Source organism: Hylobates moloch, unplaced genomic scaffold (assembly GCF_009828535.3).
Source record: "Hylobates moloch isolate HMO894 unplaced genomic scaffold, HMol_V3 SCAFFOLD_15, whole genome shotgun sequence".
Taxonomy (NCBI): Eukaryota; Metazoa; Chordata; class Mammalia; order Primates; family Hylobatidae; genus Hylobates; species Hylobates moloch.
The window spans coordinates 20055553-20127641 of NW_026652290.1; positions in this window are offsets into that span (position 1 = coordinate 20055553).

Below are 72089 nucleotides of genomic sequence, written 5' to 3' on the forward strand. Positions count from 1 at the left end.
TTTTAGTATATATCCAAAGGAAGTGAAATTAATATGTCAAAGAGATATCTGCACTCCCATGTTCATGGTAACATTATTCATAATAACCAAAATATGAAATACCATATACAATTTTTTTTTTTTTTTTTTTTTTTTTTTTTTTTTAAGACAGAGTCTCGCTCTGTCTCCCAGGCTGGAGTGCAGTGGCACGATCTTGGCTCACTGCAACCTCCCCCTCCCAGGTTCAAACAATTCTTGTGCCTCAGCCTCCGGAGTAACTGAGACTACAGGCTCAGTTAGCCACCATGCCTGGCTAATCTTTGTATTTTTTAGTAGAGACAGCGTTTTTCCATTTTGCCCAGGCTGGTCTCGAACTCCTGACCTCCAGGTTATCCACCCGCCTTGGCCTCCCAAAGTGCTGGGATTATAGGTGTAAGCCACTGTGCCTGGCCTCTACACAGCCTTAAAAAGAGATTCCTTCATTTGTGACAACATGAATGCAACTGGCTGTGAGAAAGGGAGTGATGGAGAAAGAGATGTTTATCAGATGGTACAAAGTCTTGGACCATAGGAATAAGTTTTATTAATCTATTTGGCTGCATGGTGACCAGACTTAATAATAAGGTATTCTATACTTCAAAATCGCTTAAAAAAAAAGAGGTTTTAATGTTCTCATGACAAAAATGAAATAAGTGGCAGAGGAGATGGATATGTTAATTGGCTTAACTGAATCTTTTTACAATGTATGCATATATCCAATCATCATATTATACCCCATAAATATAATCATTATTTTTCAATTAAACATTAATTAATTTTTAAAGATAGTGACTAAAAATTGAGAACTGCAAAAATGAAAATCAGAAGATTTCTCAAAGCAATAATAGAATAAAAGCAATGGCAACAAAAGCCAAAATTGACAAATGGGATCTAATTAAACTAAAGAATTTCTGCACAGCAAAAGAAACTACCATCAGAGTGAACAGGCAACCTACAGAATGGGAGAAAATTTTCGTAACCTACTCATCTGACAAAGGGCTAATATCCAGAATCTACAATGAACTCAAACAAATTTACAAGAAAAAAAACAAACAACCCCATCAAAAAGTGGGTGAAGGACATGAACAGACACTTCTCAAAAGAAGACATTTATGCAGCAAAAAAACACATGAAAAAATGCTCATCATCACTGGCCATCAGAGAAATGCAAATCAAAACCACATTGAGATACCATCTCACACCAGTTAGAATGGCCATCATTAAAAAGTCAGGAAACAACAGGTGCTGGAGAGGATGTGGAGAAATAGGAACACTTTTACACTGTTGGTGGGACTGTAAACTAGTTCAACCATTGTGGAAGGAATAAAATTTAATCCCATTACTGGTATATACAAAGGACTATAAACATCTGCTATAAAATTGCGGCACTATTCACAATAGCAAAGAGTTGGAACCAACCCAAATGTCCAACAACGATAGACTGGATTAAGAAAACGTGGCACATATACACCATGGAATACTATGCAGCCATAAAAAATGATGAGTTCATATCCTTTGTAGGGACATGGATGAAACTGGAAACCATCATTCTCAGCAAACTATCGCAAGGACAAAAAACCAAACACTGCATGTTCTCACTCATAGGTGGGAATTGAACAATGAGAACACATGGACACAGGAAGGGGAACATCACACTCTAGGGACTGTTGTGGAGTGGGGGGAGCGGGGAGGGACAGCATTAGGATATATACCTAATGCTAAATGACGAGTTAATGGGTTCAGCACACCAACATGGCACATGTATACATATGTAACAAACCTGCACTTTGTGAACATGTACCCTAAAACTTAAAGTATGATAATAATAATTAAAAAAAAATTCATTTTGATTTTGCAGACCCACTTCAGGGCAAGAACTTTTTGGAGACTGTTCCTTAAAATAGTTCGGCACTACTTCTCCTGCTGTAATGATTAACAGTTTGTGGATTAACAGTTTGTGTCAAAAAATTTCAACATACAGAAAAAAAAACTGTGGAATAATGCCTTCAAAATTTTGGAAAAACTCTCAACCAATAATTTAAATATGTTCATGTATCATTCAGTTATGAGGGTAAAATAAGGATATATTCAAACAAAAGGAGCTTACTACTAATAAATTTTCAGTAAAGGATCTCTAAAAGGTGGCTTTTCAGGAGTAAAGAAAAAAACTCAGAAGTTTGAGCTGTAAGAAAAGAATAGTGAGTAAACAAATTAATTAAAACATGAATAAATATAAACAAATGTCAAAAGTACAAAACAATAAAATGTCTATATTAAAAGTCGAGAATAAAAGACAAAATGAGAGTTAAATAATGTCTGATTACATGATATAAAAGTAAAAAGTGATAAAATCTAGAATGCTGTACATTTTCTGAATTGATTTGAGAGTAAAGTATAGAGAATAGATAAAGGTGTTGTGAAATCAGTATGAATATTAGCATGTTAATAGTAACTAAAAATACTATACATGGAAACATAGCTTCTATTACTGGGAAAAATGAATAAATTTGTAATCAATTCAAAAGGAAGAATAATTATAAAATACAAAAATAAAGCTTAAAAAATCAGGAGAAATAGAATGTCCATATTAAATGGAAGAAATACTTTCAAATATATCAGCTATCAACTTAAGGTAATTGGACAAAACTCTTCAGTTAAAGAATTGTGATTTTTTTAAGCTTCATTCAAAATAAAAAAAATCCGTATGCCAACATATATATATATTCTTTTATTTATAATGAGCACCACAAAAGTTTAAGGTTATAGAACATTTGAAAGCAGAGGAAAAATACATGCCAATTTAGTACTAATCAATGACAAGCTGGTAGGACAATAGTAATATCAGATTAAAATTTACCTCAGGGTTAATAATATAATAGATATGAGGAGAATTTTTATATAATGATAAAAATGACACCTGGAAGATATTGTAATTCTTATGTTTCATGTGCTTGTTTATGATACTGGCATAATACTCAAATTATTAATAATTATAATTCAGATAAAAGCTACTGACCCATCCCCCATTATTTTGGAATTTCAATACAGATCTTTAAGTAATGTTAATGAAATAATTGTGAGATTGATAACATTTTGAATATGTCACTATCACAACTTACTTGGGGATATTTACAAAACTTTGCATTTGGTAGTTTGAAAATACACAATCCTCTTCCACTCCAATGAAATTAAGCTTGTGCCAATCCATAAAATCATGTTTAACAAATTTCAAGATTTCATGTCTTACAGATCACAGTCACTGAACAAGATATAATAAATAGAAACAAATAAAAATGACTAAAATATTATGACAGTTAAAAATATGTTTCTAAAGTACTCATGAATTAAAAGAGAAGTCATATTGGAAATTAGAAAATAAAACTCAAATAATAATAAATGTAACACACAAATTCATGATTTAAGCTAATTGGTACTAAAACTAAATTGTTAAAATCTGATGTTCATTGTTGTGGGGAAAAACAAGTGTGAAAACCAATTATCCAAGCATTTGAGTTAAGGAATTAAAAGGAACAATGTGACACAAAAATGTAAAATAAAATAAAGATAGGAGTGGTAATTAATGACATAGAAAACAAGGCACAATAGGGAGGATCATTAAAGACAACGGTTATTGTTTAAATAGATTATTAAAATCTACAAGCTCTGGAGAGAGTATTTATGATTATATGAGAAGAAAAAAATAAAAATGATAAGGAGGCCGGGCGTGGTAGCTCACGCTTGTAATTCCAGCACTTTGGGAGGCCGAGGCGGGCAGATCACAAGGTCAGGAGATCGAGACCACGGTGAAACCCCGTCTCTACTAAAAAATACGAAAAATTAGCCGGGCGTGGTGGCGGGCGCCTTAGTCCCAGCTACTCGGAGAGGCTGAGGCAGGAGAATGGCGTGAACCCGGGAGGCGGAGCTTGCAGTGAGCCGAGATTGCGCCACTGCACTCCAGCCTGGGCAACAGAGTGAGACTCCATCTCAAAAAAAAAAAAAAAAAAAAAAGATAAGGAAAATAAGGTGATAAAATTATAGACCCAATAAAGATTTAAAACTTAATTGGGAAATATTATGATCAACATTGTGACGATAAATTTGAAGACTCAGAAAGATACATTTTTACATAAAAATAACACTTATTATTCACACTTGCAAATAAATAGAAATTCCCAAAAGATAGAAAACTTCATTCTAAACCTAGAACTTGATGCCACTTTTTTTTTAATTTTGTGGAAGAAGGGGGCCACAATTAGTCAAGTTAACTTTAAAAATCAACTTGGGAGACCTTATCCTGTCTCATCATTACACCAGTGTGGTAATCATACATGTGGTATTGACATAAATATGGACAAATAGTCCAAGGCAAGGTAATTGGGAGTCTATAAAAATAGATAAACCAGTATGAGGCCTTAATATGTATCACAGATGACACTGGAGTCTTTGGGACAAGATGGGCTCTTCAAGGATGATTCCTGGGAAAAGGCAATTGTCATATGAAAAAATAAATTAGATATCTGCCTCCTATGAGAGATAAAAGTTTATAGTTGTAGTTTAAAGACCTAAATATAAAAATTCAACTTTAAAATTGGTAGGAATAAATATTAGAGCTTATTCACAGGGCCTCTTGCTAAGGAAATATTGCTTCTATAACACATAAAGAATACAAACCACTAATTTAAGAGACTGATAAAATTGATCATATTTAAAGACTTCTGTGACTCAAATAATTCTACAACAAAATGACTATACAAATCACTAACTAAGAGATATAATCTATGTAACACATATTACTCACAAAAGATTAGTTTCCAGAATATGTCAAGACTACAAATCAATAAAAGACAAATCGATGAGAAATTATCAAAAGATATGAAAAGACAATTCATAAAGGGGAAATTATAAAAGTCAATAAAAAAGAAAAAATATTTAAGTCCACTAATAGAGAAATTAACATTAAAACCACGATGAGACTCCATTTCACATCTATTAAGTTGGCAATAATATAAAAGTCTGAAAGTGTCAGATGATGGCGAGTAGGTGGAACCAAGGAAAATTATACATTTTGATGGTAATTTAAATTCATTAAAAACACTTTAGGGAATAATTTAGCATTATCTAGTATATCCTAGCTATAGACACTATCCTTTTACCTCTAGAAATTTTGCTCAAGGAGATTGATACAAGAATGTTCACAACGGTATTAATTCTCATACATATTACATCTAAAATAGTATTAATTATCATATATAAAATACTATTCCTCTATAGAATAATGAAAAAATTAACTGTACTATGTTTTCATGATTGTCTATTTTATAGCATTGAAAATGAATGAATTAGACCTATGAATGTCAAAATAAATACATCTCACAAAAACATGATTAGACCCAAAAGTTGCAATACAATGCATATATTCTGATTTTATCTTTGTGTATATTAAAATTTGCATATCAATACTATACATGGTTTAAAGAGACTATATATATTTGGGGGTGTGTGTGTTTATATTAACATATATAAGATATGTTAATAATCTTAGGCAAATTCCAGAAAATAGTTACATTCAGAAAAAAGAGAATGGGATGCAGTTGGCAGTGGTATCTAGGACACTTCAGTAGAGCTTATAATGCTTTATTAGGTGTATATTGGGTACATGAATGTTGTTATTTATCATTTTTGTGGATGAGAAACAATTTATACTGAATGTTAAGTAATAGGGAGAACAATCAGATCAACATGTGTGAATGTTTATGTGGAGAACCTGAAGAAACAATTGTTTAGGTTGATAATGATTACTAACTGGAAGCTATGGAAATTGCATATTAATCTTCAAAGTATTTGAATATAATAAGAATTACCTAAACATTCTTGAACATAATTTTTAAAATAAAATAAAATAATAATATATTATTCACTGTCACTTACGTATTTTTTGTGAATGTGGAGTGTGAAAGTGCAGGTGTATAACTTTCTGGAGTCGAAAACAAACTATTAATAACAATTTTTTTAATAGCAGAATTATCCTTTTCTACAAATTGTTCTTTCCTTTCTGTAAGCTACTGATTGATTTTTCTCATCTTTTGGTGTCCTCTTGATCCTTTGAGTAACATGAAATGAATTTTCTGTCATTTCTGCATCATTTACACATTAACCTCCATGTCAGCCTCATTCCACTGTTTTGTCACATTTGCATTAATAATGTTGACTGTGATAGAAGAGAGAGTATCCATCATTTTTTCAGGAATTTAAGCCAACTTGGGTTGAGAAATTTATTTTATGTCATTAATCACTTCATCAGATAACACTCATAATACCTTGACATACTCCAGAAACTAGACTTCATGCTATTTTTCTATTCTCAGCAACTAATAATGTAAAAATTTCATACAACATAAAAGGAAATAGCATGACTGATGAAGTGTTCTTACTTCAACGATGGAGTGCATTGCCTCCGAGCTGAATCATACCTTTAGCTCTAATACTAGCTTACAGGAAACACCAAGGATAGAAGGTTGGGTTAAACTTCACCACAAGGAAGCAATTAGCCAAATCGACAATGTGGCACATTCTACAGGACACATAACCCGGATTCTTTAAAAAATAAAAGGTGAGGTTTCTTAAAAGCCTCTTCACAAGTAGAACAATGAAAGCAATGGGCAGCCATATTTAAATTGGTTTAAAATAAATTAAATATTGGGAAAATTCATGGAGGCAATCAGGAAAAAAGAGAATATGGACTGGGTATTAGGTGATATTAAAATATTTTTGTTTTACTTTGTTAAATATAATAATGGTATGGTAGTCATCAAAAACCTTTTTAATCACTAAGAGATCGTATAGAAGTATGTTCAATGTAAGCGTCTATTAAAGTAGAACTGATTCATTTTAATATCACCTAATACCCGGTCCCTGATCGAGACTCTGTTGCCCAGGCTGGAGTGCAATGGTGCGATCTTGGCTCACTGCAACCTTCGCTTCCTGAGTTCAAGCAATTCTCCTGTCTCAGCCTCCCAAGTAGCTGGGATTACAGGCACCCGCCATCACGCCCAGCTAATTTTTGTATTTTTTAGTAGAGACGCGGTTTCACCATGTTGGCCAGGATGGTCTTGGTCTCCTGACCTCGTGATCCGCCCACCTCGGCCTCCCAAAGTGCTGGGATGTAGTTCTAACTTTTTTAGTTAATCTTATCATCTATAGACTATATACAAAAATATTTTAGATCCTCTTAGGATCTTGCACAATGTCATATTCATAGAAGACACTGGAAATATTACATGAATAAATGGGAAAAATAATTTGGAGGGTTGGTAAATAAAGCATTTGCTTTAAAACAAAACACATGCACATATATCTCCTTAAAATCTGAGGAATAATTATATTCTCTATACCAGAAGTCCTTCTTATATGAAAGTTGGGTTTATCAAAAATAGAGTAAATACATACAAAATGAGGGGGATGAAGATTAAGCAACTACCACCAAAACTGAATAATGCTGTTAGCTTAGGAGTAAAGTGTTTAGATTTCTGTATATATTATGCCAAGCAATATATCCAAATATGGCATTTCCTGCACATCCACCTGACACCTGAACATCATAGTTAGCCTAATAAAATTTTAAGGAAACATTTCTAAATCTAGTTATGCTCTTTATTTACCTATTGCCTTGCAGTCCAAAGCCCATCTTCATTTATGTATTTTTTAACTTTCACGTAGGAATTCTGATTTACTCAAAAGAAAATTTCCACATATGGATTCAGATAACGTTATCAGCCAGTCATCTAGACTAATTTGGAAACTGAGTGTGCTAACTATAAAGATCCAAGGTGAAATAAAATCAATTTCATCACCATTGTTTTTAATAATCTTGTTTGTACATTAATATTTTCAATTTGTTTAATCACATTGCTGCTAAGATTTTGCCGTTCTATTCCCAGTTTTTCGTAAGCCTGTCTTTACATTAGAACATTCTTGTTACATGAGTCTTCAAAAAAACGTTTCCCACATTTGCTTAGTCCATTGGCATTCTGTTCCATTAAGATAATTGCAGGAACTAAGTGGATATTGCAGGACAAACAAAGGGGCTTTCTTCCTGTTTCCCAGTTACTATCTATGTGTGCTGTTTCAGCAACACTGGGCAACTGGCTCCAGCCTGCAGCTTCTTTCTATACTCAAATCCCAGCTTTCTTATACCTTTCTAAGAATTAGAATACTAACCAGACTGCAGACTCCCACCCACTGAGATGTTTCTCCACCACAACCCTGCACCCTCATGTGGTTCTAGGTACCATTCAGGCCTTGCTCTTTCCACAGAAGTCTAAGCACCTCTTACTTGTTGCTTCCCCATTCCTCTGCTTCCACATCCAAGCACTGTACTAGTGGATTCCCACCTTACTGCTCTTAGGTTTGTTAATTCTGCCTATTCTCACTTCTGCTGCTTCCTGCTGTGATGAATGTCTAGGTTACTTCAGAGTTCTTTTTCTGCTCTTTCAAACTTCCACCATTAAGGAAAACAGATTCCCTTGTTGAAAATATTTAGCCCTGTGTCCATGTGTTCTCATTGTTCAATTCCCATCTATGAGTGAGAACATACGGTATTTGGTTTTTAGTCCTTGCGACAGTTTACTGAGAATGATGGTTTCCAGTTTCATCCGTGTCCCTACAAAGGACATGAACTCACCATTTTTTATGGCTACATAGTATTCCATGGTGTATATGTGCCACATTTTCTTAATCCAGTCACATGGACACAGGAAGGGGAACATCACACTCCGGGGACTGTTGTGGGGTGGGGGGAGTGGGGAGGGACAGCATTAGGAGATATACCTAATGCTAAATGACGAGTTAATGGGTGCAGCACACCAACATGGCACATGGATACATATGTAACAAACCTGCACATTGTGCACATGTACCCTAAAACTTAAAGTATAATAATAATAATAAAGATACATATACTCAACAACAACAACAACAAAAAAAAAAGATTTAGTTTGGTCATTGACATTCATTGATATGGAATGACCTTCATGACCTGTCTCTCCATATACATACAAAGACTATGTGTAAGTTTATACACCAACTATAGTTATCTCTGCTCTAGAAATTAAAAGTGTTTCTTCACTGTTTTTTTTTTTTTAAAAAAAAAAAAAAAAAAAGGAAAGAAAAAATATTTAGCCCATCTACCTGACTAGAACTGAGTCAAATATGTTTCAAATGGGGGAATATTCACACGTATTTAAATCTCCTGTTTTATAAAACTTTTTCAATTGATCAAAGATATATAATACCATCATAGGGTAGGTGACAATTACAGTTAGCTTCAAGCCAAGAAACTCTTCTGTAAGATTTTAAGTGCAGGAAAAAGACTGAAGAAAGGGCTATCAACAATAAGAAACTCTGGAGTTATTGGGTTGACTCATGAAATTCTCAATGCAAAGAAAATGCTTTCTCGTGAACCTCCATATTATCACATAATAGGGGTCAACAAGCTGACTGGTGAGACAAACCAGTCTGGTGTCTGCTTTTGCTAATAAAGTCTTATTTAAATATAGTCACACTCATTCATCTATATATTGTTTATGGCTGCTTTTGTACTATTAATATAAAGATTGAGGTGAGTCTGTGTGTCAGAGACCATGTGACATGGAAAGCCTACCATAGATATACTCTTTGGGACTTTAATAGCTGAAGTTTGCCAAAATGGTAGACACTAGATTGAAGGGCAAATATGACCCCATTTATATTGAACAAAGTTGGGCCCCAATATTGACTTCACATATTATCTCAGGTGCAAGAATTCTTACAGATAAGGCATTGTATCATAGCATTCATTCCAGGTTTCATTTGGGGGCAGAGGCAGCAGCAGACCATGGTTCAGAGGTAGAAGGCACTGCCATAAGAAGCTGCTAACAAGGGAGGCTATAACATTTGGAGAAGGAAAATACCAATAAAAATATGTTTACCGCAGAAAACAAAAGAAACATTTTGGCCTCAAGAGATACAACAGATATGAGAGAGATTACACAGACAACTGAAGATTTAAACTGCCAAACAAATCCAAATTTTTCTATCTCTTTTGTCATAAAAGATCAAAACAACTCAATGCAATCTCCAAAAGAATTCCCCATACTGTGAAAAATAGCCAGCCATCTGTAAGAATAAGAAAGCACTTGTTCACTGAGCATGTTAGTAGATTTGGCAGATGAAAAAAGGGGATCAAGTTTTGAATTCTATACCAATACCCTCTTAGAAATAAATTTGCAATGTGAAAAGCTAAAATTACATATTGTTTTTAGTTGGCATTTTCAATGTAATTCAGGAGAGTATTATATACATAAGTGTATATATATATATATATATATCACATATATGTATATATACATAGGCATACATAAAATAAAAGATTAGGTAGTTAAGTAAAGCAATATTTGAAGACAGGAAAAATTGATTCAAAGGGAAAGGTTGCCCTGTTTATAAATACAGTGGAGCCAGTACAGTAAATGGCAGATCACAAACTGCAGGAAACTCAATTAACCCAAGGCATTCTCACCAAGAAGAAAGGCTATTCTCCTAGAATTTAAATAAAAACAATTCAATGAAGACAAAGAGAAATAATAAATCAGTTGGATCTCAGTTCTGATCTGTCCCTAAATTTCAAACTCGATCATTCAACTGACTATTTGGTCATTTTACTTGAATATCTGATAGACATTACTAACCAGATCAAAGCAAAATTCCTTATTTCTATTTTTCAAAACTTCTCCTCCTATAGACTTTCTCATCTTAGTTCACACCACCTTCCTTCAGTTGCTCAAGGCCAAAATCTACAAGTCATTTATCTTGTCTCTTCAATCCTATCAATAATTCATCACCCCACCCTGCCTACCTCTATCTTTGAGTCTGTGTCATCTTCAGTCTCTTCCTGCACCTCTGCTTCAATATCCCAGTCATTTTCTCTCACATGAACTGATGTGAACACATCCTTGCAGGCCTTCCTGCTTCTGTTTCTGTCCCTCGTCAACTCACTCTCCACGTGGTGGTCAGAGTGACCTTTATAAAATGTAAGTTAGCTCATGCCACTTTCCCACCAGAATCCCCAAATGGCTTCCCTTTGTAAGAATACAAGGCAGAAATTTGAAGGCAGTGGTGATATAGATTTTAATTTTTGTAGACCTTCCTTTAGGACAACTAGGAGAGAAAAACCTCAAACCCTCATACAAAATAGCTACAATAAAACTCGCCACAAACCTCAAAATATGATCAGATGGTGAAAAAATACTAAGTGCTAAAGACCCAGATAGATAAGCATTTGTGCAGAAGGAAGCACAAGATCTGACAGACCTGAATAGAGAAACCTCCTCAAACAGTTAAGATGTCCCCACTGGAACACTTAGTGGGGCCAATTTGAGGACACCCGCTGAAATCGAGCAGGGTTTATTTAGTGCAGTCCAATTCAGAGGTGAGCGCCAGGGTACCAAAGTGAAAGTTTCAACCACTCATTGTTCACTTCAGGGCAAGGCCCCATACTGAGCAGAAACTGCAGGATACAGAATCCAGACATGTATAGAAGAAACCCAGGAGGAAAATCAGATAAGATGGGGAGGGAGCCAGACTGTCTGAAACTACAAGATTGCTAAACATTTCAAAAAATGGCAAGAGAGTTCAAGAAAAGCCACTCTGACCTACCCTACCCCAGTAACGTTTGAGAATTTTTCAATGAGCTAACTAATAAAATGAAAATAAAAGAAAAAATATGGTGAGGAGAAAAGCAAAGGGGAGACCATTTAGATTAAGAGAACATTTGGAAATATGCCAATAAGTCACAATATGTGAATATTATTTGGATGCTGACTATAACAACAAAAAAAATCCACCAACAACAAACCTTTAAAAAGTTATGACGCAATAGAAAACAGCAACATCTGGAGATCTGTGGATTTAAAAAAATGTATTTTGTGTATATAATACCGTTATTTTGGTTATTTAAAAAAGAGTCTATACTATATAAGAAAATATACTAAAATAATTACAGAAATAATGACAAAATATCTGTGATTTCCTACAAAATAAAAAGAGGGATTGAATGGGAGCATAGATGAAATAAGTTTGCCTATGTTTTGAAAATTCTTGAAAATAATGATACATGAGGTTTCATTGTACTATCCTGTCTTTGAATATGCTTGAAATCTTAGAAGATAAATTAGTTTTTAAATATAAGAAACTGAAAATTAATCTTCTATTTATAATTTCTTACTAAATTGGTTCCTGTCATACTTTAAAACAACTTTCTCCATGAAATTCCCCATCTCCAACTACACTCACCTTCTTCCTATTCCTCATCTTGATTCTATCCTGGGGCCTTTGCACTAGCTTTCTATTTTTCTCAGAGTGATTTTCTCCCACTCTCAGCAGGCTACCTTCTTTTGATGATTAATATCTCAGATTAAATATCACTTTTTAAAGAGGCCTTCCCTGACCTCTTAATTTAAACTAATTTTGCAAGTTTTCTCATCATGACACTCTAAATGATTTTCATGACAACTTCACTATGATATAAAACAATCTCTTTAAAATGTAGGTATTGGTTCCTTGTCTTTTTCGTGATAGTAACATATAACCTCCTGGAGAGCAGAGATTAGTGTGTCCTGTTTATGTTGTATCTGCAGAATTTAGATTAGCATTTCACACATAGTCCTTGTGGCACTTATTTAATTAAATCAAAACCATATTTTCATTTGTATCACGTTGTCATGAATTTTACCTTCTCTGCTGTAAGCATTACCTCTGCACTTATTTTTTCTCCTGTGGGCATTTGGCGGATATATCTTTGAGGGATAGAAATACTGGGATTATGTAACACATATTAAAAAAAAAAAACTTAATGAAGAGAAAAAATATTTATAAGGCTAAAAAAGATATAAACACTTGTAGTGAGATAGAAAGCCAAATGACAGGTAAAATCATTGATATGTTAGAATTACAAGGATAGAAAAATTCTAGCTTAAAATGTTTTATTTAGCAAAACACAAACAAAATATATAACAAAATACATATCTATAAAGAAAGGAATTCCAGGAGGCTGTCATTAAGCTTCTAAGTTGCCAATAATAATGATAATAATAATAACAGAGGGTAAGTGGACAGACAATAGGTAAAGAATTATAAGGAAATAAATTTTTTCTCTAGAATTCTAAATCCAGTGATGTCAGTCAAGGAAAGAAACAGATTCTTAGACATGCAGAGATTCAGAAATAGAAACCTGCATATACATCTATCTGATAAAAAAAAAGAAACTGCATGTAAGAAAATTAATATTTTTGAGAAATGTAAGCCACATAATGTATATTTTTCTCAGCAATTTTTGAAATATATTCATGAAGTACTGCATCACATCTTGAGAGATAAGTAAAACATTTTAAAACATGTTAATCTAGATATACGTGTCTGTAATATTTCATTAACAAGTGGAAGTTAAGAAAAGATAACAGAAAAGTCTTTGGATGCTGAATTTCTAACTTTTAAGGACTATTAATGTGGATATTAACATATAACGTAGAAACATTTAAAAGAAACCACATTTAATAACTCTTAGCTTTGGCACAATAAACAATGAACTATATTGCTTTTATATATTACAAAAATATGCTTGATTAAATCATGTATAGGTGTTAAAAATAAATATTTAGGGAGAATGTCAGAGAATCTTTTATATGGTAACAAAAGATTATCTTTTTTGAAATATATACACACATATACTTTTTTCTTTCTTGGAAAAATGAAACCACAATAGGTTTTAAAATATAGGAGAGCAATAGCCTATTCTGTGACCATATTGGACATAAATAGCAACTGATTAAAAATAACTAGGCCTGGCATGTTGGCTCACACCTGTAATCTCAGCACTTTGGGAGGCCGAGGTGGGCGGATCACTTGAGGTTGGGAGTTCGAGACCAGCCTAACCAACATGGAGAAATCCCATCTCTACTAAAAATACAAAATTAGCTGGGCGTGTTGGTGCATGCCTGTAATCCTAGCTACTTGGGAGGCTGAGGCAAGAGAATTGCTTGAACCAGGGAGGCAGAGGTTTCAGTGAGCCAAAATCGTGCCGTTGCACTCCAGCCTGGGCAACAAGAGTGAAAATCCATCTCAAAATAAATAAATAAATAAATAAATAAATAAATAAATAAATAAATAAATAACAAGATTTAAAGGTATTCTGTACAGCTCTTGGTTTAGAATCAAAATAACTTGCAATTATAAATTGTTTAGAAAATAACAAGGTAACACTACATACTAAATATTAGACATGATGAAGTTTTGCTCAGAACAATGTTCATGGCTGTGGAAGTATTTACATTTCAAAATTAATAAAGAAAACTGAATTTATTGCATATTAAACTCTGTGAAAAGACAACCTGTAAGTGAACCTAGAGAAATCAAGTGGAAGAAAGACTTGGAAAAATATTTAAATTAGGGAGAAAAAGAAAATGAATAGGAATTACTAAATGCAAGAGCTCAGACATTGCAAAGGCCACAAAATATACCATCATTGGCAAACTAAAAAAGCAAATGATAATTCACTGTATGCAGAAGTAGTACCTAAAAAGAAAAAGAGAAGGCAATGGGGGAGGAAGGAAAGGAGAAGAAGTAGAAGGAGAATGAGAACAAGAAGTCATTATATTATCAGTCTTATAAAGAACATTGAATAAGAAAGTTCTTACAATTTTATGATAATGTAAAAATGTCAGTAATATGGACAGTGTTTTATAATAATTTAAATTTTCAAATTTAAAAATAAACTGCAAAAACTATAGAATATATATATTTTAATCTCTTAAATAACTTAAGTTGTATTATTGTAGTCTATTTTAAGAAATAATTATTTAATTTTTTAAAGAACACAAACATTCTTTATCCATAAACCAAAAACATTAAAGAATAAAAACTTCTCCACTAATTTTAATAATTCTAGAAAAGACCTAAAGTAAAATTCTTTAAAACTTTAATTTCTGTTAACATAGCAGACCAGATAAAGTAAAATGATTTCTCCAAAACATGTACATTAAAATAAATAAAACAGATATTCTATTAAGTCTAGTGCTGAAGTGTACAATAAAGGAAATGAATTCCTCAAGGTAACAGAAAGTGAAACTATACTTTAAATACACATTGACACTTTATTGGCCATGTTGGTTTTTTCGTTTGTTTTGTTTTGCTGTAGCCATCATGATAGCCAAAGGACTTCAAAATTGTTTGGATTTTAATGACTACCAAATTCAGGAATAATGTATTGGAACTACCAGGTTAAGGAATATGATTTTGAGTTACATGAGCTTGAACACTGTAAAACTTGTAAATAGTTGGAATGTGAAAAAATGAAGTTTCAATTAGAAAATTAGAAGGAAGGCTAAAAGATAATTTAAGTAGAAAGAGTTATTTGCCTTCTCCTAGATTCTGGGTAGAAATAAAAAGTTTCTCTGAAGAGCTAACAATCTTAGATCTGTTGGCATATTGATTTGGAGATTGAATTTATGCAACCCACATGGTCTTAGTGTCCCCATCCCTACAAAGAACAAAGCAGTTCCAGGTTAAAATATCCCAGTATCTCACAAAATCAAAATAACTTTTTTCTTTTGTGGGAGACACATTCTAACAAATAATTGGGCCAAGCATCAACTTAAAATAAAAAATATCAAAGAACATGAGAAAAATGATCATTGTAAATACAAGACAGTAGGACCAAAAACAGTAACATAGAATTAAAAAAAAAATTAATAACCAGATTAAAATACAATCTAAACATGCATAAAATTTTTAAGATAGGAAGAAGGCTCAAAACATAAGAGCACAAAAATGTCCAGCACAATTGGAAAAATAAAATAAGAGAACGTTTAGAACTGAAAAATATAATAACTAAAATTATAGACAAATGTCTTAAAGAACAGATGACAAATTAATAAATTGAAAGACAGATGTGAATAAATTACCCACAGTGCAGCACAAGCAGCTGAAGAGATTAAAAAAATATAAAAGACAGGGAAAGAACATACAAATCTTATTACAATTCAAGAAAAAAAGAGAATACAAGGAAGAGAAAAATGCAAAAAGATATGGCTTCACGTTTCTCAAAATTGTTGAAAGGCCTGAATCCTTAGACACAGACATCACAGGAAGACGTAAGCAGGATAAAAGAGTGAAATCTAAACCTAACACATTGGAGTGAACCTTCAGAACATCAAAATAATGAGTGATATTAATAGGTGGAAACAAATCACTTATCTGAAAACAGACAACTGGACTATTTAAAATACTGGCTGAGACTAGTTGGCAACCTAGAATTATAATTCAGCAAAACTACTGTATATAAACCATTACAGAACCAAATAAAATAAAATAACATCTTCAGCCAGGTAAAAATCAAAACCCACTAATAGAACCTTGCTAAAGTATCTCCTGTAAGATATTATTTAGGGAGAATAAAATTGAATCCATTAGTAAGGACTGTTAATGGGATTTGAAATTTATGCAAACAAAATTTGGGTATTACACATTAACACTTTAAAAATGTATTTTTACTTTGTCTTTTGCATCAAGAATTTCTTATCTATATATAATTTTGTTGAAGTTACGTGCAAATGTTTTTTGACAAAAAAATTTTATTTGTTCATATTGAAATCAGAAATATGTCTGACCCTCAACAAGAATGTACTTGTGAAATATACCATGAAATATTGAAGTAGTATGCAATTATTAATAATCTTACTATAAAAATACATCTGTATAAAAGCATAGATAGGTGTCTAAGGTACATTGATATTTCAAAAACAGCCCACACTGTTATATACAGTTTGAATATAATTTTGTTGAAATATTATTAAAAACATAGCCTTAAGATTGTTATCTCTGGCAGTGAATTGTGAATACTTTTAATTTGCCTTCTGTACTTGGCAATATTTTAAAATTGTTTCTATACTAAGCTTTTGCTTTTCTACTTAGAATAAAATTATTAAAAATAAAGACTGTCTTTTGATATAAACATGGTCTCAGTGTTTAAGTTAGAAGATACAAAATTTAAACAAGCAATTGAGAAGCAAGAAGTGGCTACGCGGATTAGCTCATGAGTGAAAGGAAGTACAGTAATTCCCTGTCTTTTGTTGTGTTTTGAGACAGTCTTGCTCTGTCGACCAGGCTAGAGTGCAGTGGCACAGTCTCGGCTCAGTGCCACCTCTGTCTCCTGGGTTCAAGGGTTCAAGTGATTTCCCTGCCTCAGCCTGCCGAGTAGCTGGGACTACAGGCACGCACCACCACGTCCAGCATTTTTTTTTTTTTTTTTTGTATTTTAGTAGAAACAGGGTTTCAATTGTTGGCCAGGATGGTCTCCATCTCCTGACCTCGTGATCCGCCCGCCTTGGCCTCCCAAAGCGCTGGTATTACAAGTGTGAGCCACCGCACCTGGCCAGTAATTCCCTCTTATCACAGGTTCACTTTCCAAGGTTTCAGTTACCCAGGTCAACCAAAGTCCGAAAATATTAAATAAAAAATTCCAGAAATAAACAATTCATTACTTTTAAATTGCACACTGTTGTGAGTAGGGTGACAAAATCTCTCTCACTCCTGTGCTGTGCTACCCCATCCTACTTGGTCCTTAAGATTTCCTGTGTCCAGGGTCTCCATGGTGTCTATGCTACCTGCCCTTAGTTGCTTAGTAGCTGTCTCATTGCAGTGCTTGTGGTCAAGTAACCCTTATTTTACTTACTAATGGCGCTAGAGTGTAAGAGTAGTGATGCTGGCAATTTGACATGCTGAAGTAAAGCTGGAAATTACTTTCTTTACATAAAACGGTGAACGTTTTTGACTGCAGAAGAAAAAAAAATTGTATGCTGAAGTTGCTAAAATCTATGGTAAGAACAAACTTTCTATCTGTGAAATAATGAAGAAAGAAAAAGAAATGTGTGCATAGTATACATAGAATTTAGTAATGCCTCATAGTTTCAGGCATCGACTGGGGTTGTGAAAAGCAGCCTGCACGTGTAAGGAGGGACTACTGTACTGAGAGATTTTCTACATTGAACCTCTAATCTTACATGTGAAATTTAGAAAATGTGTGAGGCAAGAGGATGGATAATAGAGCAGGTGAAAAGTACCCTGGGAAATCTGGGGCTATTTCTAAGGCAACTGGGAGCCTTCTGACTAACCTCAAGATGTGATTAGATATCCAGAGGTCTGCAATGTAATCATATGAAAACTGACTTTCAGTGAATGTTAACTTTAGTGATTACCACTGTTTACCTCTATTTGTTTATGTTTTTCTTTCAAGTGGAATTTAAACTGGTTCTTTATTTTCCTGAATGACCAAGAAAGAATTTAAGCCACCAGTTTCTACTGAGATTATAAGTGGAGTCTAAGGTGACAAAATATGTAGTCTCTTATTATCCTATTTCTTTAAAATGACCATTTTAATACATCTCTAGGCATGGGCATTATACAGAAAATTCTTGAAAGTAACAGTATTTTTATCTTTTATATTGTTTCTGCAATTAATAAATCTGTAATAGGTTTTCAATATTATCCCAAACATTTTATTGATTTTTCAGGTGAGAATCACTTACGAAAGGTTTAAACAAGCAGGGATATTTTTTACAGAAATGGAGTATAAGAAGCTTTTTTTTTGAGGTAATTTCTACTAGATAGAGATAAAGCATACATGAATCAGAGAACTCAGATGACCACAATCATCCTACCAAGGTACCTTGAAAGAAAGGATCAGTGGAGCCAGTTCGATTGCTGTCCTTCATGGCCTGTGCCCACAAAATGGCTTTGTGGGTCTCTGATCCAATGTCTTCACAAGCTTTAATATACGCGTGCAACACCTCTTGATCAGGTAAAGTTTGTCGTTGGATGGAACGCATGGCCATTTACACTCATGGTTTGCATTCTCAAAAGCTAACATACGAAGGAGAATACCTTGAGCGCGCTCATCCGAGATAGATTTTTCAACAGCATCTTGTAATTTAGCTAAAAAATCAGGGTATAATTCATTGTGACCTTGTTTAACAGTAGTAAAAGAAACAGGAGCTTGGCCTGGGGTGCGTAATTTATCCCAAGCTCTCATACACACCTTTGTTACTTGTTCCATGGTGAGAGCATCAAAGTCTAATTGGGCATAAGTATCAGAGAAATTATCGGAGCCTGCGAGCCGAGCCTGAGTAATTAGAATGCCATCAGCCCGATTTAGCTGAGCCTGCAGACGGGCCTCCTCTGACCACCAGGTACGGAATTGTAAATGCTGAGATGGGGTTAGAACAGCTTTTGCCAAAAGGTCCCAGTCTAAAGGAAGCAAAATGACCTCAGTACAAAAAGTCTGTAACACCATTTTAACATGAGAAGTAGGACCATACTGAGTACAAGCATCCTTGAATTCTTTAAAAAGGTAAGATTGAGCAGCGCATAGCGACACATTTGTACGCCTTGAGCATTAAGAGGTTCTAGCGTGACTGGATAAGCCCACGCCTCTAATCCACTTGTCTCATTGTTTTGGTATAATGAGCGTTGCATTGAAGTTTCAAGAGTAGGCACCTGAGATAGAGTCGGCATAGAAGTGACAGGAAAAGCATGTGTAAATAAGGGAAACTGAGGTTGAGGAGGTCGGACCAGTATGAGAGTGTGACAAAGGGGCACTGGGGAAGCAGAAGAGCCAGAAGTACACTGGTGATTACTGGTATCCATCTGTGAAGAAGGGTACAGACAAGCAGGCTGAGTGAATGGCAAAGTGACCGGTTGAGGAACTGAAACGACAGGAGGGCGAGGGGCTGCAGTGGATGGCGGAGGGCCTGCAGAATTATAGGTAAATTGTAGTTTGGTCCGGGAGCCATTAGCTGACTCTGGAGGCAAATGCTGCAAAGGTTTGAAGAGAGAAGAATTAGCATATATATGGTCCAGGGCTGTCTGAGTCAGGGCCGCGGAAGCTGCAAGTACCAGCTCTTCATGAAAAGAAATAAGATCACCAGGGGGTGATGGTAAGCCAGAGTCACCAGAATTAGATATTGAATTCTCAACATCATCAGGTGGGGGAGGAGTAGGCAAAGGGAGAGGCTGATCAGATAATGAAGGCCGCATGGGAGACAAAAGCTGAGGAAGAGGTAGAGGGTCTCCAGATTCAGAAAATTGTAGTAACTGGAGGGGGTCATGGGATTGGTATGTCATTAGGATGGCACGTACCAAGGCCCAATCACCCCACACAGTGACGGGAACATAATTCCCTGTTGGGACCAGTTCTGGGAATGTTGCACCAACACTATCCCATAGTTCTACACCTAAGGTTCCTTTTTCAGGAAACCAAGGACAGTGTTCTTCCACTGCCCTGAATAAGGTAACCATATTTTCCGTCAGCACCGAACACTTCCTTGTTTTAACAGGAGTTTAATATAGCAGAGATAAGCATGATGTTTAGACTCCGTGTGACCCGTAGTTAACCCGAACAGTACACAGACTACTCACCAGTTGTCAGGGAGTCAAACAAGCATTTCTGTGGACTGAACAGACGAACGTTTCTCCGCACCTACCAAAGGGAATCGGGTTCCCACATGCACTTAGGAAAAAGAAAAACCATGTTGGCGCGCCAGATACCGGGGGAACCAGCCCCCAATATTTCAACGTAGGTTCCTTCTATTTTCCCTAAGTGTTGGCCAGTCTGAGAAATAAAGAGTACAAATAGAGAAATTTTACAGCTGGGCCTCCGGGGGTGTCCTCACATATTGGTAGGACCGTGATGGTGACCCTGAGCTGCAAAACCAGCAAGTTTTTGTTAGGAATTTTAAAAGGGGAGGGAGTGTACGAACAGCGAGTAAGTCACAAAGATCACATGCTCCAAACGGCAATAAAGATCACAAGGCAAGGCAAAATTAGAATTACTGATGAGGGTCTATGTCCCGCTGTGCACACACTGTCTTGCTAAACATCTTAACAGGAAACGGGGTTCAACAGCAGGCAACCAGTGTGACTAGAATTTACCAGGCTGGAATTTCCCAATCCTAGTAAGCCTGAGGGTACTGCAGGAGACCAGGGCGTATTTCAGTACTTATCTCAACTGCATAAGACAGACACTCCCAGAGCAGCCATCTATAGACCTAACCCCGGGAATGCATTCCTTCCGCAGGGTCTCAATTATTAATATTCCTTGCTGGGAAAAGAATTCAGTGATATTTCTCATACTTGCATATCCATTTATAGGCTCCCTGCAAGAAGAAAAATATGGCTCTATTCTGCTCGACCCCGCAGGCAGTCAGACCTTATGGTTATCTTCCCTTGTTCCCTGAAAATCCCTGTTATTCTATTCTTTTTCAGGGTGCACTGATTTCATATTGTTCAAACACACATGTTCTACAATCAATTTGCGCAATAGTGGTCCTGAGGTGACCTACATTCTCAGCTTACGAAGATAACAGGATTAAGAGACTAAAGTAAAGACAGGCATAAGAAATCATAAGAGTATTGATTGGAGAAGTGATAAATGTACATGAAATCTTCACAATTTATGTTCAGAGATTGCAGTAAAGGCAGGCCTAAGAAATTATAAAAGTATTAATTTGGGGAACTGATAAACGTTCATGAAATCTTCACAATTTATGTTCGTCTGCCTCGCCTCCAACTGGTCCCTCCATTCAGGGTCCCTGACTTCCCTCAACAGAAAGCAAAACACAAGTCCTAAGTATAACAAAGTGGAACTTAGTAGCAAGATGATTTTTTAGACTGATTGGAAAATTTCACCTGTTGAATCATGTAGGACAAAGTATATAGATTGATAATTATGTGAGAAATTCTTCAACATAAAATATTATAGCTTACCTCAAATTTTTGATATCTACAGACTCTATTAACACTTTACAAATGAAGGACAGATGGATTTTGCTTTCCACCTAGACCTAAATTCAACATTTGTGCTTTCCATACTAGAGATCTCTATGTAACAATCATCTGTTTTTCCTATTCTCCCAGTTTATCTGCTTCAGTCTAGCTTTCCATCCAGATCTTCTTCAGTGTTGTACTTCCTGAACCTTGTCTGCTTGGGGAGTGTTCTTTTAGAATAGGTCTGTCTTCCCTGAAAACCAGTGCTCCCTTGACTGAAAGCAGAGATACACAGGACTCGAGCAAAATGGGTTTAGGCACTTGCATTTGGATAACTCAATTTAAGAGTCTTGCCTTGGTTGATTTGTAGTGTCAATGTTTAGGAGCCTTATACCTTTCATTTAAGTAGGGATTATTTCTCTTTGTTTGGAATTTAATATACTGAATTCTGAATGAACAGCCAAAGGTGGTGTAATTAAATGCAATAAATCATGGTATTTGAGTTTGAAAAAAAAAATTCAAAAAGAACTTATATAACATAGTCAACCTGTAACACTAAATTTATCCTCTACTATGTTTAACAGAAATATAAGAACTCACTCAAATTGAACATTTAAACATTGTATGTAGAGAAACATATAAGAATTAAAAACCCAATGATTTATTGAATATATAATTACTGCAGTAATAAAATCATTGCAGTTTAAGAAGGGTTAGTCATAAAAGCTTACTGGTTATTTTTAGCAAACTAATATTTTAGATTTCTCATTTTCTAACCACAAGGAACATAATCAACTATGCTTCATATCATTTTGCTTGTGTGTAGCCCGACAAGCTAGCATTTGTTCACATTATAGGGAGAAATCCAGTGACTAAAAACAGTCATCATGAGCCTGACAAGATTCAGCACTCTTTATTTTTCCATATCGTAAGAACTCTTTCTTTTATTTTTTTTCCATTTTATCCCAAATAGTTTCTTTCTGCTCCCCCATACACTCAAACAACCTTCCTTTCTGTTTTCAAAAGCAATCAGTATTTTTACATACATAATTTGTCCATTTCAAGTAAGAAGTGTACAACTCAATGATGTTGTAGTAAATTTACCAAGTTGTGCAACAATCACTATAAATCACTTTAAGCATATTCTTGACATGCATATAAACTGTTAATACATACACACACACACACACACACACACGCACACACACACGCACGCACACATCCCTGCCCCAGGCCAACTGCTTCCTGTCTTCATAGATTTGCCTTTTCTGGACATGTCATATAAATGGGATCAATAATATGTGATTTATATTTTGAGTAACTTTCACTGAGCATGACGGTTATGAAGTTTATCCATTTTACAGCATGTTTTCATAAGTTTGTTCCTTTTAATTGCTGAAGCATTCTTTTGTATAGTTTATCAATCATTCACTAGTTGATGGACATTAGATTTATTTTTGGCTATTTTGACATATGTTTTCAAATATCTATAATTTTAATCAACAAAAAGGAAAATAGAAAATAGTTTTTGAAATGTAAAATTTTAGAATAGATAGCAAAAAGTCCAATGATTTTTGCTGTAAAAGTTAGAACAGGTATTTAAATATTATCTCTTACATGTTTTATGAATATATGGTATATACCTCCATTTTTACTTATGAAAATTGAAGAAATCCATTATTTATTATATCTAATATCCAGTGATTATTTTCCCACCGGGTTAACCTTTACTCAAGTGCCATCCTTGTTTCTTACTTTTTTTTTTTTTTTCCCAAAAACTATCTGCTCCATATGGGCATGGCAAGTATCTAAAAACTTTTTGTTCCTCTGTGTTAGCAATGACCAATAAATAAATAAGATTGTCAAATAAACATTTATGCACTGAAATTTGTGCAAAAAATAAAATCAGCTGATTTAATTTTTTAAGGTTTAATTGTATAAGAAATTCACAAATTGTATACACACAAATAAATACAAACAGCTTTTTTATGGGTTATTTTTAATCTCATAAGAGGCTTCATTTACTCAGACATCCTAAAAACATTTATGGGCCCTGGACCTACTCTAGGTGCTGGAGCTTATTTCTGCTTTAAGATTTCAATAGTTCATTGGCTTTATTTGTCTTGTCCTCCTGCTGTTTGAGGAGGTGGAATTCCTGTATTATAGAATAACTTGGTCTCCATCTGCAAAATTCAAGCATCACAGTGAATGTGCACAGCAAATTACTATCAAAATATATAGCTTATTTCACAAGTAAATAACTATTTCCCAAGTACACTAAATTTAGAAATTTATGCTATAACAAGAAGTAAATTTGTTGTCTTCAGGAAATCTGCCTCTTCATCACACTGACCTCATTTATTTCTATAAGGCCAGAGCTTTTGTCAAATGCTGTCACTACTAGAAACTGGTAGATTTTTTTTGTAGAGACATCACCACTGAGAGTGAGGCTCATTTCAGGCCATGTTGGTTGGGAAAAAAAGCCAAACTTCCAAACTTTAATACATTTTACTTTGGGCTTAGAAGCATTGAGTGCTAATACTGACATAATATCAAGAAAAAAAAAAAGACAATGCCAAAACTCAGAAAAGTATCTACTTTTTTCACAAAGGAAAATGATATACTCATTATTAGCATCAGTGCAGCTGATACGCCACTAATCCATTTTTTATTATTTGCTGAGATTTAAGAGTTGACAGGGACACATAGTTTCACCCAAGATCTTACAATGACGGATGGAGCATGCAACAGTGCTGAGGTATCATTACACAAAGTTATTTCTGAGACTATTTTGCTAAAGCATAATTGCTGAATCTACTAAAATTGAGTCTATCAAAGTGAATGAATGTTCATCCCCGAATGCAATAGACATGTTTCTGGGAAGAGGAAAGCAGCAAGGCTTAGAGGTTAAGAACAAGCATTATGGAGACATGCTACTTGATTTGTTATTCATTAATCATCTGAGAGCCTGAGACAAGTTTTTCAAATTTTTGGGCATCCATTTTTCACCTTTCAAAAAATAGGAATAATAATGGTATGGAGATTATTTAAAGATCAAGTGAAAAAATCTTATACGGCTGATTAGATGATATATGGCTGAGTAGACCTTATACGGCTGAGTAGACCATGTATATGGTCTAATCAGGATACTTTGTGAAAGGGAGCAATTAATAATTATGCTGGGATAACATATGTAAACCAAGATGTCCAAAGCTAGCTGGGCATGGGATTACTCTATGCAAAACACACCTGGCATAGTACTCATAACCTAGAGAGTGTTAATGTAAGAAAAGATTAGCATTATTTTAATTTGTATTTGAAGGTTCATCACTTTTAAAAAATATTATGAAGAATCCACAATTTCAATGAATCCAACTCATCCAGTTATCTACACAATGTATGCTCTCTTTGTTAATGGTATGCCTACCACCCCCATCCCTACTGTAACTTCCATCCTCTCTTTTCTTGAATTTCTTGAGTCTACTTTCTTCCTTTTCCTTCTGCTTCTAAATTTGTCATCCACAGACACTGCTTCATTGACGTTGATTTGTTAGTTTAAAAAGAGTGTTGATCTTTCTCTAAGAATTTGTTAAGGTGCAATTTTTTCCCAGTTGAGTACGTTTCCTCACATTGCAGTTTGGGAGCAAAAATTTCTTCCTTGGGTGTTAAGAATCTTCACTGAAGGTATCTAAGAGCAATTAAGATCAAAATTCAACCCAACCACTGTCCCAGGAACTTTTCTTTTAGGCATAGCTATCAAATAGCCATTTATGCAAGTCATGTTTGTTGTGCCTACTGTACTACAAACACTAAGGCAGATACTGAAGATAGAGCAATGAAGAGAGATTTCTGCCCCTTGGAGCTTACTTCCTAAAAACAAACTCAAATAATAACAAAATCATTTAGAGAACCTTAAAAAAGAGCTAGCCAATGATATAAGTCTGCTTCTGTGAAGAATTTTCAAATGAAACGTGGCTTACATACATAGAATTTTAAATATCACTATTCTGGGTAACTTACTGCTCTCTTCCATGCTTCGTTTCTACTCTTTAGATCTGACTGGAACTGAAATGTGAAGATATTCTGGGTTAATTGGTCTAGGATGTATTGTATCTGAAGAGTGTATATTAATAAGGATAACCTACATGTATGCTGAGGTAACACATAATCCTCTGAGTCTCAATGCCCTAGCACATAAATACCTATGTTTTGCTCATGGAAACTGTGCTGCTGGTTGGGCAGATCTCTAGGATAGCTTTCATGTAGTGACTCAGTGATCCAGGATATTTCTGTCTTGTGAAAATACCATCACTATTCTGGCCTTCACAATCATCATTCAAAAGGAAGGTAGGAGCTATAAGATTGGAAAGTGGGTTTTTTTGGAAGCTTCAGTCCAGACTGATTTCACATCTCTTGTGCTTAGAACTCATCAGTAGTTTCTAGAGGGCAGGAATACATGGGGAACCATCTAGATATTCAACCAACAGAAAGTTTACCATCCACATGATTCTTCAAGTTTCTCAAATGACTTTGTAAATGATTTAGAAAATTATCACATAGATTGCTAATGGGAGACATACTACAGTTAAATTCAGTCTGGAACTTGGGCAAAAATTGAGATGAAGGGTGATGGTGAGAATTTCAAAAGATTTGCTTTATTCAAGATTTAGGAAATCAATTTGAGAAAATAAGTTATTGAAGCCATTTAAGTCAGAGCTCATCCCAATGATTAGCTCAATAATATAAAGGGAAATATTATAATAGTCATTTTAAAGAATTCAGAAATAAGCTACATAAGGTTTTCAAATACTTTACTAATTTCCTAGGTCGCTAAAGTAATTTCGCGCTTCTGATGCATGCTTCTTAATCAGACTGAAGCATCTTTCTTTTGTAAACTCACTTTCTTAGACTCAAGTCCACTGAGAAATATCTTGACAGTGCTGAAAATACATATATTTTTATAAAGGACAATATTTTTCTCGGTAGAAAAACAAAATCTGCACATCGAAAGAATATCTTTGACATCTCTGATAGAGCCAAATATTGCATTCACTTCACTGATGCATGGTATTTGTGTCAGTGGAGGAGAGCCTTTTTCTACCAACATTTCTTGTTCTCTGACAATCTGAGAACATATAATTTAATTTGGCTTTTTACAGCAGTCTACAGTCATTCAGTGCAGAACCTCGAGTGTTTGGAATGATTTTAAAGCAAATCTTGAAAAAAGAAACACAGTAGATCTATGTATCTGTGTACAGGTTATGTGTGTGCAGAGGTACTGTTTGGAAGATAATGACGAGAGAGATGAATAAGACAAGAAATGGAGTTTTAACAACAAACTCTCATGTCTAGATAAAAGAATTAGTCTTTTGGGGAATAGGGGAAAAAACAAATGTGAAAGGCAAATTAGGAATGCAACATTTCATTTAATGCTTCCAACGACTCTATTACCCTAAATTTTGTTTTACATGAGAGTAAATATCTGTATTTTAAAGACAAAACTACATCTAATGATTTTTATCATCAGCTTTTCATTGTTATAAAAATGACATCAGTACGAACATCTTTTCAATGAATCTGAACTGCACTTAGACAAGAACATAGCACAATAAATTACCTCTTCTCAAACAAAGGATAAATAGTGTTGCACTTCTCATTTTAAGGCAATAACAAAGTATTAAGATAAGACATATTAATTGTTATGCTTCACATTTAAAAACACGTATCTAAAATTTGACTGCTCTGCAATACCACAAAGTTTGAATTTACAATGTAGATAGGAATTATTTACACACATAGATGATTTCTATGCCATGAAATATATAAAACTGAAATAGTTCAGAAAATAAGAAATGGCTTTGGTGCAAATAAATTATCACAAATAAAGCAGCATAAATGTTATTGTACAACCAGGGATTCAGAATGGCTAACTGGACTTTCTTAATTTGAAGTTTGATTGTAGTCCTATTTCCCTAGGCAGATGACATTAGCCAATTGCTTTTCTACCATCTGGTAAAAACAAAGGAGTGAGATGATATTTAAGGTTACTGTCTTTTTGAGAAAGATAAGCAATGATTTAGACCACTGCGTGGTGACCTCCCATGCAATGTGGGATCTTCAAGTGTAATAACTTATTATAAATCTGATTTAATGTGTGGAAATTATTCTGAATATTTTGTAATTTTGCAGAAATTTGTAATATCATTATTAGCAATTACTTTATAGGTTGCCACTGCTATTGTTGTTTTAGAAGATATAGACATGAACAATGTTTATACGTTTATGTATAAATATTATTCTACCCAGTATGTATTACTTTATGAATGATTAAATATTAGTATAAATGTTGTTAAAACAAGTTTTCTAACAGTTAGATATATTAAACAATCAAGTTTCATAAATGGCAACATTTATAAATGCAAACATTTCCTGAGTAAAATTATTAGAGTTCAATGTGTACTGTTTAAATCTAATACTATATGTAAGTCAGATTATGACCTTAGTGCAACATCAAGTACATTAAAAATATTTGTATAGCATAAAATTAAATATAATTAGTTCTAATGTTACATGATGCTACATTTTTGTCTTTTGTTATTTTTAATTATCTTACTTCAAGAAAACCTTCATGTTGCAGAATTCAACAGATGTAAACATATATGTGTGTGCATATATATACATATTATATATGTATGTGTATATATACACACATATGTGTATATAATATGTATATATACGTATATAATATGTGTATATATACGTATATAATGTGTATATATACGTATATGTGTATGTATACGTATATAATGTGTATATATACGTATATAATATGTGTATATATACGTATATGTGTATATATACGTATATAATATGTATATATACGTATATGTGTATATATACGTATATAATATGTATATATACATATATAATATGTATATATATACACAAACATACATATATAATATGTATATATACACACACATATATAATCATATATATACACATATATACAATATATATGCAATATATATACAAACACATATATGTATACACTATATACACATATACATATAATCTTTGAAATGATATATTTTGGGCATGCACAGCATTTCTGCAATCTGCATATGTGTGGCTCAGAAAGTCTGATATTAGGTAATTGGATGTTAATATTCTAAAGCTCTGCTATTCACCATAAATGTTTTTTCCTCATGGGACTGCCTGGTCACCAAGTTAAAAAATAAATTACAGAACATCATGCAAATAAAAAGCTTCTCCCAAAAAATATGGGACAATAAACTCAGGGAGAGGCAAAACTAAGAAATTCCAAAATCTATAATGAGTGAGAAATAATGAAGCTTGAAAATACTATATGTGTTATTTTATCTCTGCAAGTGATTCAGCAGGCTCTGATTTCCTCAAGGCTTTTATTTATTTAGGACACGTCAAGTTTTACACATATCTCCTCCAAGAATCAGAAAATGATGAGATTCTATAATAAAAATTACTAGTATAGCTCAATGTGTTAAGAACAAAGAAAAATGATTAGGATCAATTCAAATATGCAAAAAAAGTTTTATTTTTTTTCTAACACTGAATGCCTAAATTAATTTCCATAGTGGGAAGCAATCATGAAAGGAAATAGATCAGTTGAGGCAAGAAAATTAGCAAATGAACAAGCCAAAAAAAAATTCCTTTGTGTTCAACTTCAGTCTCACAGAGAGAGAGAGAGCGGGAGAGAGAGAGAAACTTAATTCATAATTCAGTCTTTTAACTTGAGTTTGGCATGCTTTTTATATCTTTACACTAAAGTACATTAACTTTCCTATTGAACTCCATTTAATTAAATAATATTTCTTCCTCTTTTCTGGATTACAGCCTTAATTACATATAAACAGAAGAAACCCCAACTGAACGACGTAAAAACTAAATGACAATGTTGCTCTATTTCCCCCATGTTTATGTATTCAACTGTATTTTTGTGGGACTATGCCTTTGCAAATGACAGTGATATTAAGACCTAAAATAGCAAAGATTCGTGAAACCAATGTATAATCTTGGCCTTAACGATCATTTTTAACACAAAGAGAAAGAAGGAAAAAAATCGCTTTTTTGAGTGACATTTTAATAAAAAGGAAGTTGTTTCTCTTTTAAAAATTCTTAATTTATACCATTTTATTTCTTTGCTTTCTAAAGGTATGATTTTGGAAATCATTTTCTGCTTAACACAAACTACAGTTTTTAAATTTTGTTTTCACATCGGAAGTTAATATTTGTTATACTAATGCATATTGGATGGCACTACAAATGATTTCCATGACATATACACTAGTATTCCATTTAAACTCAAAAGGCATAACTACACAAACATAAGGCTTCTCCCATTATCCTCGGCCTTGACAGTAAGTGACAGAACTCCTAGCTCATCTTCCTGGGATGTTAGGAGGATATAAGAAAATATCACACTTTACATGCCATTGCAAATGGTAAGACAGTGGAAATAAGGAAAATGCAGAAGTTGGTGAGCCAAGGAAATGTTTCCACTATGGGCTAATGTAGACAGTGTAAGAAGCTAAGGATCAGTAATGTGTATTTGTGAGTGAAGTAGTGAGCTACTCATTTTTCTAGTCACAGCCTTGGGGATGTCTAACGTCAAGGAAAATAAAGCCATAGAAATTAGAAAAGGAAAAAAATTTAATCATAGGAGGAATAGGTAAGCTCAAAGTCCTATATCTGGAGCAACTGGGGCAAAAAACAAAGAGATCCAAAAACACTAGGACAAAGATGAAGAAAGGAGCAAAGAGACTGATAGAATGTGGAAGTGGCCTAGGGCTTATACAGAGCAACAAGAACAGGAACCAAGTTAAATACACTCAGGACAATGTCAAAACAGAATCACATTGACATGACTTTCTCTAGGCTGTGACATTGAAGACACAGACAAAGCAGTGTTTTAGCCCCCCTCCCACCAACTTCGAGACAAAATTGGTTGTAAATTTTGGCACAGAGCAGCAAGAGTACAGAAGTTTTAGAGAAAACTTATTGTCAATGAGCCAATTTTTGTGCTAAATGAAAGTTTTCAACAAGGTAAGGTGGATGTCTCTTGGTATCAAAGTCACATAATCTCACCAGATGATTCATGCTACTCCTGTAACTTCTTGTCAACCTTTGATTAAATTGGCAATATTGGAGTCATTCTCAATATTTCCAGTCCTTGAAGGGAATGATAATATTTTTGATTCAGTTTTGTATTCCTCTAGCCATCAGCACAGATGTGCTTCGCATGTTTTCCAGACAATGGAGCATGGCAGCAAGATATTCTGCAGAATATGGTGTTTGAGGCTGTGATATAGTCCATGATATCCATCTTCTTCTGGTCAATACTTAACATTGTGCTGACTTTTCAAAACCATGTCTGTGGTTCCACATGCACTGCAGGTATGTCTTCGGGAAACAGGAATAAGCACACAGAGATGTGTAGCTTTCATAGCATTCTGAGCCTAGTTAAGCAGGACATGTTTTGAAAAAGCATCAAGTGTGTCAGTTGCTTCTTTCTCTATTTTTGAATCATAGTTCCATAAAAGTCATAAAAATAAATTACTATTTTTAATTGAGATGGAAAACTGATTGAAAAAGATCCAAAATGATTTCCAGTGCCAACATGGATAGACTGTAGTAGAATGTTCTTCTAAAATTTTTGGCCACACACATCTGCCAGAGTTCTAGCTGTCTTAGTGGATCACAAGTTTCTGTCTTCACAAAAGAAATCCATATTTAGGATGTCATCTGTGAAATAGTTGTCCTTGGTTCTTAGAAGATGTTTAAAGATTTTGTAAACACTCTTTCTATAATTGTATATGACATCTGATGAAAAAGATATTCTAGAAAGTTTTCCATCACAGATAGAGGTGCACATGAGTACAGTCCTAACGAGGGCCAACTTTCTGACTTTTGTCATTGGAGCCTGTGAAGACTGGCATGCATTTGATAGACCACGCTTTGTTGTTAGTCTCCTACCTTTCTCCATCCTAAACCCTCAAGTCAAACCTCCTTTATCATTACGATAATTACACTAAGGCAATAAAAGTAAACCAGGACCATCTTGTTCTGTGCTAATAAGTTTACCATTTTTAAGATGCTTCCCAGCATGGTCTTTGTTATCTAATTGTGCTTTTTGTCTCCACAATTAAAACCAAAGTGCATGCATTCTCTTATGTCCTTAGTGTGTGCATGTGATTTGAGGAAGATATCAAAATATAAACAAATTTAACCTCACCACTAGAAAATTTAGATATCATTCCTAATTTATTGAATTTGAAAAATTGTTGTGCATAATAAAAATTTCATTTGAAGTTAGTAACAGAGCCCTAATTTAGTAATAAGTAAGGGATTGCATATTACACACACACATAAATGTGGGTGCATATATGTGTAAATACATATGCATTGAATATATATATATATATACTATTTGTGTATATATATGCATGTATGTGTGTATATATAGACATATGCTAGATTGATCATACATATACCTATAACTTCTGGGTCATGTACATATATGCATTTTATATATATAGGGTAGAAGTGAAATAAATGCATTTTCTGCAATAAGATATTAAAATAACTAAGTTATAGTCTCAAGCAAATTAATTTTTGAAATTCTTATTTGTTTACCCCCACTCAATTATTTTTTTTCAAAGCGCTCTGTACCTCTATGTTGTAAAACTAACTTGACTTGATTATTGTTTATTTAAAACTTGATGACATAGTCTAATAAAGGAATATATTATAAATAATATTCTAAGAGACCAAAAATTGGAGAAAGTTATACATTTATATTTAAGTATCACTAAATATGACAAATTAATAAAGAAATATATACAGGAATTTCATGTTGAGGTTATGGGGTATAAAACAAGGAGAAGTAGAGAAAAGCTTTGGAAGGTGTTCTAGGTTTCTGTATCATTTATTGTATCTTCTCTTTGCCTCTAGTGTGATATATTTCACCCTGTGCAATGAGAGGAAAAAAGTTCTGCATCCAGCATCCCAAAGCTACGTATAATGGTGATTCCATTACAACAGAGACTATTTAAGTAAGAAAGATAGGTTCCCTTCATGGCAAATCAATTCTTTAAACTCACTTTATATGGATTTCTCTCATCCTACAAGTGAAATATGCGTTGTAAAGAGAAATGGGAAATGACATAGGGGTCTTGTCAGGTCATTCCTGGAAAGGTTTGATGGTATTAATGGAGTCCTAGGGGGTTGATTTAGAAAAACCTGGAAGTGGAAGAGCAAAGTATATGAAAGTTTTCAGGAAGATCAAAGGAAAATCAAGCATTTAATCCCTGCAAGATGTGCACATCACTGGCTTTTTTCAGGAGAGGGTTGTATTCCTTTGGGTTCAAAGATATTTACCCACCATTATTTTTTTTTACTTTTCAGAGAGCAGCTGAAAATTATATTATGCAAAGCCAAGGATTTGTGAAAGGTCCTGGAATTTATTTTTAATTCTTTTTCTGGCTTTTTCTTCATGCACAAATACTTCTCCCTCCCATTCGCATGCTTAATATTTTTTAATCCTCTAAATATACTGAAAACACTTATGTCATATGTCATAGTTTCTTGTTTTTATTCCTAAAATTTTTATTTTATTTATTCTTCCTCAGTTTAGATGTCACTTACTCAAATGTTTGTTTTTCTCAGATGTTTGTCTTTTCTGGTCCCCCAAGCGTTAGTGCTTTCATAGGATTTTGAGCCCAAACCAGCTGTAGCTTTTCTCACATACTTTTAAATATTTTGTTACATGGCTGTCTTGTAATTTTCATATGGCTCCTGGTATGCACTTAACAGACATTCAGTGAAAAAGTTAATTAAAATTACTCATTTAGATTTAATTGCATAAATCACATGAATCAATAAACTAGTAAATGATCTGATAGCTAATTTCCAAGATAGCCCTCAATGATCCTTGGCTTTTGATATTCACGCTGTCTGTAGGTTCCTTCCACACTATACCAAAATCAGTCTACATGACCAATAGAATATTATAAAAATGATGATATGTCACATCTGAGATTAGAAATGACTGCAGCTTCCATCTTGGTAATCTTCTCTCTCTCTTCTCTCTCTCTCCCTCTGTCCCTCTCACCACTCTCTGTCACTTACTGTTTTGAAAGTAATATTATAAGCAATCTTATCAATGGCTTGGGGTGTGACAAGAACAAGTCTCCTGAAAAAAACACATGCATGGTCTTGGAGTCAATTCTGCAACCCCAGTTAAGTGCTCAAAGACAGCAGTATCCCTGAGGGAGAGTTAGACAGCTCCAATCACATAGCTAAATAGCCCTTAGATTCTTAAGCCTCAGAAACAAATGTTTTTTAAGCCGGCCAGGTGCGGTGGCTCACGCCTGTAATCCCAGCACTTTGGGAGGCCAAGGCGGGTGGATCATGAGGTCAGGAGTTCGAGACCTGCCTGAGCAACATGGCGAAATCCTGTCTCTACTAAAAATACAAAAATTAGCTAGGTGTAGTGGCATGCACCTGTAATCCCAGCTGCTCAGGAGACTGAGGCAGGAGAATTACTTGAACCCGGGAGGTGCAGGTTGCAGTGAGCCAAGATCGCGCCACTGCACTCCAGCCTGGGTGACAGAGCGAGACTCTGTCTTAAAAAATAATAATAAAATAAAACAAAACAAATGTTTTTAAGCCTCAGAAACAAATAAGTGTTGTTTCAAGCTCTAAATTTTGGGGTAATACAGATGATCTAAGGGAAAAATGGAAATTAAAAAGTTCATGACATAAAATGTCATGTCATAAATGTCATTTTAGAGCAGTTGGTATGATTTGGCTGTTTTCTTTATGTGGACTTTGATAACTGGATTTAGAAGCATAAGATAACAATGATAGGGCCAAAATTTTGAAATTCTGTAAAAGATAGATAGATAGATAGATAGATAGATAGATAGATAGACAGATAGATAGATAGATAATGTCCCATCAAATTTAAAACTAAAACTTTTTCCATTGATGTACCTGGGCCTATATATTTGTGACAGTCAGACTCTGACACAATAAGCAATGCTACCTCAGTATTCACAACAGTAAGTCCCATCTAGTAAAATTATACAAAATCTTTCCAACCCTATTTTTCCTCTTATCATCAAAAGAAGGTTCTCATTGTGCATTATAATAAGAAAGAAGAATTGTGCTGTTTTTTTGTTTTTTTTTGTTGTTTTTTTTTTTTTTTGAGACGAAGTCTCACTCTTGTCCCCCAGGCTGGAGGCTGGAGTGCAATGGCGTGATCTCAGCTTGCTGCTACCTCCGCCTCCTGGGTTCAAGCGATTCTCCTGCCTCAGCCTCCCAAGTAGCTGAGATTACAGGCGCCCGCCACCATGCCCGGCTAATTTTTGTATTTTTAGCAGAGACGGAGTTTCACCATGTTGCTCAGGCTGGTCTCAAACTCCTGACCTCAGGTGATCCGCCTGCCATGGCCTCCCAAAATGCTGGAATTACAGGCATGAGCTACCACGCCCCATCTATGCTGATATTTTTATATTTGAAAATTGTACTTAAATTTATGTTTCTCATATTTTTATTCATGTCATGTTTTATTTTCCACCATGCCCTTGCAAACAGGTGTTTCCAATCAAAGAACACATATTTTTCTCTTTGAATCTCCTTTGTTTTTTGGAGTCTCTTACACAGATCTTCCAGGCAAATCTTTATATGAACATGGTAGCACCATGAACTCATGTATATGTCAAGTAAGTGACTGACTACATCAGTATTGTTACTGTCTGCTATGAAGTGAGACCCATTAGTTTTTTTCTTTGGTGTAAGGCATTGCCTAATGAAAGTGACTATTAGCAACCCAGAGTGGTAATCAACGATTTCAAACTTTTTGAAATGTTAAATATTAGAATTCAAACTGCCACAGCCTAAGCAGTTACAGTTATGCTATCATCTGTCATAGAGTCTTCCTCCAAAAAGTTCTAATATTGCACTTTGCAGGTTCATATTCATTAGAGTATCTCTTGCTGTATGATCTTTACACAAATTATTTGAATCTACTAATCATTTTGTCTTCAGAAAAGGGAGCTATCAGAAACTCTAAAAATATGCTTCATTTCATCCTCATCAGTGGCTTTAAGCATCACATATTGTTTATATCAGTAAATGCATCCCATTTTCTAGTTTCACTAAGATACTTGCCTCTACTTTACAAATGAGAATGATGTAAATGAGAAACAGGTCTCAGATGCTTTATCTATAAGTCTTCAATCATGAGTGTTCTAGAACAAACATTTAGAAGCACTTTCATTCATCCTGTTTCAGACCCAGATGGTGTGTTCACTATTAAATTCTCCTTAAGACAATCTGTTTCCCCAAATTTGTCTACCTCATTATTACTTAATCTGACTCTCTATCATATAAGGTATAACTTTGGGAGTATAGCACACAACTGTAATGTTAGGAAAAACATAATAGAGGGCTCACTAGTTCTTCATATTCAGGAGTGTGTGTGAGAGAGTGACATGCCTAAAAATACGAATAAAAAAAAGCATTTTTTTTTCTTGAGTAACTGTTCATCTGTTTCTGAAAATAATTATTAATGCACCTTTTAGTCTTGTGACATAGTAGGCTTACTCTATGTTTACTATCCAAAGACTAAGGAAAAGAACAAGGATGTTTGAAGTGTGGCTCAGGGCAAAGAATATGAGTTATTTGTCATAACATTTTTAATGCATCCCAGTGCTTTGTAATAAATTTATTACTAGGGAAGTTAGAAAAAAAACATTGAACTTCACACAAAAAGTATAAGTATAATTGAATGTATTATTTACTCCACGAAAACGCAACTTTATTAACAAGTAGGCATTATTCAATTGTTCTGGATTGGAATGGTGAAACATTATTAGTTTTCCATGTCATTATTTGGATTGTTTAAGAGTGTGGCAGACAGCTTTATTTTCTTTACTTATTATTTGTACAATATGGAATATTTTTGAAGAAATTTCCATAGTAAAACTAATGTTATTATTTTTGTTTGTCAGACATATACTATAATATATAATTATTATTATTATTATTGTTATTATTATTATTATTATTATTATTGAGATGGATTCTCACTGTCACCCAGGCTGGAGTGCAGTGGCACAATCTCGGCTCACTGCAAGTTCCACCTCCCGGGTTCACACCATTCTCCTGCCTCAGCCTCCGGTGTAGCTGGGACTATAGCAGCCCGCCACCACACCCGGCTAATTTTTTGTATTTTTAGTAGAGACGGGGTTTCACCGTGTTAGCCAGGATGGTCTCAATCTCCTGACCTCATGATCGGCCCGCCTCGGCCTCCCAAAGTGCTGGGATTACAGGTGTGAGCCACCGCGCCCGGCCAATTATTGATTTTATTTTTATTATTATTTTATTTTCGTATGTATAACACAATAGGGGAAGCCTGATATCTGAATGTGTGCTAAACAAAGCCGCAAGTAAATGATTTATAGGCATTTAATCATAACAGAAACTTATGGGGTAGGTATTAGTGTTATTCCCATTTGAGACGAGAGACTAAACAAACAAAGTCCCTTCCCTTCTAAATGTGAAAGGTAGAAAGAAATATCAGCTCTCCTGAAATTCCAACTCTTTTAAGCAGGAGTGTTTCCATCACTGACTAAGTGGCTCTGATAATCTGTTGTGTTAAATTCATAAAACAGAATTGATGGAGTTAGCCTGTCTTTTGCTCTGTAATATAAACACATGTGTTTGGGATCTTACCTGAACCAAAACTGTGGTTCTAATGTTCGTGTGGTGTGTGTTATCAGAACACAATTACAAGAATAATATATTGCATAGGCAGGTGGGAAAAAGCCAAACCCAAATTTCTCTATTATTTCATTTTGTCAAAGATAAGGCTACTCTGGGGCTTTACACTATGGGGGAAATTATGGCTCAGGACAATGGGGAAGAATTTAGAATGCTATTTGTAAAGGTAAGATCTAAAGCCTCCCCTTTTCAATAAACTTCATGTGAATATACCTGACTAGTAAATACTTAGGAGGAAGCATTCCTGAAGGACTGTGTCTTATTCTGTTTGAGCTGCTGTAACAAAATATTACAGTTTGGGAATTTTTAAAATTTATTTTTAACGACACATAATACTTGTACATATTTATAGGGTACATGTGGTATTTTGTTACATGATTAGAATGTATAATGATAAAGTCAGAGTATTTAGGGTATCCATAACCTCAAGTATTTATCATTTCTCTGTGTTGGGAATATTTAGTCTTCCAGCTATTTTGAAATATGTGTTATATTATTGTTAATTATACTCATCCTGCTCTGCTATCAAACATTAGAACTTATTCTATCTAACTGTACATTTGTACCCATGAACTCTTTATTCATTCCTCAACCCATACAGTCTTTTTAGCCTCTGGTAACTATCATTCTACTCTCTACCTTCATAAAATCAACTTTTTTAGCTGCCACTTATGAGTTAGAACATGTGATATCTGTCTTTCTGTGCCTGGCTTATTTCACTTAGCATACTGACTTTCATTTCCATTCATGTTGCTGCAAATGACTTAATTTTATTCTTTTTTATGATTAAATAGTACTTCATTGTGTGTATATATACCACATATTTTTATCCATTCATCTATTGATGGACACTTAGGTTGGTTCCATATTTTTGCCATCGTGTCAAGTGCTGTAGTTAGCACGGTAGTGCAGGTATCAAAATTTGTAATTTATAGAGAATAAAATTTTATTTCTCAGAGATCTGGAGGCTGGGAAAGCCAAGACCAAAAAGCTAGCAGGTTCAGTGTTTGGCGAGGACCCAGTCTCTGCTCCTGGAATGGCACCTTGAATGTTGCATCCTCCAGAGGGGACACGTGCTGTGTCCTCACATGGTGAAAGAGCAGAAGAGCAAAAAGGGCAGAATGCTATGTGAAGTGTGTTTTACAAAGAGCTTAAAACCCATTCACAAGGGCAAAGCCTTCATCAATGAATTAGCTCCTAAAGTCTCCTCCTCTTAGTAATTTGGCTCTTAACTTTTAACACATGAATTATGGGGGACATTCAGACCAACACAGACTCAGAAGCATAATTTTAAGGAAAATAAGAGACAGAAAGGAAAAGGGAAGAAGGAGTAGGTGTAGAACACTGGGAGGGAAGTGGAGGAGAAAGAAGATAGATAAAATGCAGGTTGGTATAGACATTACACTACTACTACCTGACATTTCTATTATAGGTATTAATATCTGCCCAGGTAAATCTATTTCCCAGTAAATATCTATCAGAACTGAACCAGTCCTGGAGCGAATGTGGCAGCTGCCCAGAAAATTCATTTCAAGTTTTTGAGCATAGCCAATGGTCATAAGAAGCATTTTGAGTTTAAATTATGCCTTTGTTGAGTTTTATTTGTTTAGAAATGGAGCTATGCTAGTGTTGTCAACTTTTCAATTATCTAAGACAGAGACATGCTAGCTCAGCAGTAACTGAGGTAAATATTGAGAACACGTAGTCTGACATGACACAACTGATGCACCTCTTCATTATTTTTCTCAATTTACTATATTTTTATTCATTCTTTTTTTTCCTGGAAAATTATTTAAGTTTTGCTGTCTGTGCCTAAATCTGCTAGTCATATCTGCAGATAATGGATTACACTTGCCAAAGAAATATATGACAAAAATTTGTCCAATTAACTTTTTTAAAAAATAAGAATGAGTTACTTCAAGGGTCAGTTTCATGTTAAGGTGGATTGATTTTTAATAAGTGATAATTGAATAAGATACCATTTGGGCTTCATCCACTACTAGGTTAATGATAGAAGGTGTTTTTGTTTGTTTTCAATATCACAGGCTTAAAAAATCAGCTGTGTAGTTGTGGCATACTAAATTATATTTAGATGTTGGATGAAATAAATAACTTATCTGCATGGATGTACATATAACCTGGTTCTGAGAGTTTCATGAAAAAAGTAGCACAAAAATAGCTGCCTCCTCACTGTATGTGTTGCTATGATGCCATTGAATGTCACCTTGACTCTTCAGGCATGAGTTTCCACAGTCAGTTGGAATAAATGTATGTAACTAAACAAAATTTGTGATTGAACAAAAGTTTGTTCTATTTTGTTTTCCATATGCATACTGGAGAAATTATAAACCATTCATTGTTTGAAAAAATAAGAAATTTTAAAAGTTAGTTCTGTCAAATCCAAAAATTAATGTAGGTACACTCTTCCTTGGTAACTAACACTGAAAATTAGCAAGGATTAAAAAGCACTTGAAAAGATTCTATTACATATAAATAACACAAAACATATCCATATCTATTTATCTGTATTTTATCAATACATATATGATATATATGTATGCATTTCTTAATGCAAATCCAAAAATTTCTATAATCAAGAGCTGACTTGAATAAAGATGGAAACTAACACATTTTTGTTCTAAAGAAAGGTGCTAGGTCTTTGAAATTGGCCAGATTAAATTTGCATAAAACTTAGGTCTTCTAGTGTCGTGACTTGTTAATAACAAGGATATCCTAAAAGTAGCCTAGAAGGTTGCTTTTAGACTAAGACACATTGCCTAGCCTGTGGTGATTGTTTTGAGGTTGATGACTCTGTCCAACATTTTTATACATTTTTTCCATTATGAAAACTGTTTTTATTAACTTTATATTAGCTACAAGAAGCTCAGGATTCTAGAGATAATTATTTTAAAAATATGTTAAATGCATTTTCTCTATTTATGGATTAGTTTTTCTATTAAGAAACACCGAAGAACTGGACTTAATGCTTCAGTTTTCACATGACTATATTAATTTCTTATAACTAAAAAATACAGTGAGCTTTCCTTTTATTTTCAAACTTTAATATTTTTTACTATTTTAGTTCTTACTTTCCTTTCTATTGTTTCTGTAGATTTGAAAATATCATGACTAAAAACACCATATCCTGAAATCTTACTGGAACAGAACCTGGATAATATTCCAAATGCTATAGGTCTTTCATGTGCAAAAAAAAAGGGGGATATCTTTTTTCATCATTTAAGTAGCCAATCACAAAGTAAATTAAAAAGACATAAATAAATCTTTTATTTGCCACATCTATGCTCAGCTTCCAATGAAAAGATGGAATGTGCTCATTTGCAGACAAAATCAGCTAATAGTAAATGGTAATTTTAGTTATTTAGAAAGAGGATAAAATCCTAAAGAACACCCAATACCTTCTGAGGCATCAGTAAAATTTGTCAGAAGGGAACTACAAATAGAAATCATGAATTGACTCTGAATAAAATTACAGGTAAAACAACAACAGCAGCAACTACACATGGACGGATGAAAACATTCAGTCCAAAATTCTGAAAACCTAGGATCAGATCAGCATCCTTCCAACTCCACAGAATCAGTTCCTTCGCAGGAACTGGCCAAGATGTGAGGCTTACATCACTACTCATAGGTTGAATAGTGTTAAATGACTCCAGAGGGTTCTCTGCATGAGGCAGACTCACATGTTCCTTCTCAGAGAGCTGAGGAACTCCTCCACTGAGGGACATTCATTATGTTAAATGGCACATCGGCACATGCCCATGCCCCCTTCTGTTTTCATTATAACCAGGGTACTGGTACAGAGTTATCAGTGAGGAGTTCTCCACCCTAATGAGAACAAACGCTTTACAGAATTACTTAGGGTCATCTTGGATCCTAAACTTCCCAGCAATGTTTGGATTAAATATCAATGTTATCAGTGACAGTGCTATGTATACAATAAAATATAGGAGGATTTGATCTAGAAAGTAAATGCAATATTTACTTATTACAATGACTCATTCTAATTTCTTTACTTCATTTCATTTTACAAACTTCTCATAAATGTGCCATGAACCAGAAAGCTATGGAGAACTTCTGAAAGTTCTCAAAGAAAAATTGAGTATAAGGAAGTCTACTGTTGTGAATGTTCTTGAATTTATTTTGAAACATTGACTTTGAAGGCTTAAAAAATAATTTGAAAGCTAGACCCCTGAAACTAACTACTACAAATGTGAAAACCACAAGGAAATATATAGCAATTCAATGCAAGATGAATGTAATAAGCAAAATGAATAAATTTTTACTTTCCTTTTTACAGTCTCAAATATAATTAACAGCATTCAAAACATTACTTTATAAATTGTTTTCATATTACTATCAAACATTAATACCTAAATACCCAATTTAGGAAAAACAAAGTGTATTAAAAGGTTTAACACAGTGATGGTTCCAAGATGGCCGAATAGGAACAGCTCCAGCCTACAGCTCCCAGCCTGAGCGATGCAGAAGATGGGGTGATTTCTGCATTTCCAACTGAGCTTTGAAGAGAGTAGTGGTTCTCCCAGCACAGAGTTTGAGATCTGAGGACAGACAGACTGCCTCCTCAAGTGGGTCCCTGACCCCCAAGTAGCCTAACTGGGAGGCACCCTCCAGTAGGGGCAGATTGACACCTTACAGAGCTGGGTACCCCTCTGAGACGAAGCTTCCAGAAGAATGATCTGGCAGCAACATTTGCTGTTCAACAATATTTGCTGTTCTGCAGCCTCTGCTGCTGATACCCAGGCAAACAGGGTCTGGAGTGGACCTCCAGCAAACTCCAACAGACCTGCAGCTGAGGGTCATGACTGTTAGAAGGAAAACTAAGAAACAGAAAGGACATCCACACCAAAACTCCATCTGTATGTCACCATCATCAAAGACCAAAGGCAGTAAAACCAAATAGATGGGGAAAAAACAGATCAGAAAAGCTGAAAATTCTAAAAATCAGAGTGCCTCTCCCCCTCCAAAGGAATGCAGCTCCTCCCCAGCAACAGAACAAAGCTGGACGGAGAATGACTTTGACGAGTTGAGAGAACAAGTCTTCAGAGGATCAAATTTCTCCAAGCTAAAGGAGGAAGTTTGAAACCATGGCAAGGAAGCTAAAAACCTTGAAAAAAGATTAGACGAATGGCTAACTAGAATAACCAGTGTAGAGAAGTCCTTAAATGACCTGACGGAGCTGAAAACAATGGCACGAGAACTATGTGACGAATGCACAAGCTTCAGTAGCCAATTTGATCAACTGGAAGAAAGGGTATCAGTGATTGAAGATCAAATGAATGAAATGAAGTGAGAAGTTTAGAGAAAAAAGAGTAAAAAGAAACAAACAAAGCCTCCAAGAAATATGGGACCATGTGAAAAGACCAAATCTACATCTGATTGGTGTACCTGAAAGTGACAGGGAGAATGGGACCAAGGTAGAAAACACTCTGCAGGATATTATCCAGGAGAAATTCCCCAACCTACCAAGGCAGGTCAACATTCAAATTCAGGAAATACACAGAGCACCACAAAGATACTCCTCGAGAAGAGCAACTCCAAGACACATAATTGTCGATTCACCAAAGTTGAAATGAAGGAAAAAATGTTAAGGGCAGCCAGAGAGAAAGGTCGGGTTACCCACAAAGGGAAGCCCATCAGACTAACAGCAGATCTCTTGGCAGAAACACTACAAGCCAGAACCCAGAATTTCACATCCAGCCAAACTAAGCTTCATAAGTGAAGGAGAAATAAAATCCTTTACAGACAAGCAAATGCTGAGAGATTTTGTCACCACCAGGCCTGCCCTACAGGAGTACCTGAAGGAAGTGCTAAACATGGAGAGGAACAACCGGTACCAGCCACTGCAAAAACATGCCAAATTGTAAAGACCGTCGATGCTAGAAAGAAACTGCATCAACTAATGAGCAAAATAACCAGCTAACATCATAATGACAGGATCAAATTCACACATAACAATATTAACCTTAAATGTAAATGGGCTAAATGCTCCAATCAAAAGATACAGACTGGCAAATTGGAAAAAGAGTCAAGACCCATCAGTGTGCTGTATTCAAGAGACCCATGTTACATGCAGGGATACACATAGGCTAAAAATAAACGGATGGAGGAAGATCTACCAAGCAAATGGAAAACAAAGGCAGGGTTTGCAATCCTAGTCTCTGATAAAACAGAATTTAAACCAACAAAGATCAAAAGAGACAAAGAAGGCCGTTACATAATGGTAAGCGGATCAATTCAACAAGAAGAGCTAACTATCCTAAATATATATATGCACCCAATACAGGAGCACCCAGATTCATAAAGCAAGTCCTTAGAGACCTACAAAGAGACTTAGACTCCCATACAATAATAATGGGAGGCTTTAACACCCCACTGTCAACATTAGACAGCTCAACAAGACAGAAAGTTAACAAGGATATCCAGGAATTGAATTCAGCTCTGCATCAAGGGGACCTAATAGACATCTACAGAACTCTCTACCCCAAATCAACAGAATATTCATTCTCCTCAACACCACATCGCACTTATTCCAAAATTGACCACATAGTTGGAAGCACTCCTCAGCAAATGTAAAAGAACAGAAATTATAACAAACTCTCTCAGACCACAGTGCAATCAAACTAGAACTCAGGATTAAGAAACCCACTCAAAACTGCTCACTACATGGAAACTGAACAACCTGCTCCTGAATGACTACTGAGTACATAATGAAATGAAGGCAGAAATAAAGATGTTCTTTTAAACCAATGAGAACAAAAACAAAACATATCAGAATCTCTGGGACACATTTAAAGCAGTGTATAGAGGGAAATTTATAGCACCAAATGCCCACAAGAGAAAGCAGGAAAGATCTAAAATTGACACCCTAACATCACAATTAAAAAGAACTAGATGGCCGGGCGCAGTGGCTCACGCTTGTAATCCCAGCACTTTGGGAGGCCGAGGCGGGCGGATCACGAGGTCAGGAGATCGAGACTACGGTGAAACCCCGTCTCTACTAAAAATACAAAAAAATTAGCCGGGCGTGGTGGCGGGCGCCTGTAGTCCCAGCTACTTGGAGAGGCTGAGGCAGGAGAATGGCGTGAACCCGGGAGGCGGAGCTTGCAGTGAGCTGAGATTGCGCCACTGCACTCCAGCCTGGGCGACAGAGCGAGACTCTGTCTCAAAAAAAAAAAAGAACTAGAGAAGCAAGAGCAAGCACTTTCAAAAGCTAGCAGAAGGCAAGAAATAACTAAGATCAGAGCAGAACTGAAGGAGATAGAGATACAAAAAACCCTTCAAAAAAATCAATGAGTCGAGCAGCTCATTTTTTGAAAAGATCAACAAAATTGATAGACTGCTAGCAACACTAATAAAGAAAAGAGAAAAGAATAGATGCAATAAAAAATGATAAAGGGGATATCACCACCGAGCCCACAGAAATATAAACTACCATCACAGAATACTATACACAGCTCTATGCAAATAAACTAGAAAATCTAGAAGAAATGGATAAATTCCTGGACACATATACACTCCCAAGACTAAACCAGGAAGAAGTTGAATCCCTGAATAGACCAGTAACAGCTTCTGAAATTGAGGCAATAATTAATAGTCTACCAACCAAAAAAAGTCCAGGACCAGAAGGATTCACAGCCGAATTCTAAAAGAGGTACAAGGAGGAGCTGGTACCATTTCTTCTGAAATTATTCCAATCAATAGAAAAAGAAGGAATCCTCCCTAACACAATTTATGAGGCCAGCATCATCCTGATACCAAAGCCTGAAAGAGACACAACAAAAAAAGAGAATTTTAGACCAATACCCCTGATGAACATTGATGCAAAAATCTTCAATAAAATACTGGCAAACCAAATCTAGCAGCACGTCAAAAAGCTTATCCACCATGATCAAGTGGGCTTCATCCCTGGGATGCAAGGCTGGTTCAACATACACAAATCAATAAATGTAATCCAGCATATAAACAGAACCAAAGACAAAAACCACATGATTATCTCAATAGATGCAGAAAAGGACTTTGACAAAATTCAACAGCCTTCATGCTAAAAACTTTCAACAAATTAGGTATTGATGGGATGTATCTCAAAATAATAAGAGCTACTTATGACAAACCCACAGCCAATATCATACTGAATGGGCAAAAACTGGAAGCATTTCCGTTGAAAACTGGAACAAGATAGGGATGCCCTCTCTCACTACTCATATTCAACATAGTGTTGGAAGTTTTGGCCAGGGCAATCAGGCAGGAGAAATAAATAAAGGGTATTCAGTTAGGAAAAGAGGAAATCAAATTGTCCCTGTTTATAGATGACATGATTATATATTTAGAAAACCCCATCATCTCAGCCCCAAATCTCCTTAAGCTGATAAGCAACATCAGCAAAGTCTCAGGATAAAAAATCAATGTGCAAAAATCACAAGCATTACTATACACCAATAACAGACAAACAGAGAGCTAAATCATGAGTGAACTCTCATTCACAATTGCTTGAAAGAGAATAAAATACCTAGGAATCCAACTTACAAGGGATGTGTGAGACCTCTTCAAGGAGAACTACAAACCACTTCTCAATGAAATAAAAGAGGACACAAATGGAAGAACATTCCATGCTTATGGATAGGAAGAATCAGTATCGTGAAACTGGCCATACTGCCCAAGGTGATTTATAGATTCCATGCCATCCCCATCAAGCTACCAATTACTTTCTTCACAGAATCGGAAAAAAGTACTTTAAGGTTCATATGGAACCAAAAAAGACAATCCTAAACCATAAGAACAAACCTGGAGGCATCATGCTACCTGACTTCAAACTATACTAAAAGGCTATAGTAAGCAAAACAGCATGGTACTGGCACCAAAACAGAGATATAGACCAATGGAACAGAACAGAGCCTTCAGAAATAATATCACACATCTACAACCATCTGATCTTTGACAAACCTGACAAAAACAAGGAATGGGGAAAGGATTCCCTATTTAATAAATGGTGGTGGGAAAACTGGCTAGCCATATGTAGAAAGCTGAAACTGGATCCCTTCCTTACACCTTATACAAAAATTAATTCAAGATGGATTAAAGACTTACATGTTAAACCTAAAGCCATAAAATCCCTAGAAGAAAACCTAGGCAATACCATTCAGGACATAGGCATGGGTAAGGACTTCATGACTAAAACACCAGAGCAATGGCAGCAAAAGCCAAAATTGACAAATGGGATCTAATTAAACTAAAGAGCTTCTGCACAGCAAAAGAAACCACCATCAGAATGAACAGGCAACCTACAGAATGGGAGAAAATTTTTGCAATCTATTCATCTGACAAAGGGCTAATATCCAGAATCTCCAAAGAACTCAAACAAATTTACAAGAAAAAAACAAACAAACCTATCAAAAAGTGGGTGAAGGATATGAACAGACCCTTCTCAAAAGAAGACATTTATGCAGCCAACAGACACGTGAAAAAATGCTCATCATCACTGGCCATCAGAGAAATGCAAATCAAAACCACAATGAGATACCATCTCACACCAGTTAAAATGGTGATCATTAAAAAGTCAGGAAACAACAGGGGCTGGAGAGGATGTGGAGAAATAGAAACACTTTTACACTGTTGGTGGGACTGTAAACTAGTTCAACCATTGTGGAAGTCAGTGTGACAATTCCTCAAGGATCTAGAACTAGAAATACCATTTGACCCAGCCATCCCATTACTGGGTATATACTGAAAGGATTATAAATTATGCTGCTATAAAGACACATGAACACGTATGTTTATTGCGGCACTATTCACAATAACAAATACTTGGAACCAACCCAAATGTCCATCAGTGATAGGCTGGATTAAGAATATGTGGCATATATACACCATGGAACACTATGCAGCCATAAAAAAGGATGAGTTCATGTCCTTTGTAGGCACATGGATGAAGCCGGAAACCATCATTCTCAGCAAACTATCACAAGGACAAAAAACCAAACACTGTGTGTTCTCACTCATAGGTGGGAATTGAACAATGAGAACACCTGGACACAGGAAGGGGAACATCACACACCAGGGCCTGTCATGGGGTGGGGGGAGGGTGGAGGGATAGCATTAGGAGATATACCTAATGTAAATGACGACTTAATGGGTGCAGCACACCAACATGGCGCGTGTATACATATGTAACAAACCTGCACGTTGTGCAGATGTACCCTAGAAATTAAAGTATTAAAAAAAATGGTTTAACTCTATCATTCCAAACTATGAGCTAGACATTCAATGTAGGTAGAGGAATCCTAAGTGTTTATTTTCTGAAATGAGTTGCTAAACCACGACATTTGTTACTGGCTCCCAATTTTGGTATTGTCATTATAAACTTTTATTTTTTGACCACTATATATATCGCCCAATGGTTATATTATGGCATGACAGCTGTAAGGATGTAAGTATCACCAACCAACAGTTAAGAAAGCAGACACTCACAGAAATTACATCACAAGCAGATAATAGAGAGACAATATGAGCCAAGGGCTTCAACACCCAAGTCTTCATCTTGATTCTGTTCTTTCTGGCCTGTTGCATTCATGACTAGAATTCACATTTATGAGCAGTGCTAGACTCAGTGCTGAAATAGACTGAAAAATCTTTAGTTACCAACAGATTGCTTGTCAGTATGGACAGAGCACAAGTAATAAGTGTCCTCCTCACTAAAGGCTGTAGGTTTTATAGTTTAGCCACAAGCTTGACATTCTGGAAAATGGTTTCTAAAAGTCTTCCTTGGTGATCAGAAGAACAAGGTGCAATTAACTCCCTTGAATGTATTAGAACATTTACAACATCAAATTGGTTTTCACCTTGTTCACCACAAGTATTTCAGAAGATTTTTTAGAAGGCTGAAAATCCTCTGTGTTGTTGAAGCATGTGACTGAATTCTTGTTCTTGTTTCCATGGTTTCCTGGGATGTTTAGTGCAAGGACTAGACTAGATCGAAAACCTAATGAGCCATTCACCTTTTCGTTGCCGCTTGTTACCACACCCACACACACACGCACACGCGCACACACACACACACTTATCTCAAAGGTTCACTAAAGAAAAACTTGATAGTTCTATTGATTGGATGTATATGATTTTTAAATGTAACATCCCAAATATATTAATAATTATTGAATTCAAATATTAGTAACTATCACATTCTATATGCTTATCCCCCATAAAAATGCAAGACAAATCAGTATTAATATAATAACAAGACCATGATTGACCTCAGAATCATATGATGAGAACTTTTACAAAAATCAGGAAAACACATTAGAATGCTGAAGATGATACTCTATATGTTTACAATACTAACATGTTTTCAAGACAGTGTCAAATATATTCTCCAATCTGATTCTCACAACACAAAATCTCTAAAGATTGTAATGCAAGGGTTTGCTTTTTTGTAATTTGCACTTATAGATAAGAAACCTGAGTAACAGTGACGTAAAAAAAATTTATCAAGGTTACTCCTCTTGTGAAAAAGCCATGTATGAATCCAAGTTTTTAGTTCAGGGAGTTGTGCTTCGTCAAAGGATTGCATTCTTCCTGTATTTGAATTCTCTGTCCTCACATTTAAACAAAATGAAACACAAAGATGAACACCCCCAATAATCACAAAATGGCAACACAAGCCATTTATCAAATGCTTATCTGTATTATGGACTGGATTACAAGTCTTATATACATTATTTCTCATAATTATTATCATTATCCTATGAGGCTATTCTTATCTCCATTTTACAGTTGGACGTCTTGAAGTTAGTATGCAAAAGATGCAGAATTCAAATCCAGATTGGATAACTTTTAAATCTAAGCTCTTAATTTTGATTGTAATTATTTTGAGTAAAGCAAACACAATTAGAAAATTTTGGGCAGTTATTCTCTTATTTGAAGTAGTAGATCTTTATAATCAAGGTGACTTTAAGATAATTTTATCTTAATTTGACATTCAAATATCATTAGTGCATACAGAAAAAGTACTGCAATAGTTGATCATTTTTGTTTTAATAAATTTCAGTGCTCCATTTTACTTTCTTTCTTGGTAGTGGTAAAAGATGATATCAAGAATATATTAGGGAATCTGCTTCAATACTGGGATCTGTGCTTATGCTAATAAATTACTTTGTCTCTCCAAAATTTCAGTGAAAATAATGGTAAACAAAAATAGAGAGACAAACAATAAAAGTGTGAAAAACTAGAAAAACTGTATCATCTGCAAGCCAAAAGCATTTCAGAATTTCTGCAACATACGCATATGAAGAGCCTAGATTGAGAGAAACACCAATCAACTCATTATTCATAATATGCAAAGTAAGAGCCCAGTAGTAAAATAAATGGGCAAAATCACTAGAGGATTTTTATTGCCAACTGTAAGATTATGTCTAGCAGTTGCAGGTAGACTTTGGACAATCATTTGGGGCCAAGTCCTGATACTGCCTGTGTCTTCTGTAATTCACAAAGTTAATGAGTTTACACACAGACAAAAATACACTGTAGTCATCACATATAACTTATTTTTGGGGGACAGGTTTTCCCTGGAAGCAGATTGAGAGACAGAGATTAATATTTAGAATATTTATTAGGAAATGTCTCTTGAGGACATTTATCTGTGGAGGCGATGAGAAGGGAAAGCAAATTATGCAGGAGAAGTTGAGCTGTGATGAAGGCCCAATTATAACTTTAGCCAACCCAATGGGAAACTCTGGAGCTAGGATGCTATTTCTGAGTTGTCCTAAAGGGAGCCAAGATGGTCAGGCCTTTATGATCTTACACCAGTCAGTCATTGAATATGGATCTTCTTGGGAAGTGCTGTGGCCTTGAGAACAGCCACTCTGTGTAATTAAGGCAATTTCTGGAGGAACTAATATCTGAAAACTGCTTGCTAACCACACTCTTCATGACCAAGGCCACAGACCTTTTCTTGAATGGAAACCTGGGAAGCACATCACAGTGCTTAACACACTGACTCAGGGCGTAACAAGGCTGCTGTATGGGGTCAAAAAAAAAAAAAAAACAGTGGGGTCAAAAATAAAAACATTTTCTGCTGAGAATACACATTCATGAGAGAAGGAAACAGAACCAGCTATGAATTACATGGAAGAAAAACACACTGGCCCACAGACAAAGCTATCTGCCACAGCTGCCTCCATTTGTAGCTCAACTCTACTCTGCAAATGGAGGCTATAGGACTTCTGCACTAGAAAAATGAAACCTCAGAAGGTCTAACCTTTTCTCTTCCCTATTTATGCCAATATAAAATATTAGAAAAGAGAGTCATAAATGTGATAGAATTCTGCCTAGCTCCTGAGCTGTATGATAGCCTATAGACTATCATATGTAAGGTTGATCAAAGAGAAAAAAAGCGCTAGCCAAATAAAGAGATTCAGCAATTTTTTAAAACAAGACATCTCTGAACAACAAGAGCAAATATATTGCAATGCAACAGAACTGTTGTAAGGACCACTAGAAAATTATTACTCTCAAGAATTGAGGGGACACTGGATTTATGAACTGGGGAAAGGGTGAAATGAGAAATGTATGCTTGGATAAAAACACAGTTGGAGAAATTTTAAAAAATGAAATAATGCAAGTCATGGGCAGCACATTAAACATAAGAAACCAATTTACGGAATTGAAAGGCAAGTTCAAATGTATTAAATTCAGTATGAAAGAATGACAACATGAATAGGAAGATACATAGATAAAAGACATAGAGTAGCAAGCTAAAATAGATACCACATTTATACAAGGAAAAACTCCAAAAGTAAAGGGTAGAGCATTTGACAGATATATATGTGTGTGTGTGTGTGTGTGTGTGTGTGTGTGTGTGTATGTGTATATATATCTCATAGATATATATATCTGTATGTGTATATATATATACACATATAGATAGATGAAATAGTAAAAGTATATAAAATATATAAAATAGAAAAATTGAAAAAATTAAACACAAGAAAGCCCTTTTATTTTTTCATCATATATATTTTATAACTTTGATTATATATATAACAAAAGCAGTGAATGAAATACAGAAACAATATTTGAACGAATTAAAATCTTTTAGTCATTGTAGTTTTTCTCTTAAAAGTTGTATGTGGCCGGGCGCGGTGGCTCGTGCCTGTAATCCCAGCACTTTGGGAGGCCAAGGCGGGCAGATCATGAGGTCAGAAGATCGAGACCATCCTGGCTAACATGGTGAAACCCCATCTCTACTAAAAATAAAAAAAAATAAAAAAAAAAAATTAGCCGGGCATGGTGGCGGGCGCCTGTAGTCCCAGCTACTGGGGAAGCTGAGGCAAGAGAATGGCGTGAACACGGGAGGCGGAGCTTGCAGTGAGCCGAGATAGCGCCACTGCACTCCAGCCTGGGCGACAAAGGGAGACTCTGTCTCAAAAAAAAAAAAAAAGTTGTATGGGTGCTTAAGTGACAGAAGGCAATAATAGCTTGAGAGCTTTTTTTAAAATACATTCTGAGCATGTTTCAAAGATTATTATTCTTTCGAAAAAATTTAAGATCGAAATTTTTCAAATTCCATCACTGTAACAGCTCATTCAGTATGCCACCTTTCATCCATAGACCTCCATCTGCTTCAGACTGAGTAAACAATGTTAAAAATTTGGCCTCTTAAAATCCATATTCAGACCCTCTCTGTTGATGATATATATTTTACCTCTTCTTTCAGTGTGTATTTATTCTTTTGATTCTCTTAAACCCAACTTTTAGAATTAATGTTTAAGCACTGTAACATTGAACAGTTTTGTTCCTAGGGATATAAGGTCCTTTTCTCCATATTATTCTGTAACAATTGAGAATGTAAAGACGGGGAACAGAATTATAGTCATGACAGGTTTTATGTCTCATTTTAACAAGGCTATTTACAAAAATTCTTTTCTAACACTGTATTTCCAACAATCTTAATTTCAACTCCTGCTCTCAAATTTTTTCAAGATTCATTACTTTGCTTATCTTTAGTTCTGTGGAGAACAGAGACACTAGAAATATGATACTAGGTTCATTCTGTTTTAACTTTTACAGCTAAAAAGTTAAACCAAGCTGAAACATTGCACTACAAAGAAATCTATGAAACTAAAGGTCTTGTTTCAACTGAGTCTTTGAAAATTATCAAACAATAAAAAGCTCTGAAATTTTAAGCCAGGAATAACTAGAATTAAAATTTTCTTTTTTCATTGTTGCCAAATTCTCTTTTATTTCCATTAAAAGTCATAGATTTATATGAGGTGAAATGCAGATATTCCAGAAAATTAAACATATGTTTCATTAACATTTTGCTATTTCACTCTAATGGACACATTCTATTTTAGAGTGATGGTAAAAAATTCAAATCTCCAAGCAGTTAAATTAATCTTAAATAATTTCATTTACACAGTGAAACAACTTATGCAGACAGTGGGAAGAATTAAGGATCTCTTCTCTTTCCCTCATTCTTCTTTCCTATCAAAAATTACTTGAGTTATGCCTTATTTGAAACAGAAAAAGAATTTAGAGGGAGCTAGTTTATCTGACAAAGCAATTCAAATTAATTTAATAATGAATGTACTCGTCATTAACTGGCAAATCTGATTTTATAAAAATCATAAAATTTTTTATTTTAAAATATACATCTTTCCCAGAGACAATTAGGAATGCTGCATAAAAATCAGGGTAGGTAGACTTAATTTTTTTCTACTTGTGTATTTCTTTTCCACTGAATCTCTAAGCATACAAAGCTTTTAATGTTGTTAGTTCTTATATTTAGACCTGCAGTTCATTGCTAATACAGTACAACACTCAAGTGCTCTTTGCTTAAGGAAGACATTGATGCAGATATAAACCTCCAAGAGGGATTTCTCATCCCTAGGTGACAGGACTCATGAGTGTATCAAATGTAATGACTCAGCTCAGATAATAAAACATATGTTCCAGGAGCACATTTAATTAGGACAGTAACTGTTAGTGTGCAACAGAGCAGAGCAGAATTAATGGCACAGTGTTTCTCTGTGGACTCCAAGGGGTTGATTTTCAAGTGATTAGAAAAGATCTGTCATGTACATTACGCCATCACGTTTCTGTCCTATTACCAAGACACCCTTAACTTGGGTTTACATTTTCATCCACACAAGTTTTTCTCTTCTATACTTCCCCAAATACCACTGAAGCTCTTTGTTATTTTTTTCCAAATTCTGTCCAATGACTCTGTCATACTGCTGCAAACATTATTAAAAAAAAAAAGTCATTTGCAAGCACTGATGGCTTCATTTAAAACTCCCTCTTGGATGTAATTGAGAACATTCAAAAATGTAAACTGAGAAATTCAAAAATATAAATAAAAAGATCATTGATATGAATTGGACTAATTGTTAAGGAGGCATTTACTAGAGATTATGACAAATATGTAAATAACATGAAAAAGACTAACCTACATTATGGATACAATATGTTTTTGACCTTTTTGTGTCTTATTTTTTAAGCATTGAGGGTTTATGGATGTTTAGTCAAATGAAGCTTATTTCATGCAGCAATTAGAGATGTAAAAATTATTCAATTTACTATTCATAATGGAAAACATTTGCAAATCTTATTACTATGGAATATTTTCCCCTAATTTATATAATCAAAGCACTCAATAACAGTGATGTTTTTTGGGCATTCTTACTACATGCTAACATGCTTTGGCTCCTCTCTTGGCCTGCAGCCACTTACTTTATAGTGTCTACCTTCCTTTCTAACTTTCACTTCATGAACATAGGTAATTAGCTTTTCCTTGGATTGCTGTTGATTTCAGCTTGGCAAATGCACTCTGAGGATACCTTGGGTGTCTTGCAAAAGGGGAATGATTTGGCATATCTTAAAATGCTTAAGGGAAATGAATACAGAGCTAAAATGAGAACTGGTATGAGAACTCAATTGAGTTGGGGACTTTCATTTAACTGCTATACTAAGAATGCGAGAAATTTAACCTCTCCAAATTTCATCATTTTTTCCCCCCAATAACTAGATATACAACTAGTTGGCATTGCCCCAAACACAAACCCTACATTAGCCAATTTACTTTTATATATGGTACTTTGTTGCATTTGAACATTATAAATGAAGCTAAACTTTAACTTGTTGCATCTTCTGTAACGTAGGAGTTAGGCAAACAAAGAATGAAAAAGTATGACAGAGAACAGGAGGGAAAGGTAAATTTGAAAATGGAAATAATTTTTAAAAAGTGGTCAGTTGTAATCCAGATTTGGAGCGAGGGGGGGATCATGAGGTCAGAGTCGAGACCAGGTGAAACCCCGTTTCTAAAAAAAAAAAAAAAAAAAAAAAAGCGCCTGTAATCCCAGCTACTCGGAGAGGCTGAGGCAGGAGAATGGCGTGAACCCGGGAGGCGGAGCTTGCAGTGAGCCCAGATTGCGCCACTGCACTCCAGCCTGGGCGACAGAGCAAGACTCCGTCTCAAAAAAAAAAAAAGGGAATAGAAAGCCCTTACAATTGATTGTAGAAAGCAGTTTTCAGTGCTCAGGAAGCAGTTTTATTTGAGTAGTTACAGCAGTTCAAAAGCTGTTGGTGAACTCCTATCAAGGATTGTCTATATTTATAATTCAATGAGGCAACAAAAGTTAGGAAGTAAAGAATAAGAGCCTCACAGCAGAAATCCTTAAAACTCTCTGCCTTTAATTCTCATATGGCTGCCTAAACGTGGCAAGATTTTTACTCTATGCCCCTTTAAAGATTACTTCGTTTCCTCACATAAAATCCTCCTAAAAATAACCCTTAATTATGTAAATAGAAAATCTTAATCTGGGGTCCAAAAACTCCCTAGAACTTTACGTGAAACTATCTTTGTCTATATTCACACCACGATTTTCTATGCCAAGAATCAAGACCTGTATTAGTAAGTACTGTGACCACTAGACGCACATGGCTATTGAGCATTTGATCTGTAGCTGAATTGAGATGTCCTACAAGTTAAAAAACAAAACAAAACAACACCACTGGATTTTAAAAATTTAATACAAAAAATAAAATATCTCAATGACCTTTTTTACTGATTGCATACTAAAATACAATCTTTTAGATATATTGAGCTAAATAAAATATTAAATTTTATTTTATCAGTTTTTTTAAATTTGTGTGTTGTTGCTACTGAAAACCTAAAATTCCACATGTGGCTCATATTTATGTCTCCCTCCCATTATACTTCTGTTGGACAGCATTCATCTAAAGCTTCACTAATTTCACAGATTTCTTGGTCTATTAAAGAAGAAGAAGCAAAGGCTCCTGAGGTTCTCTTTATGTTAAGAACTTCTTTATTCAAGAAACGTGTCCTATTGTGGATGCTAAAACAATACTTGCTAATGTATCTGATCTGTGAAAAATGTGGAAAACACTTTGTCAAGCATAAAAAAGCTGTTTGAGTTTTTATTAAGGAGATTGGTTTCTGACATATCAGGCTTTTCTGAGACTTACACTACTGAGGGAAAATTGTCGGTATGAAGGAAGATGCATGTGAGACGTTCTGAATGTGCCTTGGCAGAGACACACATTCATTAGGGGCTGCGTGCCTCACTGGTGAACACTGAGTGTCTACCTGTCAGCATCTCACACCTCACTGAACTCAGACTCCCTGGTGGCCACTCCAATCACTCTCTGCCTCACTCTCTCTCCTGCTCTGATAGAGCTCTCTCCTTGGTTTTGCCCAGGAGCCCACGTAGCTCACTTACATACATTACTGACTTAATAAAGACCATCAGTGCGTCCTCTTGGGATGTTTGTTTCTCTAGGCAAGGCTGAAAATGTGTATTTATTCCTCATTAATTTGTACATGACTACTGTTTCTAGCTGCCTCTTGGAAGTTATCTATTTAGTAAAGAATAGAAGAGCAAATACTTTGATACAGAATTGGAACCTTAAATAAAGAAGCAGAGGTCGGTTGTTAGGTTAGGCTGTGCAAAACTGAAAAAAAATCAGATAGGAGTTTATTAGGCTAAAAATAGGATACTAATATTATAATTAAAGGACTATTAAATAAACAGAATTTGCTTTTCACTTTGCATTTTTCTGTTCTTAAAATAGAATACAAAAATGCCGGGCTACAACGTCACCAAGCAAACTCTATACTGTTTTATCCTTTCTCTCTTTTCTCTCTTTTTCCTTTTCAACAAGGAGAATTATTTGCAAATAAAATGAAGATTTCATAATCCTTTGAATGAAAAACTGTATCCGCTATACTGTTAGCCTATTTCAGAATGGGAGTTCAACTAAGAAGAGAGACATCAATTGACTGACTACATTTATGAGAATGGTCCAGAAGCCCTCATTCATTTCAAGATCTCATTTTTAGTGAACTATGCCTATTATCAATGGTACTACATTTTGCATTTACAAAACCAATATATAAGACAGATATGATATATATTCACACATATATAATATTCTCCATAAATAATTGAGGAAGAATATGCAAAAAACTAAGCACAATTGTTGTCTGTTAAAAGAACAGCCTGGGTGGCTCAGGAGCAGAGGTGGTTGGATATTATTTTCCTTTGCACATTGTGTACCATTGTTTATATTATTACAAATAAAATAATATTTTTAATGCCCAATTACTGTCATACTATCCCTACAATTATCAATTCTCAACTGCTATATTTTCTTCCCTTGCCATAGTCTTTATTTGTTGGCGTATTTCTCCATCATTAATTTAAAATTAGTTTTCTTCTCTTCTCACCTTCCATTTATTCAACAGGTTGAACACATTCATGCCGTTTTTTAAGTTTTACTGAGATATAATTGGTATACGAAAAACTGTTCGCATATTTACTGTGTATGATTTGATAAGTTTGGACATGTGCAAATACCTGTGAAATCATCACCACAATCAAGGTAATAGACTAGACTACGTGTGTGTGTGTGTGTGTGTGTGTGTGTGTGTGTGTGTGTGTACGTGTATGTGTGTGTGTGTGTGTAGTAAGAATACTTAACATGAGATCTACCCTATTAAATTCTGGAGTACACAATACCATATTGTTAACGATAAGTACTATGTTGTACAGTAGAGTCCTCGAATTTATTCATCTGGCATTGTTGAAACTTTATACTCCTTGAAGAATAACTCCCCATTCCCCCTCAATCTCAATCCCCTGGCAACCCCTATTGTATTCACTAATTCTATAAGTTTGGCCATGATAGATGCCTCATATAATTGGAATAACGCAATTTATCTAACAAATCCACTTTGGTTATATTTCCAAAAATACTGGAATCAGGTTCTCAAAGAGGTTCACTGTAGCATTATTCAGAATAGCTAAGATGTGGAACAACCCAAGTGTTCATGAACAGTTGAATGGATAAAGAAAACGTGGTATAAACATACAGTGGAATATTATTCAGCCTTAAAGAGGAAAATTCTGCTGTTTGTGACAGCATGGATGAACAAAGAGAACATTAAACTAAATCAAGTAAGTCAGTCACAGAAAAACAAAGATTGCATTTCATGCACTTTTAAAAATATTATTTAGGGAAAAGAAGATTGGAATAGACCTAGGCATGGTGTGTAAGTTTAGGGAACAGAAAGATCTTGTTTGTTTGTTGTTGTTGTTGTTGTTGTTGTTGTTGACTATAATGCAGATCAAACATTTTTTTAAAAAAAAATTTTCTCACTTACTACTTTCTTATTTTCATGTCCATTAGTACATATCTATCTTAATGTTTCTAAACATGAAGAAATTTACAGCATAATTTCCTTGCTTTTAAAGGAATTTTACCAAATTGAGTATCTCAAGGAAATACACATGCAGGCAAGAAGGATGAAAAATTTAACCAACACAAAAAAAATGCAAAGAAGAATATTAAAAGTTAGATGTAGCTCAGGTTTCTCTGATTAATTTTTTAAATTGATGACTGGCTTTATGCCACCTTCACCACCTAACGCCTCCTGGTAGTTATAAAAGGAATTCACAAAAGTTGTGTGATTAGGGCCTACAAAGGATGTGAACTACTGTTTCATGGACATTGTGTGGGGCCTGCCATTTGACCCCAAGAGAGGGCAGAGAGAATGGCATTAAGAGCACTTGTGTTGGAGCTACGTTTTCAAGGTGCACTACCCACTTGATGTGGGAGTTTGAACACATATCTTCACTTTTTTGTATCTTTTTTTTTTTCTAGATGGAGTCTCGCTCTGTCGCCCAGGCTGGAGTGTCATGGTGCAATCTCGGCTCACTGCAACCTCTGCCGCCTGGGTTCAAGAGATTCTCCTGCCTCGGCCTCCCAAGTAGCTGGGACTATAGGCGCGTGCCACCACGCCGGGCTAATTTTTTGTGTTTTTAGTAGAGACGGGGTTTCACCGTGTTAGCCACGATGGTCTCTATCTCCTGACCTCATGATCCACCCGCCTTGGCCTCCCAAAGTGCTGGGATTACAGGTGTCAGCCACCAAGCTCGGCCACTTTTTTGTATCTTAGTTTATTCATTCACTAAATAGAGATAATAATTATACTTCAAGGGTTTTCTGTGTGAACTAAATAAGAGAATACCTGAGAAGCACGTATAATAATAATTGAGTAACAACACAATAGGTGCTAACTATTCATCATTTTTCTTCTATTTAACCCCCACCCTTTTTATTGTAAATTGACAATTTACAGTTATATAAATGTGTGAGGTACAGAGATGTTATAATTTTAAGTACAATGTGGAATATTTAAATGAAGCTAGTTAACATATCCATCACTTCAAATTCTTAAGATTTTTTGCAGTGAGAACATTTGAAATTAACTCTCTTACTAATTTTGAAATGTAATATTCTATAATTAACTATATTCACCATGCTGTGCAATAGAACTCGAAAAAGAAAAAGAAAGCATATTCCTTCTGAGATGTTATATCCTTCATCTCCACCCTACTTACAGATACTTATTGTAAGATTTCCTCTGCTTTCCAGTCTGCACCAAGGTGACTATTTAGCACCTTTAATGCTCACATAGGACCTCTTCCCTATTAAAACCAATACTGAGCCTCCTAAAGAGGTACTGAGGTGTGTCAGATTAGTGCTATGTACTTAACAGTCATCTGTGTGCTGCAACTATGTTGTCTGTAGATGTGAGGAGAATGCTTTCCTGCCCACGTTTTCTGTAATACTTTGTCACATACTCAAAGGCAAAGCTGCCTTTCTTCCTAGATACACAATCTTCGGTGAAGTTAGCTCTCTGAGTATTTTGCAAAGCTCCCAAGTTTAAAAATCTAAGAAATACTAACGCATGTAAATTTAATGCAAAAAATAAAGTGAGTCATTTTCTCCCTCTTTAAAAACCAAGATAAATACAGTTATTACCATGAAAAGAAATGCAGAATTGCTTTCTTTTATTATGCCTCAACTTAAAGGGCCACATGCCTTATTTGAAAAGCTGAGATTTTATTTCATGATGAGATATGTTTTTGTATCACTTTTCAGGTAAAATATTCCTTAGAGCAAAAAGGGCATTTTTAGGGCTAATAGGTTCTGCTCTCATTAACACTAAAAGTTATGAATGCTTTTAGATTTTTACCTAAGGGAAAACATAGCAAATGCAAACTGTCAACTCATATATATACATCTGAAAATCTCAATCAAGTACTGTGAAGCCTTGTCAGGAAAAATAATTATCCTCTCGATTTAAAGAGTGTAATTTTTGTCCCTAGTGACAAAAGAAGCTTTTAATTATTAAAAGCTTATACTGGTCCACAGTTGACATCTAATTTATTTTATCACATCAAATATGTTGTAAGATATTATATATAAGACATATTTTAGAATTTTCAGAATTATTTCACAGGTATTTAGGATAACTGAGTACTGCTCTTAGTATTTTTCAATTACACACATTTCAATTTCTAAAAGTCTGATCAATGTCCATCAATACCAAAAGAAGAGAAGTTGTGGGACAGTGCAAAGTGTTCTTAATTGGCTTTGTGGATGATTGAATTTCTTTCCTGGTACTCCAATGGAAGTTGTGACATTGGTGAATCCATTTAGCTCCTTCTCTTTCTAGTTTCCATGTCTAACAATTATAGACTTCAGCTAAATATGCTCTGTAGTCCACCTTAGAGGCAAACTGTTCAGAGTTTTTTTCTCTCCCTGCCAACTTTCTGTGCATTTGATTCCTCAATAAAGTGAAGAGTTTTATAAAATGCAGCTGAATAATAGAAGACATGGTCCACCTCACCAGGAATCAAATAATGCAAATCACTATGTGTTTAATGATTTATAGATTTTAGCATTTCCACTGACAAGCGGCAAAGAAGAAAAAGGCTCATTATAACTAGTATTGGCATAGACATACGAAAATGGGCACTTTCTAAAACTGCTGAAGCACGTATATATATTAGTAAAGTATTTATGGATAGTAATTTTCCAAAATGAATAAAAAGCAATAAAAAAATCATTTAATCTAATAATCTAGCTTCTCAGAATTTACACTGAGATGGTAGGTACATTTACAAAGGTAATTTACATTTATACTTAAGAATATTTAGCATAAAGTTCTTTTTATAGCAAAAAGAAAATACAAAATATGAAAACATAAATAAAGAATAGGAGATTAGTTACGTGAATGTTGATGGGTCTCTGTACAGTTAGGGCATGCATGGGTTTTATGAGTCAAAGAGCCTGATTCATTTCATGACTCTGAAACTTTCTAGTATTATTTTCTTGTATAAATTGCTTAAGCACTCAAACTCTGTTTCTGACCCTTTAAAGTGGAATTAACAACAGTATCTTTATCAGAAGGTTTTCATTAGAATTAAAGAAGATATGATTTGTACTGGCCCTTGCACTATTAACTGTCAATTTTAGTATAAATCCACATAATAGGCACTCCTAGGAATCTATTAATAGTGATCATGCAAAGCTATGTCAATTCACATCAGAGGTAATTCTTAACTACTTGCTAAGTTTAAAAAAATAAACAGTTGCATGGCAGCAATGTAATACGCAAAGTACATTTTGATTTTAAATATAGTGAAAGAGAATAAAAAGCCTGCATATAAATTAATTTTTATTTTCTAGCTTTTATATGATATTCACAGATAGTTGTTAATTTTTTATAAAAATGAAGGATTTTTTTCTTTACTAAATTATATATAAGCCAAAGGTAAAGTAAAATACTGATAGTCATTGGATTATAAAGAAAAAATAGAATTTTTAATTATACCTAATGACACTGAAATGACTGAAATATAAAGCATATATTTCCTAATCCAGTCTGCATTTATATCATATGAGACATCGCCAGGGATAGAATCAAACAAATGATAAAATACTTTAAACATTTTCAGAAAATACAAAGGTTGAGATAAATCAAGATTGCAAATTCTGTTATAAACACATAGAAACTTTGAATAATATTATATATATATCTATCTTTTAATACATAACTCATAATACATAACTAATCAGGAGCAGGGTGTGGGGGAGAAAGACCTTCCTAGCTGACAGGAATGAAGAAAGATATCAAAGAGAGCACCAAAGTGGGACCTGAAACCAAGCAGAGAATGCTGGTTACCGGTGACTCTGGAAGGTTACAGGAGGGGGAGGATGGGAAGAGGTTGGTTAAATCGTCCAAAGTTACAGCTTAATAACAGAAATACATTTGGTTATTCTATTGTATTGCAGAGTAGAGTGACTGTGGTTAACAGTAAAAAATATCTATCACATAACACCTAACAGGGAGCCTTTTAAGTTTCTCACCACAGGTAAATGATAAATGCCTGAGGTAATAGATATATTAACTAACCTGACTGAGTCAATTTTCAACATAGATATGTGCTGAAACATCAGATGGTACCCCATAAATATGTACAATTTAAATGTGTCAATTTAATTTATTTAAAAAAATTAAAAGAGAAAGAGAACCCCAGACTCCCTCATTAGTACATAAAGTACTCTGAAAGGTGCATTTATGTAAAAACAGGGAAGGCTGCATTAAACAGGAGCATTCAGTTAAAAAGAATTATAATTTATAAACATCATGAAAACTCTAAGAGAGAGTATATTTACTATTTAGCAAATAGAAGCACAACTATGAAATAACAGAATAAAAGCTATAAGAATTTAAAACAATTAAAGAAATATATGTAAAAACAACAAACATAAGTAAAAGACAATACAAAAAAGAGAAAATAGTCATATTTGAAAAAGAGAATTTCTAGAAATAAAATGAAATATGAAGTATTTGAAATTAAGATTCATCCACAAGAAAATGATCCAATAAATTATAGTATATTCAAGCACGGGAATTTGGATGAAAATGAAAAATGAATCAATCAGAGCTTTATGTAGCAAAAGGGACATTAAGTTTAAAAAAAAAGAATAATAAAGCATGATATATTCAGAATGATGCCAATAACATAAGATTAAAAACATCCAAAATAACACCATATATAATTTAGAAATACATGGGCAATATCAGTGCCAACAAATGCGTTTGAACATGAAATTGGGGGTGAGGTAGAAAAATGGGATTTAAAGAAAGATACGATGAGCCTTCAACATTTTTTTTTTTTTTTTTTGAGACAAGGTCTTACCCTGTCACCCAGGCTAGAGTGCAGTGGCATAATGATGACTCATTGCAAGCTGGCCTCCTTAGCCCAAGCAATTCTGCCACCTCCGCCTCCCAAAGTGATGGCACTATAGATGTGAGCTATAGTGCCTGGCTCAACTTCTTACTAAAGCTTTTATTTTTTTTTCTCAAGGTGTTTAGTGGGCCTTTTGCTTTTTAACATTTTTTACTTTTGAAATACTTCATAATAACCTTTGTTATTAAACTAACCTTTAATATTTGTTATTAAACAGTAATAACAATTGTTATTAAATATACAAGTTATTAAACCCTTAACATTTTAATTTAGTTTAATTCATAAACTAAAAGATATATCCAAGGAGGCATTATTTAACATTAGAAATTCTAGTAACACAGAGTCATCATATTAATGCATTAAAAGAGAAATGATCAGATGTTGGCTAAAAGCAAAGGTTTTGCCTTGTTCACTGCTGCATAACAAGATGTAAACTGTAGTACAGTTTTTATAAATGGGGAAGGAAGAAAGTGAAGAAGGAAGGTAATTATGAGGAGGGGAATCATCGTATCAGTAAGATGTCAAAAACAAGGCAAAGAATTGTATTAGTTAGAATGAATCAGTAGAATATGGACATTAAAGGCCAAGAAGATAACATTTTAAAAGTAAAAATATAAATACACATAAATTTGATGTTGTATAGAAATCTTGATTATGGACTTGTTTTTCTTGTTTCTGACTTTAGTATTTCTATTTCATTATTGCTTATATTTGATACTTTTATAAAAGATAACCTTTTCCTAAATGTATGAGTATATTTATTTTTTATACTGATATTTAATTTGATATACATGTGGTCAGAGAAAGGAGTAATATTCTGCATTTGACTAGAAATAAACCTCTAATGTAAAATTCCTATCTTCCTATGGAATTTTTATCTACATCTTCTTTTCATTATTAGACATTTATGTTTGTGATCCTTATGGAAGAAAACCCCACCACTCGAGGTCATGCTGAAAGGATTGAACCTGAGTGTGATCAGGACTCTAGATGCAATGGGCTATTTGGGACAGAGGAACATGAGCTCTCCTATGAGCATGCCATCAGCAGACTCCAGACTGCGAAACTACAGGTCAAACAGCTCGAGTGAGTTCTTCAATAGAGAAATTAACAACAAAAAGAAAGGGATGGGTGGGAGAGAACTTCTGAATTAAAAAATATTCAAAAGGCGTCAAGTTAACAAAAATGGGTCTGACTAAATGATTGTGTCTAGGAATGTGTTCTTGGTGAAAAAACAATAAAGAAACACAGGGGAAGTATTGTTGTAAATGTCAGAATAGTGGTTACTTATGGAGAGGGAGGGAGGAGATATGGAGAGAGGCTTCTGGCAAACTTCCCTCTCGAACTGTGTGGTGGTTGCAAGGGCGTTTGCTTTATAATAATTCACTAAGTTGTATGTTTGTTCTGTGTGCTTTCCTTTTGTCTTATTTTACAATAAAAATGTCAAAAAATATAGAGATTTAATTTTATATTTCCGACTAGGAGTGTGGATTTCTCAATTTCTCATCACAGATGTATCAAATTTTACGTATGTGGTTAAAAACTATGTTGTTGGATGCATATTTGTGTGAAATTATTTTCATCAATATATTTGGAATGCTGCCAGTTACATTTCAAATCCTGTTTTGTATCAAACAGTGACAGCACTTGTGTTTTGTTATGTATTTCACGGGCATTGCTTACTTTTTTGCCTTTTTTTTTTGGCAATATTCTGTTTTCTTATGTTTTACATTTATCTTACAAATCAAATGTAGCTGGACTATATTTTTCATATAGTTTGATAAATTTTGCTATTAAGACAAGCAGTTTGTCTATTTATATTTTGTTGTTTTACATATATTTGGATTCTTTTCTATCTTATTTTGTACTAGAAAATACAAAAGTAGAAACTTGTCGTAAATTTTTCTCCCTGCTTGTCTTTTAGTTATCTAAGTTCTTTTTTCATTTTTTTCTATTAAGCGCAGAATTATACATTATATTTCTATTTTATAATAGGTATAATAATAAAAATTAACATAGATATTTAACTTTATAATTAATTACATATGATATAATAATTATCACCTGTCTTCTGCAAAATATAGGTATCTCAGAACGCTTTCACTCCATGAATATTCTTGATTCATATGATCGTTATATTTCCCCATAATATAGCTTTATATTTTAACCACTAAACCAGACTTTGTATCACTGTTTTGATTTAAACAGTTGCTAAATTTTATGACATTTTATTATTTTTCTACATGAACCGTTCATCTTTGCAGATATTTTCTTGTGGAATAAAGTATCTTATTTGGAAGAACAGTTGACACTTCACCAACAGGTGATTTAGCAGTGCTAACTCCAATGTAGTCAAAAATCCATGAATGAATTTTGACTTCCCAAAAACATAACCACTAATAGCCACCTGTTGACCAGAAATCTTACTGAGATAAACAGTCAATTGATGATCATTTTCTGTATGTATTACATACTGCATTTTTACAACACAGTAAGCTATAAAAAAGAAAGTGTATTAAGAAAATCATTGGTTGGGGGGAGGGAGGAGGGATAGCATTAGGAGATATACCTAATGTAAATGATGAGTTAATGGGTGCAGCACACCAACATGGCACACGTATACATATGTAACAAACCTGCACATTGTGCACATGTACCCTAGAACTTAAAGTATAATAAAAAAAGGAAATCATAAGGAAGAGCATATATATTTACTGTTCATTAAATGAAAGGGGATCATCACAAAGGTCTTCATTCTTGTCATTTTTACACTGAGTAGGCTGAGGAGGAGGAGAAATAGGAGGGGTTGGTCTTGCAGTCTCATGGTGGGCAGAGGGGGAAGAGGTAGAAAAAGGTGGAAGAGGAGGCAAGAGAAGCAGGCACACTTAGCGTAACTCTATGGAAATACATCATGATTTCTGTATGACTTTTTGCTTTTTAAAATTTCCTTAAAAATGTTTCTGTATGGTAACAATCCTTCTTCCACCATTTGCTTTAGTTTTAGTGCCCATATCATGCAAGACAGAATCAATCTGCCTGATTGTGACAGAATCAATCTAACACAATTCAGATTGTGTAATGTCAATTGTTTTCTGGCACTGCTTCTAAGTCTTCTTCCCCTGTCTTACACTGGTTGGAAGCACTTATCTTCATCAAGTCATCTTCCATTAATCACTCTGGTATGGTATCTATTCACTCTTGAATTTCTCCAAGATGTATACCTCCAAACATTTCAGCACTCACCTTTTTTGCCGTGTCCACAATCTCTTCAATGAATTCCTTGACTGGCTGTGTTGAAAATCCTGTGAAGTTCTGCACAACATCTAGACACAGTTTTCCCCAACAGAAAGTTTTCATTTCTGGCTTGATGGCTTTCATAGACTTTTATATAACAATCATGGCATTTTCAATGTTGTAATCATTCCAGACTTTCATGATGTTCTCTCTGCTGGGGCTCTCTTCCAGAGCATTGACAACCCTTTCCATGCAATTTTGTGAGTAGTGAGCCATAAAGGTCCTTATGATCTTCTGATCTAGAGGCTAAATTAGAGATGCTGTGTCTGGGAGCGTGTAAATCACTTCAATATTTTAGTGTTGAACTTATAGATTCCAAATAGCCAAAGAGCATTGTTTAATATTAAAAAAAAAAAAACTTTAAAAGGCAGTCCTTTATTGACAAGAGATTTCCTGACTTCAGGGACAAAGCATGGATGGAAGCAATCCAGATAAAAGGGTCTCATTGTCCAAGCCTTTTTGTTGTAAAGAAGACTGGCAGCTTGTCCTTTATTTATTCCCTTTAAGGCTTAAAAATGAGAGCAGTCTTGATCATAGACCGGTCTACACTTGCAAAAAACAGTGGAGTTGGCCTACTCTTTCCTGCCTTAAATCTTGGTGCTTGCTTTGAAACTGCCTTCATAAAATTAAAAGAGGCCACAAGATTACAATTATGGTAGAGGCCTGAATTTTGATAAGATATTTTCCTTTCTCTCTTTTTTCCTTATCCATGCATGATTGCTTGCACGTAGTCATTATATGATATGTGACAAATGATAGTCACTAATAATTGATTATCTTCCTGTCCTAGTTCCTTCGCAGGCTGCGTGAAAGATTAAGGAATTTTTTTTACTTTTAAAGAACAATGATCCTTAGATCATGCAGACCCCCTTGATGGCTTCCTGAAGTTGGATGGCCAACAGGGCACCAGGCAGCTATGACAACCAGGGACCTCACCTTCCACAAACTTTTCTGCTAAGCTATAGGCATAGTTAAACGATAACCCAGCATTGTTTCCCTTCTTGCTTGCCATAGTAACCAGCAATCACAAATGCTATTGTGAAATCTAAGACTGGTCTTTGAGATAGTTTTCTGCCTTTGTCTGCAAGTGGACTGACGCCAACCCAACCAGTGATCCAACGGAACTGACTTCACTGGTATTGTGACTCACCTCCTTTCTCAGGAACTGATTCAGCCCTAACACAGCATCCATTCCCTATGCCCCTGCCAGTCAAATCATTCATTTAAAACCCAGCTTCTGGTGCCTCAGCAAGGTGGCTTTGAGCAGTATCTCCCATCCTCCTGGCTCAGTTGCCCTGTGATAATTAAACTCTTCTTTATAGTGATACCTGTTGTCTCAGTGTTCGGCTCTATCTTGGCAGCAGACAAAAACCTGGTCAGGTGGTAACAGCTTTTCTTCCTTAATAATAAATGTTCTAGGCATTTTGTCTTTGAGTTTTTTCAAATTGTTGCCAATCTCCAAAAAAAAATTTCCAATATATTGAAAAAACATCCACATATAAGTGGATACCTGCAGTTCAAACCCATGTTGTTCAGTGGTCAACTGTGAAATTTTTTGCAGTATTTTAGAGAGGGTCTGTAGGTAAACTCTTATATTTTTTTCTGTGAAAATGCCTTATTTATTTTCTTCTTTGGTAAAATATTATTTCACTGAGTTCCAATGCAAATGATTAATACTCTCAGTATTTTGAGGTCAATTAATTGTCTAGTGCAATTTGTTGACCAATTAGGAGTTCTTTGTGGAGGCTCCAAGATGGCCGAATAGGAATAGCTCCAGTCTACAGCTCCCAGCATGAGCGACACAGAAGACAAATGATTTCTGCATTTGCAATAGAGGTACCAGGTTCATCTCACTAAGGCTTGTCAGACAGTGGGTGTAGCCCACAGAGCGAGAGCCGAAGCAGGGCGGGGCACTGCCTCACCTGGGAAGTGCAAGGGGTCGGGGAATTCCCTCTCCAAGGGAAGCCATGACAGATGGTACCTGGAAAATCTGGACACTACCACCCTAATACTGTGCTTTTCTAACGGTCTTAGCAAATGGCACCCCAAGAGATTATATCCCATGCCTGGCTCAGAGAGTCCCACACCCACAGAGCCTTGCTCACTGCTAGAACAGCAGTCTGAGATCAAACTGCAAGGTGACAGCGAGGCTGGGGGAGGGGCGTCTGCCATTGCTGAGGCTTGAGTAGGTAAACAAAGTGGCCAGGAAACTCGAATTGGGTGGAGCCCAAAGCAGCTCAAGGAGGGCTGCCTACCTCTGTAGACTCCACCTCTGGGGGCAGGGCATAGCTGAACAAAAGGCAGCAGAACTTATGCAGACTTAAACGTCCTTGTCTGACAGCTTTGAAGAGAGTAATGGTTCTCCCAGCATGGAGTGTGAGATCTGAAAACGTACAGACTGCCTCAAGTGGGTCCTCAAGTGGGTCCCTGACTCCCGAGTAGCCCAACTAGGAGGCACCTCCCAGTAGGGACCGACTGACACCTCATATGGCCTGGTGCCCCTCTGGGAGGAAGCTTCCAGATGAAGGATCAGGCAGCAACATTTGCCGTTCTGCAATATTTGCTGTTCTGCAGCCTCCACTGGTGATACCCAGGCAAACAGGGTCTGGAGCGTACTTCCAGCAAACTCCAACAGACCTGCAGCTGAGGATCATGACTGTTAGAAGTAAAACTAACAAACAGAAAGGACATCCACACCAAAACCCTATCTGTACGTTATCATCATGAAAGACCAAAGGTAGATTAAACCACAAAGATGGGAGAAACCAGAGCAGAAAACCTGAAAATTCTAAAAATCAGAGCGCCTCTTCTCCTCCAAAGGAATGCAGCTCCTTACCAGCAATGGAACAAAGCTAGAAAGAGAATGACTTTGATGAGTTGAGAGAAGAAGGCTTCAGACGATAGGTAATACCAAACTTCTCCGAGCTAAAGGAGGATGTTGGAACTCATCACAAAGAAGCTAAAACCCTTGAAAAAAGATTAGACTAATGCCTAACTAGAATAAACAGCATAGAGAAGACCTTAAATAACCTGACAGAGCTGAAAACCATGGCACGAGAACTATGTGACGCATGCACAAGCTTCGGTAGCTGATTCGATCAAGTGGAAGAAAGGGAATCAGTGACTAAAGATTGAAGGAATGAAATGAAGTGAGAGGAGAAGTTTAGAGAAAAAAGAGTAAAAAGAAATGAACAAAGCCTCCAAGAAATATGGGACTATGTGAAAAGAACAAATCTACATTTGATTGGTGTACCTGAAAGTGACATGAATAATGGAACCAACTTGGAAAACACTCTGCAGGATATTATCCAGGAAAACTTCCCAACCTAGCAAAGCAGGCCAAAATTCAAATTCAGGAAATATAGAGTACTCCACAAAGACACTCCTCAAGAAGAGCAACTCCAAGACACATCATTGTCAGATTCACCAAAGTTGAAATGAAGGAAAAAATGTTAAGGGCAGCCAGAGAAAAATGTTAGGGTACTCGAAAAAGGAAGCCCATCAGACTAACAGCAGATCTGTTACAGAAGAGAGTAGGGGCCAATATTTAACATTCTTAAAAAAAGGAATTTTCAACCCAGAATTTCATATCAAGCCAAACTAAGCTTCATAAGTGAAGGAGAAATAAAATACTTTACAGACAACCAAATGCTGAGAGATTTTGTCACTACCAGGCCTGCGTTACAAGAGCTCCTGAAGAAAGCACTAAACATGGAAAGGAATAATCGGTACCAGCCACTGCAAAAGCATGCCAAATTGTAAAGATCCTCAAGGCTAGGAAGAAACTGCATCAACTAACAAGCAAAATAACCAGTTAACATCATAATGATAGGATCAAATTCACACATAACAATATTAACCCTAAATGTAAATGGGCTAAATGCTCCAATCAAAAGGCACAGACTGGCAAATTGGATAAGCAGTCAAGACCCATCAGTGTGCTGTATTCAGGAGACCCATCTCACGTGCAGATACACACACAGGCTAAAAATAAAGGGATGGAGGAAGATCTACTAAGCAAATGGAAAATAAAAAAAAAGCAGGGGTTGCAATCTTAGTCTCTGATAAAACAGACTTTAAACCAACAAAGATCAAAAGAGACAAAGAAGGCCATTACAGAATGGTAAAGGGATCAATTCAACAAGAAGAGCTAACTATCCTAAACAAATATGCACCCAATACAGGAGCACCCAGATTCATAAAGCAAATCCTTAGAGACCTACAAAGGACATACACTCCCACACAATAATAATGGGAGACTTTAACACCCCACTGTCAACATTAGCCAGATCAACAAGACAGAAAGTTAACAAGGATACCCAGGAATTGAATTCAGCTCTGTACCAAGCAGACCTAATAGACATCTACAGAACTCTCCACCCCAAATCAACAGAATATACATTATTCTCAGCACCACACCACACTTATTCCAAAACTGACCACATAGTTGGAAGTAAAGAAAGCACTCCTCAGCAAATGAAAAAGTATAGAAATTATAACAAACTGTCTCTCAGACCACAGTGCAATCAAACTAGAACTCAGGATTAAGAAACTCACTCAAAACTGCTCAACTACATGGAAACTGAACAACCTGCTCCTGAATGACTACTGGTTAAATAACGAAATGCAGGCAGAAATAAAGATGTTCTTTGAAACCAGTGAGAACAAAAACACAACATGCCAGAATCTCTGGGACACATTTAAAGCAGTGTGTAGAAGGAAATTTATAGCACCAAATGCCCACAAGAAAAAGCAGGAAAGATCTAAAATTGACACCCTAACATCACAATTAAAAGAACTAGAGAAGCAAGAGCAAACACATTCAAAAGCTAGCAGAAGGCAAGAAATAACTAAGATTAGAGCAGAACTGAAGGAGACAGAGACACAAAAAACCCTCCAAAAAATCAATGAATCCAGGAGCTGGTTTTTTGAAAAGATCAACAAAATTGATAGACCATTAGCAAGACAAATAAAGAAGAAAAGAGAGAAGAATCAAATAGATGCAATAAAAAATGATAAAGGGGATACCACCACCGATCCTACAGAAATACAAACTACCATCAGAGAATACTATAAACACCTCTGTGCAAATAAACCAGAAAATCTAGAAGAAATGGATAAATTCCTCGACAAACACACCCTCCCAAGACTAAACCAGGAAGAAGTTGAATCCCTGAATAGACCAATAACAGGCTCTGAAATTGAGACAATAATTAATAGCCTACCAACTAAAAAAAGTCCAGGACCAGACAGATTCACAGTGAAATTCTACCAGAGGTACAAAGAGGAGCTGGTACCATTCATTCTGAAACTATTCCAATCAGTGGAAACAGAGGGAATCCTTCCTAACTCATTTTATGAGGCAGATTCATCCTGATACCAAAGCCTGGCACAGACACAACAAAAAAATAGAATTTTAGACCAATATCCCTAATGAAC